A 57917-nucleotide genomic window follows, 5' to 3' on the forward strand; every position below is an offset into this window, starting at 1 on the left:
CTCCCCGCCGGGGGGACATCCCAGCGCCCAGCCCGGGCCGCTCTGCCGCTCCGGGCGGGAGGTGCGCTGGTAGCCTGGCTGGGGCACGGCTGGGGACGTGGGAAGCCCTGAAGGGTCCAGCACTCCAGCTGTTGCCTTGGTCTACTAAAACAAACGTTTTCTCTTGTTTTTTGGGTTTGTTGTTTGTTTTTTTTTCCTTGTTTTGTTTGGGGGTTTGGTTTTGTTTTATTTTTTGATTAATTTTTTTTTTTGGTGGTGTTTTTTTTCTTTTAAACATTTAGTTCAGTTATTCCTCAGACACCCAACATACCGTCTTGGTGATTGCTGTCAGAGGGTGCTCCAGTCTTTCGCTCTCACCATGTGCTGTGTAAATACATCTCAAATAGGATCATACAGTAACATGTTTATTAATCAGATTATAAAAAAGTTGAGAAGGGGAAGATGAAACAGATGTGGTTAGCAATAACCCTGTATCTGATGGCAGAGCGCTGCCTTTGCTGCAGGACAGCTCAGCTCTTAGGCTGTGGTCTGGCTATGCTGGTGTATGGGGAGCAGGTTTTCTCTGCCTGGCTGCCTTTGAGCTCTGGCGCTGACTGTCAGGTGGGGTTGGGCTCTTGGTGGGCAGCGAGGGGCCGGGGCAGAGGAGACCAAGAAAAGTGATGTGAGGGTCATGGTGGTCCCGATCTGGGAGAACCTGAGTGGTGGCAACTGTGTGCAGCTTTCCTGGGAAGAAGATTGCCTCCGAAAACCCAAAAGGTTTTTTTTTGTCGCTGTTTGCACCTCCTACCACTCCCAAACCATTTATCTCTCAGTTTGAGCTCGCACCAGAAACGTCTAGCGTACTTGGAAAAGCCTGTGTGCATGGGTCTGATCCATGCTTCGTTCCATCGCTGTGTGAGGTTTCCCTCTCGGGGAAGGTGACCCATGCAATAGCAGGCAAACCTTGATACCGAAATCCAGGGAGCATTGACATCTGCTAATGGTTAAAGCCTTTTTAAGGCTACTTCAATTTTGGGAGATGTTGGCATTTCACCAGCTCCACTAAGAACAAAAGCTGTTGGTTCACCCCAGTGATTTTAAACTTTTGGCTGAGAGAAGCAAGTTAAGTTCTTCTTTCACTTGTGCTTCTTCCTACTTTTCCAGTGTGTGGGAGAGTGGGATGCTGAAGAGAGAGACCTAGGAAAAACTGTGCAGGGTTTGACCGCTAAGATCAGGCTTCTGTTGTCTGGTTGCCGGCAATTACGAGACTGGTTTTCCTGAGTCAGGCAGTCCTTTTCAGTCCTGTGAACCTGCTAAGTCAGGCTTGGGGGGAAAAAAAAAAATGGGTCTGAAGTCAGTTAATGAGCCCTATTCATTCCCCTGGACCCTCTGCCATTGGAAACGATCAGTTTTGTGTTTTAGAGATGTTTCTGGTAACTGGAGCAGCTTCAAGCCCCGGCTGAATGCGGGGCCGGGGCTGCCTCCGTGTTTTTTTGGGAACTCGCTGACTCCTGGCTACTGCAGTGGATGAACAGGGAGCTGCTGGGGCTGCCGGTGAGTGACTTTGAACCCTGCTTATCATTGGCCATAAAAGAGCAGAAAAGACTGCCGTTCCTTGGACGCCAACCATCAGCCTCTTCCCTCTCTGCTCCACAACCAGAGCAGAGACGGTGTCCTCGCTCGCTGCTGGCTCCTCTCCCTGCAGGCCAGCCCCGGCCTGGGGGCTTCGGGACACATGGCTCTCTTCTCCTGCGGCTCCTGTGTGCCTTGAGCCACATTGCGGGGAGCTGGATGGAAATGGGGGCTTCTGGGGTCAGGCCTGCACCCTCCCAGCAGCTCTGCTGCTGGATGCTTGTTTCCAAAATGAGCCCAGGTCGCATTGGGCAGGTGTTCCCGCAAGCCCGCCCGGGGCACACTGTGTGTGTCACGGCATTTCGGAGCCTGTCCCTCTCCAAAGGCAGGCAGTTGTCTCCAACATCTCCTTCATATCTGGGAATTGGGAGAGATGGCCAGAACTGGCTGTAGCTGCGTGTGTCCCCGTCAATGGTTAGGAGAGCACCTGGTGACCAAATCCAGATGACACCGAAGGTGTCTGCTCTGCTGCAGAGCGCTGGCTGTACCCAGGCTGGTTTGGGTGGGCGTCCTGCCCTGCTCCCTGTAACACTGCAGCCTCCCCCTGCTTGAGACAGACCTGTCCGTCTGTGCCGAGCCGATAGTACAGGTATTTGCCTTGGGTGCAAAACTTAAAAACCAACCAACCAAACAAACAAAAAAATTTAAAAGGTGATCCTTATTGTGGGGAGTGCAAGTGCACAAGGGTGTGCCGAGGATGATGTTTTTCTTCGGCTCATCCACTTCTCACGCCCAACCTGACCCCTGAGTGGCTTGGCACGGGTCAAAGCCTGGTGCCGCCGAGGCTGCATTGAGCCCAGCCGTACCTTACGCAGCGATGCAGGTACTCATCCCTTCAGTAATGCTCTGCAGGCACACTCTCAGATAACCTTCCCGGCTCCACTTGTCAAACGTGCTGGCAGTAAGAGGCTGCCTTGGTGCTGCTCGAAGTGCAAGGACTCCATTTATTGCTCCAAAGCGTTGCCTCGTTCCAGCCACGTGCAGGTGCGAGGTCTGTGATGGCTCAGGGAGGGACGTGGCCCTGCCACCCCGTGGGAGCTGTCCCTGCAAGAGGGTGACGCAGAGCCACCGTCGCCTACTAACGGCACCAGGAGCCTCGTAGCGAGGTTGGTGGAGGCTGGGAGGAATGGTACTGACAGCTGCTCAGCATGGGAGCATCCTCCTCAGTCACCAAAGCCGTGTATCATATGAATGCTCCTCTAGAAAGCACGAATATTTTCTTGCAACGGAGCAGCGGGTGGGTCTTGTAGGCTCCCACGTTTCTCTTTTAAAGGCTCAAACCTGAAAGCGTATGGCAGATTCGTCTCCAAAACGCATTTGTGGGTGTCATCAGGTTTGAGGATAATACTGTGCCTCTTCCACTTCACATCCCTCTTGATCCACTCTCACCTCTTGCTTCTAAATGAGCATTTGTGGCGAGTTTATGATGAGGATAACTTTGTTCCTGACAGCACGCTTTCATAAAACCGGTATTTGGGGAACACAGTTCATTCTTTTTGCGGTGATTTGCATTTGTCTTATCTCTTGTTGAATTTTGCTCTCTATCAACATTTTCCTGCCATGTGTATCTAACAATTGGCAAATGACAGCTCTAATTACTCTGGTTTTCAATTATTGAGATCAATAAAGTGAACTTTAAATTATCACCTTTTAGTGTGCTGATAAATAGTCCTGGCCAAAGTCACTGCTAAGGTTTTTAAAATGATGCAACTTTAGCGGCTGCCTGGATTATCCATTAATATCTGCTGGAAACCATCAAAATAAAAGGTGAGGTTGGTGTTACTTTTACCATGGTGTTAGGGCTGACTTTGTTCATTGTATATTTTTAAAAAAAGACCCTAAAACCACCTGATACAGAAATTCCCTCGAGTGCCTTAGCTTGGATGGTACTTTTTATGCCACATAATAGGTGAACTGAGCAGTTAACTGCTCTGCCATGGTCCGCTGAGCAAACCCTAGAGTAATAGAGAAATTCTGTTGGGTTGACTGTAGCTGAAAATACTTTGAATGTTTGGTTAACTTTTTCCTCTTAACATCACTAAATTGAAAATAATAAGACTTGATCTTTGAACAGAACACACTTGTTTGCAGTACCTCATTTTGTGTTTGAATTTATTTTTGAAGCTTATGAAGTTTCAAAGAAAACATTACAATATTTTCAGAAGAGAAAAGTCAAGCCAGAGCCCTTAAAACTTCTCCTTTTTTAAAATCTGACCAACTTGCTGATATCTGCACTAACAAGTCATGTGCCGTGGTTGAGCTAAAACTTTTTTTGCACAAAAATGGAAAGTGCTCGGTTCGCTCTGACAGCCTTGCTGGGGGGTTGTCTGTGCTGAGGGCACACAGTTTATGGCCAGTTATGTCTTTTGAACTCATCCCTCTGGCTTTTGACAACTCTTTAGTAAAACTTGGAGATGTTATTGACTTGCCCTATGGTTTTTGATGCACTGGCTGGCGGGGGAGGGCACACAGTTTATGGCCAGTTATGTCTTTTGAACTCATCACTTTGAGGTGCAGAAGAAGGGCTGACGGGTGGCTATACCGTGCTGAGCCCCCTCCAAAGGTGGTCCTGAGGGCCCTCGCTGCATCTAGGGGAAGAGCAGTGCTCCTGCCCTAGGAAAGCGTTTGAGAGCTCTGCTGCTTTCTCGTTCTTCATCAGAACAAACGTTACCACATCCAGGTTTGCTGTGAGAAAGGAAGGCATCGCTGGTCCTGGCACGGCTGAAGGCTCCAGTGCTGGTGCAGCCTGTGGTGCCATAGGGGTCCTGGACCAAGTGTTGAGATCCTTATTTAATCTGTGCGCGCAGGCTTCCTCTCCAAATAAACTGGAGGGCTTGGGGTGGGAGACCACGTGTGCGTGGACCTCTGTGTGCCGAGGAGCAGAGCCCTGGAAGAGGTGCTGGGCTCCTGCGTTCACCTTATTTCTGCTTGCTCAGGCATTGCCTCCTGGAGCCACAGTTCGGAGAAAACTTTCATCTTTATCTGGGTACTTTCCTTGACTTAAAGCAAGGTCATGTCACCCACTTGTATCTGGAAAAGTCTTGTGCTTTGTTTACCCAAAACAAACACGCAGGAAGAGAGCTGAAGTGTAATCTGCAGCGAGCAGCCTCCCGCAGACCTGGAAACCTGCGGGGTTTGCGAGCAAGGCGCCTGGGGGAGCTGAGCTGCTCGGTTGTGCCTCTGCTGATTGCATCCTTATCTAGGGCCGGCTCTTGGTGGAGACCCTTGTAGGCACACCTTTACTTCTTCACTTGATTATCCTCTGGTAATCTAAATAGCATAGATTAGTTCTCAGCTGCAGAAAACAACCCCCCGAGCACTGATCTTGAGGAACCCCACAACTTTTTGGGTTGAGCAGCATTGCACAAGTGTTTCTTAGCACTTAGTTTAGGTCCCTCCAGACCCAAAGAAATGCATTGCAGGGGAGGAAGAGCCTGTTGCTGGTGTTGGAGAGGAACCTTGCTGCTTTACGTGCTTCTCGCCTGCAGTAGTGGCAGAAGGAGGTGGCTTGCATGGATGAAGGACGCCACTGAATTTGCTTTCACATTGATGGAAGTGTCGCGTTGGGATGTTCTTGCAGAAAATGCTTGAGAAACGTTTGGTGAGAAGACCTCACTAGGTTTGGGTTGCTTGGTTTTTATATCGAGCATGAGCAAGTTTCAAGCCTGTAACTCCATCAGAAGGTCACGAGGGCTGTTGAAAACCTCAGGGAATGGAGCTTGCATGGTTTTGAAATAGGAATCGGAGCTCAAGAGTGGAAAACGTGCCAGGCATCCACATCTGGCGATGCAGATCATGTCCGTAGTCTGTTACTTTATCTGCTGCTTCTCAGGACATTTAGTCCTCATAAGCAGGATTCCATAACTCGAGGTGGGGGGAAAGATCAGGTTTTGCCCTTTTAAAAACTTCATCCCTGTAGATTCAGATCGTGTCTTAAGGGTAGGAGAAGTGACAGGGATATCTTTTTACAACCTGCCAGCAGTGGTGTCTGTGGGGATATACGTGACCCCTGGGCCAGCTGATTGCAACGGTGCAGGGTCAGAAGCTCAAGCTGCCCTGAGCCTGGCACCTGCATTTCGCATCCCACCAGCGCACATTTCAGTGGTAGCTTCATGGCCATGAAGCAGGTGGCCCGAACCCAAGTCCTGGCCCACCTCAGCAATGATGGCCTTTTGCAGCAGGAAGCGGTCAATGAAAACCCTGACCGTGAGTCAGAAGGTGGGTGTCTCTACCTGCATGGCAGGCATCTAGGGCTGCGGGAGGAGGTGGGGGTGGGAGCGAGCTCGTGGGCATCGGTGCTCGTCCCAGAGATGGGCATTGCCAGCCCTGCACCGGGGGCCAGGCCAGCGGCATTGAGCTCGCATCAGCTGCTCGTGGATGCGGATGCTTCAGAGGAGAGCGAAAGGGTCTTGAGGTGGACAATTATGCATTGCCCTGCTTGTAGGGACCGCTTACTCATTTTTCTTCCAGCTCCTTGTAGTTATTGTTTGATACATACCCTGACGCCGGAGGGTTTGTGGGTTTTAATTGGTAACCCTGGGCGGTTTAGTTATCTGTGCAAATATCCAGTCCTCTTCTGAATCCTACTCAATTCTTACCCTCAGTGTCCTGCTGCAATCATCTACGCAGGAGAATTTGGACAATGTTATAACTAACAAGAACTTTGTGTATTAAGTTGCTGCTCTACAGTTTCATTAAAAAAATAAAATTAAATTAAATATGTATTTTGTAGGCTATTCCGTTGCTTAAAAGAAAACAGTTCTGGAAATATGAAGATCTAGCTGAAACATTTTACAGCTAATATTTTCCTTCCCGGTTTGACTTCCAAATTACATTTGTCATGTTCCTCCAAAAGCCCCAGCTGCCTAACGGAAAAAACTTGCTTTTGCTTTTCTGGGGCTCTTTCTCCAAAATTCATTGTTTCAGCAATAATCAGGAAACAGGGTTTCAGAGTGAAGCGATCTGAGTTACTATCCCATTTTTAATGAGTCAAACTTTAAGTGTTTTATTTTGAAACCGGCTTGTTAGCTCTACGGGGCAACTCTTGTTCTTTTTATTTTTCACAGCACCTTGTGCTATGGGACTGACTCCATGTGTAGGATTAGAAAGCCTGTATGCTCTGATAATACCAAGTAATTAACAATATATCAGGAGCTGATTCTTGGAAGTGAAGTCAAAGTTCTCGTGTCATGACTCTTAGCAAATTAATTGATGCTTGGGTGTCTGTGATTCAAGAAGGAGCAAGCTGGAAAGCGCAGGTGCTTAGGGTTTGCTTTTTTTCACTCTTCCCAAACTCCGAACCGTGCAAACTAAATAAGGATAGGGCAGTTCCTGAAGATTACTGGAAACAGAATACATTTCTAAAGAGCCATTAAGTGTGTGAGCTGCAGCAGCAATAAGAAAATATTTAGACAAACAATACTTACTTAGATATTGAAAAATAAACTTTATAATGATGGTGTTTTAAAAATGTTTTTGTGCTTTCTTGTCATGACTTTGTCCCCGTATTGGCTGCGTTTATACCTGTGTTAGCACCAGCTGCTTATGTCTAAACTTTTGCTGGAGCTCTAAGAGTACCTCACCGACTTCTCTTTATCTTATTGCAGGTCGAACTTCATGTCCACCTGGATGGAGCCATTAGACCAGAAACAATCTTGCACTTTGGCAGGTGAGTTGCGGGGGGAAGAAAGCTCTGGGAGCTGCAAGTCCAAAAGCATCAGTCCCTACTCCCATGCCTTCTGCTTGTCCAATTCTCCAACAGAAGAGCTTGTGCTGGCAGGCTGGGAAAGCTCTCTCCCTTGCCGTGGAGGCAGCAAACCTGGCTGGCGCTGGTCTCATCTCTGCACAGACGGGTCCTCTGGCTGCACGGTGCGAGGATATTGAGCACATCCCAGAAGGCGATGTTGCAGCGGGGCTGCACTGGTAGCAGGAGCGTGAGCGAGGTGGTCATCGGTCCCGTGAGCCAGGCAAGCTAAGAGGAGCCACCGTGGGAAAAGTACAGAAGATGTCTCATAAACAGAGCTGTCTGCCTTTGAAGTGTACCTGGGAAATGGCAGAATCAATGTATTCTTGTTTCTTTTTCCACGTTCCTAATTGCAAAAGCAAGTTAAATGAAAGCAGGCTGGGAGCGTCTTCTCGGTGGTGGTGCCGTACCACAGTCTTGGGAGGAAAAACCAGCTTGGGTGCTCCTCCCTGCCCTGCTGCTGCGTGCCTTTGAACCCCAGGCTGTCTGCCTGGTGCTAGCAGTCAAGGAGTCGTGCTCGTGTGAGGGTGACCTGGGAAAGCACTTGGCAGTGACTTAGAGAGGTTGTTTCCTTGACAGAGCCCACGTGCATCTTCTTGCTTCAGCGTAGCTTGTGTGGGAAGCACCAGGGTGAATGATTAACTGGTGCAAGGACCTGGCTCCACGGTTGTAAGCAAAATAAACTTAAGACTTCTTCCAGCTGTCACTATTCAAAAAGCTAACGGAGACTAGCAGATAGCCTCAGATCGAGAAAGTGGCAAGCTTACAGATTTCAGGAAACAGCTCTTGGGCACAACTCTGGTACTTTGGGGAGGAAATCGGTTCTGAGGAGGATGGGAAGTGGTTCTGGCATCCTGTGAGCCCAGCAGGCTCCAAGGCAATGCGATCCTAGGGGGAAATACTCTCTCTGCAGCTTTTTCTGCAGGGAGTGGCCATACATTTTGCAGTGCAGTCAGAGTAAAGAAGGTGGATCAGAGATGTCCATCTCATTTGTTGCAGGACATTGGCATGGCGAGCTGAGTCAGAGTTCCTGCTGGCTCTGCCCGTGCCGCTGGTGGGCTTGCAGGGCTGGAATACAAGTCCCGATGGACAGGAGAATCGGTGCTGACTCCCTGGGGCTCTGCTGGGTCCCTGCTGCCAGCAAAGGACAAATGTTGGTGTAGTCCCCCAGGAGGGTTGTAGGAGCCCAGGAGACACCAGTCATCTAAGGATCCGTGCTTCTCTCTTGCTTAGGGCAGCAACTTTCTTTGCCCAAGTGTGTGCCGAGTTCCCTCTTATTTTTAAACAGCCCTGGCATCCCCCGGAGCTGCCAGCCCTCGGGTGGAGCAAGGCTGTGCTATTCATGGGCTCCAGAACTAACGCTCATACAAATGTAAAAGCAATGGAGCAGTGTAGGAGACTGTAGGGGACTGCCTTAATAACCTCACCCTGGACACAGAAAGCTGCTTGTGGTCTATTTTTAAAGGTAAAGAGCTGGAAATAAATTTGCCAGGTGGTGGCTGACCACGTACAAATAACCCGAAGCTGCTGGGATGCACAAGCCCCCTTGGGCAGTGGCTGAACTCTGACGTTTTTAGCAGCTTTGGCTCCAATTCTGCAAGGTCTGGGTCAGGCTTTGCATCCCCCCTGCCTAGCCAAAGGGTTTAGAGCCATGGCAGACCCCTCGTGGGACTGGGTGTCCCCAGGAGAGGTGCGCTCTCCGTGGTGGGACGGTGTGCGTGGTGCTGCCCGTGGCTGGAGGTAGCTCTGGGCAGGACGCCGAGGTGCTGGCAGGCATGAGCACGTTCCCCTGGGGCAGCTTTGCTGCGGGAAGGCTCCCAGCTACCAGGTGGGTTGGATGGGGCAGCAGCAGCAGCTCCCAAAGCCATGGTGGCAAGATCCACCAGACCCCCTCAGTCGGAGACCTGGCTCCAGCGTCTCTGCGCTGTGGATCATCCCAAAGTGCTGTCGCCGCTGGCTGTGTGGAGGCAATCCTTCAGGAAGCACACGAAAGGGGTCAGGGAAATGGCTTTGCTGTAGGAAACTTTCCCTGGGCAGATGGAAGAAGATGCGGGCCAGTTCTTGGAGGAGAGACCGATGTGTCAGTGCCACGGAAAGGGCAAGGCGGGGAGGAAAACCGATGCCTTGGCAGTGATGAACGTCCCCTGCCCGAGTGCCAGCAACTTAATCTTTGCAGACTGCATGTGAAGGCTGAGCGTGGGGCTGGTTTCCTTCCTGCCTGGGCAGGGAATGAGCAATGTGCCCTGGGCCCAGGAGCGGGGTCCTTTGGGCTGCTTCCCTGCGGATTGCTCGTCGGGACGGCTGCTGGCATCGGGACGCTAAAGCTGTCTGTGGTGTTTTGTCGCTATTAGCAGAGAGATCCATCAGTCGGCTGTAATTCACTGTGGCAGGGAGGAGGATTAAAAACAAATGTCTAGTTATTACTCCTAATTCAGGTTGGCATTCATGGGCAGAGTGACAGCCTGTGAAGTGGGGGTGGCGAAGCCTGCCTGAGAAGCGTGCAGCATCCTTGGCTGGCATGCCCCTCGAGCCTGGCTGTCACCCCACCGGGGACACCTCCACCCACCCGGGACTCCAGGTGCTCCAGGGACAAACAGCTTCTTCCCTCTTGGAAGAGTTTAGGTGGGCTTTACCATCTCCATCCCTTTGGTGAGAGTGGTTGTTGGGCCCGCCGTTTGCCCCTGCGTGGGAGGTGTCCCCGTCAGAGAAGATGCCACCATGATATTTGGCTTGGGAACCAGCTCGCTCGCAGGAGCTGCCGGCATTAAGCCCGTGAGCCACGATGCTTCTGCGCCCGTGATTCTGTGCCTGGGAGCATCTCCACAATGTTTCAGGCCTTTGAGCCTACATAAGTAGAAATTAACTTTTCTAAAGAATTTTGGCAATTCTGCCGCTAGGACTAGGCGGTGCTAAGAAGTAATCCAGAGCCTCTTTAGATGAACTCCTTCTTAAGCTTAAAATGTGCTCTGGCTGTGTTCCTGCCGGGTCAGTCTGGGCTTGTATTTCGATTTGTTTGTGCTTTGCCTGTATTTTGGATTGCCTTCCTCCCCACTGAGATTCAGGGCTGCATCTGCGAGGAGATTTTGGAAGGACAACGTGTGCTGTATCTTTTCTGTGAAGAAATGGAGGTTGATGCTGCCAGCTCGGGACACAATTGCTGTACGAAATGGACTGATTAAGAATGCGATAGCCTTCCCCTTCAGTAACATGTGGCTTCGTTTCCAGGAAAAGAGGGGTTCCTCTCCCTGGCAGCACTGTTGATGACCTCCTGAAGCATGTTAGCTACAAAACACCACTGACACTTACCGAATTTCTAGAGAAGTTTAATCACTATATGCCTGCCATTGCGTAAGTACCCCGCTTTTTGCTTCTTCCCCCTCAATCCTTGGCAGGACCCCTTGGCTAACGTTGTTCGGCCTTGGAGGTCACCTCGCCCGTCCCCAGTGTGCCCTGAGGGTGATGAGTCCCGGTGATGGGTCCCACTGCCGTCCCTGCAGGGGTGACCGTGAGGCGGTGAGGAGGATCGCCTACGAGCTCGTGGAAACGAAAGCAAAAGAAGGCATCATCTATGTGGAGGTCCGGTACAGCCCTCACCTCCTGGCCAACTGCCGCGTGGATCCCATCCCCTGGGGCCAAACCGAGTGAGTGATCCCGCCGTGCCGGGGAGCTGGCGGGTGGCTGGTCGGGCATGGAGAAGCCAACGTGTGTTCAAAGTCTGGAGTAACCAAACCTCCTCTCTCCTCCAACGCAGCAAGCGCCAGCACTCTTCCACCTCTCTTCCCCATCGATAGTATTTTTCCTCTTATAATATCTCTGTGTGCTGCTATGTTTTAACGTCCCTTGCTTTGGACACCTAATTCTGCATGTGCAGAGCAGCTGTCCTTAAACTTCTGGCTGAAGCGGTCTCTGTGCGAGGGAAAGCAGCGTTCAGATGTGGATTGCCTGCCCGCAAAATGTGAATTTGAGCTGGCAGAGACGGTGGGCAATGTTGGAGGGGGCTGGCAATCTGATCCCTTCTTTACCTGTCATCCCCACTATGATGTGTGCCTCTGATTAAATCAGTGCTGAGCTCTGTGGCCCCTTGCAAAATGTGCTGTGATGGGCGTTGAGCCCCCATGCTCGTCCCTGCCCAGCTGCAGGCAGTTGTGTGCCCCTAATAAGATGCTCTGGCAAAGAGCAGGTTCCTCTGCTCAGGCAGGATTGGCATCCAGTTCCACGAGGCTTTTCTAAATCTTACTATCATATTTGCATGCTTTTGTGCCCAACATCTTGTAAATCTGGGCATGGCATGGGTTTAAAAGGTGCTTTTCAGCTCTGGGCGGTCTCGTCGGGCTCCTCTGGATGTTAAGGCGAGCGGGACCCCGGACAGCCCGGGTTTTGCGTGGGGTGTCCCGTGGGGATGCTGGGCTGGACCTGCGGCTCCTGCCTGCTTCCCTGGCGGGTGTCCGGCCTCTCGCTGACAGCTTTTCTTTTCTGCAGGGGAGATCTCACTCCAGACGAAGTCGTTAACCTCGTAAATCAGGGACTACAGGATGGAGAAAGGGATTTCCGCATCAAAGCCAGGTCTATTCTATGCTGCATGCGCCATATGCCAAGTAATGTATTGCAGCTCCCCTGCTGCTCTGCTCCCCTTCCCTGACGCGTGGCGGGGGGTGACGTCCCCTGGGTTCAGGTCCCCGCAGAAATGTGGGGAAAGCCCCGGTCCCGTAGCCCTGGGTCCGATGCGGGACCAGACAGTGCTGAGAAGGAGGTTTTTTTTCTTGGTGGGGGTCCTCTGCTCCCTTTACTATGGGGAAAGGGTCAGCTGGATGTGAGAGTGGGGGTCTGTGGGTACAGCCAGTATCTGAAAGGTTTCGCTAGAGAGACAAAGCAGGCTCTTCTGTCCTCTCCTGGAGGAGGTGCGATTTCTGCTCATACCTCGCTCCCTGCCCAAAAGCTGGAGCTCTCCTTGCGCCGTTGCCACAGCGAGCAGTTGCATCTGCCACGACCGTCTGGTGGGTCCGAGAGCGAACGGTCACGGGAGGACCAGGCGTGAGATCTCACACATTCCCTGCTCGTGGTCATGCTGCTACAGCAGCATACTCCTTCACTAGCCTGGACCATGGGTCAGCCAGAGGATCTGCTGGCTGCCGTCTCTGCTGGTTTAAGCTGAAAGCACAAGTAAAATATACTTAAGTCACATATATAAAATATTTTTTATAAAATCGGCAGCTCTGAACTTCGTTGGTAATGGGTGCTGTGACCCAGAATAGGAAGAAAACCCGGTCTCCAGTGGTTCATTGGGCTGCTGAGTTCTGTGAGCATCTTCCTCTAGGGAAAGATGCAGTCAGAGCGAGGTTGTATGACAGTAGCTGTTCTATGTGAAGACTTTGTTATGAATATCTTCATATCTCACAACAGTTTTATGTAGGCTTAGTAGGGTAGATGGTGGAAAGATTTTTGCTAATGAGTACACGGTTAATTTGTGTCTAGAAATGTGAAAAATTATATTCTTGGAAACTGGGAGATTTGAGAGTGGTTTTTTTTTCCCTGCCTGCACAATCAACCCCAAACAGTACTTGGAAAACTTGACCCTTAAATTTCTGATTTCTAGGAAGAAAACTCCTTTCTTTGTAGAAACTGGAAAGCTGTAAGGCAGTGTCACACTACAGTCCCTGCCAACGCACAAGTGGTAAAGGCAGAAGGTGGCGGGAGCACCCGAGGGCATATGCAGCGTGCGCTTGCACAGCAGGAGGGATTGCTTGTGCAAACAACTGAGTTGGCATTCTCATGCCTGCCAGGGCACCAACTCTTACTTGTTAATAAAACAATGGCTCTAACCCAGTGAGTTGGAAACGGATGAAAAAAAGAAGATGAAATTGCACATGTTTTCTTATGTGTTCGTATGATTTTGGGATTGTGTGTACACAGCAGGTGCCTGTTAATTATTAACATCACCGTTTATCGCTGTTTCTTGGCCTTTTTGCTAAGGCCAAAGTGCTAAATGAGTTGGTAGATGCATGTCCTTTCTCAGAGGTTATCCTCTATCCTGATTAGAGATAGCTCTGAAGTAGTTGTTGGCCGCTCATTACTCTCTTATCTTCTTGGCATCAGTGAGAAAAACTTCGCGAGTGTTAAAGGTCAGCCTTCCAGGAGGCTGACCAGCTCCTTCCCACCAGGAGTAGCATCCATCATCTTGTCTGGGGGAGTCAAGGATACTCTGCAACAGGCAGGGCTGACTGTTGTACAGTCAGAGATCCCCCCCCGAGATCCCTCCCAGCCCAAACTCCTCTGTGACACAACACGTCCGACGGGCCGGTTCTTCCCTTTCTGCCCCCTTGCCCAGCCTGGGACGGGGTGAAAGCTCAGGAGCGAGTTGAGGGATTTCTCCCGCATACCATGTTACAGCACCTGGGCTGTGCAGTTCAGCTTACCTTGGGCCAACTGCAGAGTCACCACCGTGTTTGGAGGTTTTTTTCTGTTTTCTCTTTTTCTCTTTTTTTCACCACTGTGTTTGGAGGTTTTTTCTGTTTTCTCTTTTTCTCTTTTTTCCCCTGCTGAAAGTGAGCAGAAAAACATGATGGGAGCAGCTTTATAGCTGGTAAATGCATTTGATTTCCCTTTGATTGACGATGGACTAATCAGTTGGCAGCTTTTATTTGCCTGAAGACGGCAGACCTTTCTAGGAGTTTGTTAGCTTTCTTTTTGAGCATCAAATTTTAGGAAAGACCAAAGAAAATAGCTCTAGCCTTCTAGTTATATGACCAGGATTTGTTTAGAAAAATGCTGAAGGTGCGACTCGTACCAATGCTTTCTCCTGAACCCTGGTGCTGTCTCTTCCAGGCTGGTCTCCAGAGGTGGTGGAGCTCTGCAAGAAGTATCGAAACAACTCTGTGGTGGCCATCGACCTGGCTGGGGATGAGTCCCTGAAGGTGGAGAATTCCTCCGAGCATAAGGCGGCTTACGAGGTTTGTTTAATAAGCTTCTTGAAATGATGAGAAAAACATATATTGAGGGGACATGCATGAGGGGACACGCAGTATGTTTTTCAGACTGCAAACAGCTGGGACAGCTTAAAAATTCGTTGCAGCTATTAAAAACCTTCTGTTAAATAGCAAAAGTATTTGTTTATATTTCCTAAATGATTAATGGCAGGCATCATTGCTTAAACATGGCCTTAGAGCTGAAGCTCGGCACACTACCCCGTAGCACTGAGTGCAACGCGAGTAACGTGGAGCCCATGTTTCCCCTGGCAGCACCCCGCTGCTGTCGGCTGGGGTCTGCTCCTGGCGCTCGGCGAAACCATGGCTGAAGGTGGAAGAGACTGGCCTTTCCAGTCTGGCAGAAATCACCTGAGGAGCAGAGAAGAAGCTGCAGTTTGAAGTGCTTTTATCTGATCATCTCGAATGCAAGCGCTGGAATGGCTTCAGGAGCCTGATCGGAGGCTCTCACTAGACCTCAGCGCTTTGCAGCGGCTCAAAGGGGAAGCTTTGCGCCTCGCTCCTCTTTGCTGGTGGGAGTTTGGGGTTGTTGGTCCCCTGCATCAGTGGGAGAGGAGGTTGTGCACCATCACTACTAAAAAGGACGGTGGTTTGCAAGCAGCACTCAGGGCTGAAATGATGCGGGGCTTTCTCAGGGTTTTTGCCGCTGTCAGCAGGAGCCGATACAAGGTCTGCCTGTGCTGCTGTGCCACGCTGGATGAACTGAGTGGTTATAAACTGAGACGCAGGCACAGGGTTTTATTAACCGACGGGCAGGCGTGTCTCATCCTGCCCTGGTGTGCCAAGCAGTATACAGGTCCAGACTCCTCCGTCTGAAGGATGCGTCTTGTCGCTGTGCCGGGGGCTCGCTCAAGCTCTGAGATGCTGAAGCAAACCCCGCTCCCGTCTGTTGGCCCCTCTTGGCCTGCGTGGCAGGGAAGTACATCCCCATAAATACTGCTGCTACTCTCTGTGGGGTATGTAATGCATCCAGGGAAATTGGAGAGACTTGTGATGTCCTTTGGGCGGGCATGTTCTGCCTGGGAGCTCTCGGGGCTGCTGGGGGGGAAAGAGCAGATAATGGTGAAAATTCGACTGTGGCTGCTGGCTGCGGAGGAGCACCAGGAAGTGTAGAGCCAAGGATCCTAGGACCACCATGTCCAAGGAAGCAGGGATCCTTGGAGGAGAAGCCAAGGGAAGCACCATGTGTCCTCGGACAAATGGGCTGAAAAAGGGATTAAAGCACTGCAGGGAAGATATGCCCATGGATAGACGTTAGACACGAGCTCCCTCCTGGATGGAGGGGCTCAAGCTTCGGCAGCCAGGAGCATTGGTGGGGGAAGGGTCCTGGTGCATGTGCTCTTCCTGACCCCTCTGCTTGTATCCCTGGCTCCTGTTGGGATAGTTAGGGATGCCTGTCTTGGGAGTGGGGGGGTGATAGTTTCTGGTTTCTCTTCATCCTGTGTAGAAACAAGTGGAAAAAATCTCTGTGCTGGTGTGAGTCTGTCTCTCTTCTTGGTCTGGTACTTCAGCCAGAGGGATTTTATTATTTAAAAAAGTGGCGAAAATTAGCTGTTTGGGAAAAATCAACACTCACTTAAATGTAGGGAGCACAGAGTGCCTTTCAGGTCGATGCACACAGGGCTCTTCTGTAGACGTCCCAGGCAGAGCCTGACCTGACCTTCGCTGGGCCTGGGTGTGCAGCGCATGAGGAGCTGAAAATTAAGTAACTGAAAAAAAAAAAAAATCATGAGTGAAAAGCCCTGAAGGAGTGCCCGGGAAGAGCATCTGCTGCGAGATGGGACTTGCAGCCTGCCCGCCGCCGCTGGCTGGGTGGCCCTTCTCCAGCAAGGCAGGAGCCAGGCTTCCCTCCAGGCTGCACGGCTTTCCAAAGCCCAGGTGGTCTGTGGCCGCCCTGGCAAGGGATTTTTCGGCATGGCTATGGAGAGCATCTTGAAATGCCCCCAAAGCTGCACCCTCAGGGTCCTCCCAGCTGGGCTGCCTCCGTCCCCAGCCCCTTACAGGAGGGAGGCACTCAGGGTCTGAGCATCGCTTCATCTCTGCTCTGGGGGCTTTTAAATTCTTCCACTTGGCTGCAGCTTGCCAAAAAGGTAGAAGTTTCAAAGACAAGAATTGCTGCAAGGTTCATGCAGAAGGGCAAGTGGGTGGAGGAAGGAGAGCTTCGAGCTTGCTGCTGTCTGGAGAGGAGACAGCGGTGAGCTCACCCGGTATTAAAAGATCCTGGGGGAGTCTGGCTGGGCTCCAAGGGAAGGTAACCAGGCTTTCTAAGTTTCTCTGCTTCTGGCATCACTGAGCTCTTCTCGCAGCCTGTGCTACAGCAGAGAGCATGCAACTCTCGGTGTGCAGGGCTCGTGGTTTGGGGGCTCTTCACGCAGAGTCCTGTTGCTTGCTGTGCCCCCAAGAGCGGTGCCGGCCCAGGGGTTTGCTGACCTTGCTGGGGGTGATGAGACAGGAGCATGTCCTCCCTTGCTTTGCAGGAAGCTGAAAGATGCGGGATTCATCGTACTGTCCATGCTGGAGAGGCCGGCCCGCCTGCCATGATCAAGGAGGTACGAGGAGCTGCCGGCTCGGGGCAGATAGAAGGGCAGTGGTGGGAAGTGCCCCTGCATTCCCTGCACCGGGGAGAGAGGAGCCCAAGTCCTCTCCGTATTCACAGCAGAGCAAACATCGGGGACCCAGGCAGAAATCTGGCCCCGACGGCTCAGAGAAGGATCTCCCTGGAGCTGGTTCGGTGGCGTGGGCTGCACCCATGGTGGGGCAGGGATCTCTGGGCAGGCAGGAGTTGAGCTGGTGCTCGAAGGCTTTACGTGGTTTTCCTGTGCTCCCTAGGCAGTTTACCTCCTGAAGGCCGAGCGCATTGGCCATGGCTACCATGTCCTGGAGGACCCTGAGCTCTACAAGGAGCTGTTGAGAACAAAGATGCATTTTGAGGTAAGGATGTGTGGTGGGAGGGTGACAGCCAGGTAGCTGCTGTCCGAGTGGAAAATCAGCCCTTGCTTGGGCTGTGCTACAGCCAGGGACACGACCTGACACCCAAGTGCTGACCGCATGTATGGTGACGTTGCCGTTGAACCTGGATGACTAAAGCTCCACAGCAAAAATGGTAGTGACACCTGCCTTTTTGCTGGGATCTTTGCTGCGAGCACAGCAGCTTGCAGGAGGTGTGTAGCAGAGAGAAATGGATCCTGTTCTGGCTGAGGATAAATTTTGGGCAGCTTGTTCACTAATTTATATACCTCAAGCCTGCAGGCTTCTCCTCCTGCAAAGCAGGCTGCTGTACTGGAGCCTGTCTGGGTGGAGGGTGGAAGTGCCTGGGAGTTACTGTGCATGGGCAGATTTCCTTGGCTTTTCCCCTGAATGAGTATATCCAACTAATATATGGAATATATATGTATATACTTAATGCCAGTGGTTTCTTAGCTGTGGTTGACACGTGGCCGGTGGCTGACTGGCCATGGGAAATATCCCACCGGTTCCTGCTGCCATCACGTGGGCTGTGGGCTCTTCGCATCCATGTCCTGGGACATGCACTGCTCCGTTGGAGCGGCGCTGAGGGGTAGCTGTGAACAAAGCTCTAAACCTGTATCAGGCTTTACCAGCGTGCTTAGCTATCTACGTACACAGCTGTGGTTCAGATCTGCGTGGTTGATTCTGGTTTTTGTGTTTAACTCCCCCAAACAGGTCTGCCCTTGGTCCAGTTATCTTACTGGAGCATGTCTCCCGGACTTCAGGAAACACCCCGTAGCACAGTAAGACTTCTCAATTATGTGCAATCTTAAATAACCAGGATTTGGGTTGATTATAGCTGCTTTATTGCTTTACAAAGGTAACGCACATCTAACCACTCAGAAAAATGTGGTACATCCTCACCCTTTGGCACAGAGGGGCCTGGTGCAGCTGGAGGGGGTGCGGGGGTCCCTCGGGGAGGCTGTCCTGTCCCTCCTGCCCCTGCTCTGAGCTGTGGGGCACAAGATGCTGCACACCGGCCATTAGCCCTAGTTTGTGGGTGAGAGCTGAGGTTGCTGAACCTCTAAGCAAGAGACACCCCGATGCTCTGCTCCTCTCTCCACTGGAGAAGCAGAGCGGTGCAGAGCGGCGGTGAGACAAGCCGAGCCCTGTGTTTGTGTCCAGCAATGCAAGCTGCAGGGACAGCTGCGAGGTCTTTGCTTTTACTGCATTTTACCCTGAGGAGTGCATGACCAGTGCCATATCCAGTGTTTTACCTACCGGTTCAACCTGGTTTCCTTACAGATTTAGGAAGGATCGCGCTAACTATTCTATAAACACGGATGACCCCCTCATCTTTAACTCCAATATTGACAAGGATTACAGCATAGTGAAGGACTACATGGGCTTCACTGAAGAGGAGTTCAAGAGGGTGGTAAGTCGGCCTCAGTTGCATGCTCTGCTGATGTCCTGGTGTAGCCCAGAACAACCCGCTGCTTTTCTTTATAAGCGGAAGAGTTTTTTAATGGAAATCAGAAAATCCTGCACTGGCTTTCTAAGGATGAGGCTGGGGGCGGCTGCTGAGCTGGCTGGAGGGAGATGCTGGGAGCGCTGTGGGGTGTGGAGAGCAGGGGGATCCGAGTGCAGGGTGGGCTCTGCCCGGGCTGCATCACTTGGGCTGACTGCTTTGGGCTTTATGGGTAACAGGTCAGAGTGGAAATTGTCCACTGACGTCCTCACGGCAGGTCTTAGCAGTAAGGAAGGAAGGTGCCTGTTGCTTTTCTTTCTGGATTTGGAATTGCAGGTAGGTTATTTCAAGGCCTGGCCCAGAAATTAGAAAGGTTCGGCAGGTGCGGAGGTGCTTGCGGTTTTTGCACGTATAACATGAATATGCAAGAACTGAGCTGGAAACAAAGCGACTGCTGGCTTCGGTTTTGGCGCGCACAGTCATTTATGTATCTTGATTACCTGCTTGATTTTCTAATTACTTACCCAAGACAGAAAGACAGGATAACAGTTTGGCTAACCTGGTTACCAGGGGAAGCTTTCCTGGTTTGCATTGAGAGTCACGCTCAGCACTTTCACCTACATGTCTCCCAAGATATTTGCTTGGATTGGGAAGTGCAGGATGCACTTTACAAGAGAGCATCAGTCCTGCTCTCAGCTCTGGCTGGAGGAACAAGTCTCTTTCTCCTACAGACATCACTCTCTGGGTCTAGAAGGGGGAACAAGGATAGCCCTGAGCTCTGGGATCCTGGATCCACAGCTGTTCTGCTGCCAGCTGTCCTCTCCTCCTGCTCTTGCAAAAGCCAGGTTGTTCCTGTGTAATAAAAGAAAGGTCCCTGCACAAAACATACAAGCACGTTACGTTGCACAGCCAGGCTGTGTTCCAGCAGCGGCGCATCAGGCTGCCACCACCGCTGTGCTGGGAGAGGCTCTTGTCCGAAGGGGAGCTGGGAGTGTAGGAGCATATCTTAAAAACTCCAAAGTATTTCAAGACCTTCACTTGTGCCTGCCTCGTTCCTCTTGGGACTGTTGCTAGTGATGGGCAGAGCAGTTGCCCTGTAAAATGAGGCTGTGGAAATGAATCTTGGAGTGGAAACTTTACACTCTCCCTCGCCTGCGGCTGCTCAGAGCCAGATGTTGGGATGCGCAGAACCACATGTTCGTGTCTGATGTGTCTTAATGCCTCCCTTGTGTTCCCCCTCTGCCTCCCCAGAACATCAACGCAGCTCAGTCCAGCTTCTTACCTGAGAAGGAAAAGCAGGAACTGCTGGACACGCTGTATGACGCTTACGGGATGGTCCCCAACGCATCGTGACCCATCCCTGCGAGCCAGCATGGAGCGGTGGCCCTTCTTCATGCGTGCTTGACTCTCCTCTGTGCTAGCGGGAGCACGGGGAGAAGGTGCCTGGAGTCGGTATCTATTACTGGCACCCCTGTGTTAACCCTTACAGTCCTAAGCAGAATCAGGCTATCACATACACCTACCTGTACCCCCACAAACTCTCTCCCAAATGGATATCCAGCTTCCTATCTTGCTGTTGTGCAAGCAGACCGAAACTGCCTCCTGGCCCGACTCCCTTCTCTATCTGCCAGACTTTCTGTACTGCAAATGCGAACAGAAGAACCTCCCCTGCTTTTTTTTTTTTCCCCCCCCTCTTCTCCTGCTTTATCTGTCCTGCCCCACTGACCTGCCTAGCCCTTGTCTGCAGTGCAGAAATAACCACCTTTAACTGTGACTGTGGCCTCGGTTAATCTTCGCCTTTCTAGGAAAAAGGTGGGTTAGTGCTGACGGGGAGTGAGCAGGCGCTTCAGAAACAGAGGTTTTATTCCCATCCATGTGGGTAGGAGGGTTTGGCCACAGCTATATTTACCCAGCGTTAGTCTTGTACTAACAAGACTGGAACAAGAACAAGCTGGAAGCTGGTGCTCTTGCCTGTGCACAGGTCTAAAGGGCATTTTAAAAAACCAAACAATTGTTTTGGTATCCTTTCTTGGATAAGGACTGCCGTGTATCAGGCCTCCCAGTGTCACTGCCGCAGAAGCGCACACCTTGGGCTCGGGCTCCAGCTGTGCTCACAGCTGGCCATGACGATGCTCTCACATGCATAGGAAGTTGGAACATATTTTTACCATTTTGGGCCAAAATCTGCCTTCTGGGACTTTTCCCAGTTTTGTACTCATCCCAGAGAATTCCTGTGAACTGCAATTTGCTCTTCCTTTATCTTTGTTTAGGACTTGGAAAAAGACATGATTGATTGCCTGTTTTAACCCTTCTGCCCTCTTCCTGACCTGATGTAATCTTTAGGCACTATTAAAACTGAATAAGTAAATTAATAAGCTAGGGCCCAGTGTCACATGTTGACTCAGGTCCCATCTGAATTGCTTCTCTCACTCAACCACAACGCTGGCTAGAAGTCAGATCTTCAGTTTGGTGGAGAATTTATACAGAAATACTCACCAAAATTGCTTAGGAATTTTGGTGTATTGTAGTATTTTGACTTAATATGCAATAGAGCCGTGCATCCAGAGAGGAGACCATGACTTTCTTACGTGAGTATGTGCTGTGCTTTAGCATCCCAGGTGCCTGCCAAGATGCTTACTCCAAAGATACTGTACCAAAAAGTTGCCTTTGACAAGGGGCCGTGGTTACCATTACCACGGACAGTGTGTGAGACTGGTCCAGTCGCAGCCAGCAGCGACCACGTGCTGGGAGTATTTCCATTCTTTCTGGGCTTCCATATTTGTCTTCTGAGTAAAAAACTCATCTCTGAAGTACATGGTGCATATATACACCTATAAATATATAGCTAGATAGATGGTTATGAGAGAGTGAATTTCTTACTTTTATAAAGCAAATGATAAAGCATCACTTTTAAGAACATGATTGCAGTAAGAGCCAGGCTTTTTTGGGGTAATTTTTCTGCAAAAATTGTTTCTGAAGACGAGTTGCTTGTTTGGATTCTGGACAGTTGATTGTTAATCCTGTTTAATAAAATAACAAATTTATATTAAAAGATAAACCCTCTTGCCTTTCTGTTTAAGGGAGACTGTTAGGAACCGTGGTCCGTGGTCCGCAACATGAGCCATCGTAGCCCTGCTAGAGCACGAGGGATAATCGGTAGGTGTGATGGGGGTTTGGCAGCCCGATCCCTGCCTTCTCCTGTTGCCAGGTCGGAGCACTTTGAAAGTTAACACGGGGCAAGCCAGAGGGAAGGTACCCCTGCTCGCTCGCTAGACAGGCAAGTTGGATTTATGGATGCACATTGTTCCAACCTCACGTGTCCTTTTCCCTTCAGTAATCAAAGGGACACGTATCTCACCGCTAGAAGCGGCAGCACCATCGCTGTGTACTCTTCACTTTTTCAAGCACATATCAAAAATAGTGTACAATTTTTTTTTTTCCCCCCTCTCCTGAGTTTTGCACAGTCAGTTGATGCTGAGAGCCCGAAGCGGTGCAGCCTGGGCTGCCTGGCTGTTGGACTGCACTGTCAGCTCAGGCAGGGGAGTGTTTGCTGAAAGACTTTCTGATCATTTAGTGCTTGGTTAGAGTTTCGGGAGGTCTGGCGTGCCCCTGTGTTCCACTGAACTGAAGGGCTCAGAGCATCCCTGTGCTCAGCAGCTTTGCAAGTCAGGATGTGGCTGGATTAAGCCAGTGCCCTTGGTCTTTCAGCACAATGGCGACGGCAGCTGACCTGGCTCTTTCACTTGCAGGGGGAACCTGATGCCTCTCGCCTGTCCTCTGAGGGTAGCTGGCCAACGGGTCCCTAATCGTCGGCCTAAATATAATTCTGGAACAGATATTTTCTGACCAAGGAGACCTAAGATTAGCCCATGTTTGACTGCTGGAGGTCTTGCGTGGTGCACAGTCCCTCTGCATTGCCTGTCGGCTTTCTTTGCGTGTGTCAGCATGAGCCAAAAATACTGTTCAGTGGCAGTGAGGAGAGCTGGAAATGGGGCTTAAAGACCCAACCGTGCAGTCAGCCAAGTCCAGGAGCTACCTGCTGTTTTGCCCCCGAGCACGGGGAAATGGGAGCAGGCTCTTGGCCGTCGTCCGGGCACAGAGCTGCAATAGTATCCAGGCAGCTCCGGGAGCCGAGCTGGTTTGCAGCTGCCAAAGCAGCAGATGCAGCCGCTACCTGGTTGCCAAATCTTTGTTTCCTGTGGGGGGCTGGAGCCATGGACATCTCTGTCCCGGCCCCGTGGCCATTGCTTCCCAGAGGCCCACAGACAATTGTCCCTCTGTCTGGCAGCCGCTTCTCTGCTTATTTATGGTCTTGTTTTCTCTGATAAATCTCAAACTCGTAACATACAGTTCTTCCCTAGGCTGTCAGGGTGATGCTTGTCCTTGTGTCACCAGTGGAGAGTATTTCTCAGGCTGGCTCTGCCTTGTCCCTGCCCCGGCCATTCATCCCAGCCAGGCTGTGGCTGCCTCCCGCAGCTCTGGCAGGATCGGCTCTGCCTGGGCTGGGTGAAATGCCAGCGATGTCCTCGTAGCTCTGTGCTGCAGAGGGAAGATGTGCTGCAGAGGGAAGATGCCTCTTCCCACCGGCACCTCTTCTGCTGGTGTCTGGGCCACTCCGCCAAGTCCCAAGCCAGCCTCGTGCTTGACTTCTGGGGTGGTAACGTGGAGGGGAGCAGTGCTCCCATGGGTGCATCATAGAATCACAGAATCGTTTAGGTTGGAAAAGACCTTTAAGATCATCGAGTCCAACCGTTAACCCAGCACTGCCAAGTCCACCGCTAAACCATGTCCCTGAGCACCACGTCTACACGTCTTTTAAACACCTCCAGGGTATAAAACACCCGTGGGAAAAGCGCTGCCTGGCAGCAAACCTGGGAAAGTGGGGGCAGGCTTTTAGCATTTTCTGTGTCCAACTACATCTGCTTCCACCTGGGTGCTGCAAACCCGTGGGGTTTCACAGACCCAAATGGAAGGGTCTCTCTTGTAACGCAGCTGCTTATCTCCCTACTAGGGGAAGCTGGTGTAACCATCCTGCAGCTCAACCAGCTACAAGGCAAAACAGAGGAAGAAGAAACATCCAGGCAGAAAAAAACACCTTCAGTACTTAAAGGCTGTGTTATTTATTCCAACAGCTTATGTAGTTTTATCAAACCATCTTTAACACAAAACATGTCTCCTAAAAGAGAGAATGGTGTGAGATCCTACCAGAGATCATCTCAGCTAACAGCTTGCAAAGTTAAGCCTGAATTTCAACAGTCAAACCAGCAAATTGTTTCTCCCCTCCCCTTAAGAATATCTTAAAATGCTAGAACCTGAAGAAAAAGATGCCTGTGGCTGGTGCTGCTGGGTCTGTAGGTGGAGCTCATCCACACAGAGCTGTGCTTTGGTCCTTTCCTGATGCTAAGCGGCAGCAGCACAGGTGAGTGGTGCTTGACATGAAGGCAGCGGGACTGGCCGGGTCCCTTCTCCACTGCCCACCCTGATGAGGGGCCGCATGGACAGTCCAGAGGCCAGGTCAGGTCTAAGATGCAGATGAGGGTGAGGCTTAGAAAAACCAATAATCTAAATTTCTAATCTATGGAAACAGAATAAATAATAGTCTAAATTTGCAAAGGAGGAAGGTACCTTGGACAGGAAAGTCTGATGTGTCTATTATTACTGAAATTGTTTTTTCCCCTAGGGGAAAATTGCAGCTAAGGCATCTTGAGAATGGCTCATATCACTACAACCACGGCAGTGTTGCTCTAAATCGTTAGGGATGGGAGCAGAAGTCTTTTGGAGGTGCCAGTCCTTTCACAGCATCTTGTGGCTCTCTAAACAAAAATGGTTGCAGCAGAGGCATTTGACAGACAACTTGCTGTTCCAGGTTGGCTTTTGTCCGCAGATTCAATAGCAAATTCTTGTTTAATGTTCACAGCAAGGCCCTCCTCCTGCCCATCCCACCCCTGTACACTGTCATGGGGAGGGGCTGTTTTCTTGCCCCTTTGGTCTTGCTCCAGGGTCGTTCTCAGAAGAAGTGGCATCTCTTTGGCTTTCTGCAGAAGGGAGGATTGGGAAGAAAGCACGGTTACACTCTGCTGAGGACACAAGCGATCAGTAATTGATACAGCTGATTTTATTTAGATTGTCATCTGAAGACCTATCGCTACCCTCCCGTGGCCAGATATTTGGCTTAAGAGTATTGGGTTCTCCCTTCACGTCCCTGGAATACAGTCGCTTCTCAACACATCTGGTCACACTGGGAGGGAGCCTCGGGGCAGGGATGCGCTCTCCTTGTCTAACCTGTGACTGCAACTTGCAAGTGCTCCAGGAATGTCTGCCCCACAGCCTGGCAGCTACCTGAGTTGCTCTCTGTTAGAAGAGCTCTAATTTGTGCTTATTATGGACAGGTGGATGGTCATGTGCTAGTATGGACATGTTGGCTTAATGGGTTTTAAAGTATTTTTATAGTTACAGATTGTAGGTTGGAGGAGTAAAAGAGAAAGGGCAAAAAATGAGTTTATCCCCTGCAGTGGTGCTGTATGTTTCGTGGCTTATTAGTGAAATCAGACTGGCTGGTTTGCTTGGGCTCTGAACGGCCAATTTATGCTGGTTGTAGCCAGCTGGTCGGCATATATTGAGCAGGGTGGTGCTGCTGCCATGTTTGGGCTACGGGGGAAGATTTGGAGATGGCTGGTGGTGTTTAAAATTATTTCTGTTGTTATTTAAAACACTACGGAACTATTTTAAGGCTGATTTAAAAAAATAAAAATACAACAACCAACAAAGAAAAAGCAAACCACAACCCAACCCACACTTGATTTTTATAAAGCCTAAGATATATCTGATGTGTAATTTGCCCTGGGAAGGCTGTCGGTCAGTCCGTGTCCTGTTTGAGCACCAGTGCCTCTACAAACCAGCCGAGCAAAGGGCCTTGGCTGGAGCATGCAGGGCTCGTGTGCCGGGAACCCCGGGACCATTCCGTTGGCTGCAAGAGCCCCTCGGCCCGGGGAGTCTCCCACTAGCTGAGCACCCTCCAAGCATGAAGGCGCTGACTGCAACGAGGAATGGGATGTTCTTCCTGAGCATCTGTGTGATGCTCCCAGAGACAGCACTGGTTAGCTGCACTGCCATTTTGTGCCTTGCCCTTCCAGCCTGCGTGCCAGGAGCTGGGCTTACTGGTGTCCGTGGCAGCTCACCTGCTCCTTCAACGGCGAGGTCCCCTAGGTCCTCGGTCAGCTTGCGCATGCTGATGGTGGTTGCATCTCGTTGGATGTCGTGGACAGCATTCCTCCGACCAGCCCGATCGCAGGAAATAAAGTCGGTGTACGTGCTGGACTCTACCTCCATTGCATCTCTATATGTCTGCAAAGCGCTGCAGAGAAAACACAGCTGTGAGGTCAAGGATGCTCAGCAAGCCTCGAGTCATGGCTCCCTCCAGGTTAGGTTACTTTGTGGAGTTAAATTACAGCATGAAAAAAATAGTCCCTGTAACTCTGCTCCGGTTCTTCTAACAGGAGCTACTGCAATCTCAGATATCAACCCCGTCACATGGGGCACCGTGCTGGGTGACCCACCGTGTCAGGTCACCCACTGTGCCAGCTGAGGGCAGGTAGGCAGGAGGGATCCGTCCCAGCTGCCTTACCGGCCCTTGTTCTGTCTTCCCATTGCAAAGCAAGGCAGAGAAGGCATTTGCCAATCCTTTTGAGTTTCTGGCTTTCTCCTTTAGGAGCTGCAGTGTTGTTTGCAGCAGCTTTTTCCTACAGAAAAAGCCCTCCTTCCTCCTCAAAATGCCATGGGAGCTTTGAATGGAGGCCAAATTTGGCTCGCTGCATGGGGGATGGGGTGCCGATCCAACCTGAATCTGTAATGGGAAACGATCAGGGCCCCGATGGATATCCGCTCGAAAGCTGGGGGAGCAGGGGAGTATTTTATAGGTACAGGGCTTTGGATCAGTACTGGCCTCCACTGGTTGTCGGATGTCACTGAAAAAGCATTGGGCTGGACTGCTTTGAGATAAGCACTTTAACATGTGAAAATCAGCCCTTCTGTGAGATGTTTGGATCCCTTCACTCCGAGCTTGTGTCTGTGCCAAGCACAGAGCACGAAGAAAGGCTCGGGGCGGCCACTTGTCACCCACAAGCGCTGCTGCGAGCCAGCTCTTAGTTCAGCCTGATGAGTCCTTAAGTTGTTGGTTTTTCATTTAAGCTGACGGTTTAACTTGCCAGCATTTGTACAGCACACAGAGTCCAGGGACCTCAGCAGCTTGGGGAACATATCGCAGGCATCTTGGCTCCTGGGCGCAGAGCTAGCGAGCGCACGCTGCCTCTGCACTGGAAACCTGGTGCTCTTGGTTGCGCCTCCTGTTTAGTCAGTTTGGCACTCAGTCTGTTTTTCTGCATGGAAATTCGAGATTAATAGTTGTCTTATCTCCAATTTTGCCCACTAAAAAATGCCTTTAGCCCTGCTGATGTTATCAATACCAGAAGGAGGTCCTGATTAGAAACGCTCGTGTGTAATGAAAAAAAAATTCAGTTTCTTGCCATTCACTTGCTTTTGTGTCTTGGGGTTAATGTCCCACTGAGAAATTTGCTTAGCTCCTGTACAAATCCTGCTTAATATTGACCTTCCTACCAGGGAAATCTGCTGGCAGACCACCAGCCTGGGCAGGAGTCACACTCCTCACTCTGTAATCCCTGATGTTATGGCAGTAGAAAGAAGATGCTGACGAAGATGCAATAGCCAGGATAAAAGAGGTTAAATTCTCCTCTTTCCTGAGCCTGAGAAGGGTGCAGTAACCTCCAACCTTCATAAACCCAGTACGCTTCGGTAGCCCCAGGGCCTCCTCTCTTGGTGCTGATGCCAGCTCAGGGAGCGCTGGCAGCGGCTCACCGGTGGGACGTGGGGCTTGGCCCACCCAGACCTCCCAGGAGAACCTGCTTCTCCAAATCCAGCAACTCCTTGCAAACACCTGCCTCCTCCCAGGGCTTGGCATCCATCTAGCCTCTGTTAAATGAGCCCCAGGAAAAGCTGCATCCTTTGCCCCAGGAAGAGATCCCAGCCATTGTTTTTCCTCGTCTTCCCTCCTTCCTTTCCAGGCTTGGCCTTCCCGGGAAGAGGCGCCCGCTCTGGATGCAGCAGGCTGGCTGATCTCAGTGAGCAAAGCACCTTTTCCCCGGGACAGGACGAGCATCCATCATTCCCAGACAAGTCCTCCTCGCAGCTCATCAGAGCCCAGGGGCTGCTGACCTTCTGTAGCCGCCGGAGAGATGTCCCCTGGACTTGGGAGGCTTCCCGAAGAGCGGTCCACACAAGCCTGGGTCCATCTCCACATCAGTGAGGCCAGTTCAGAGCTGAGATGCTCAGGAGTCCTCCTGCCCTTGCACCAGGGGCTGGACCACCTGGTTCATAGGATGGACTCCACAAACCGGGGAGCAGGAGCTGACCAGCCCCCAGGATGCAGCGTTTTCCCGGTGTCCCCTGATGTAGCTGCCGACGGCAGATGTGCTCAGCTGCGGCAGCGCTGTGCCAAGTGACTAAATGCCCCATCACATGGGAAAAGGATGGGATCTTGATTTAAAATAGGGGAAGGACCCAAGTGTGCCGAAGCAGGTCCTGCTCGGGGCAGGTTTGTGTCTGGCTCGGCGGCCGGGAGATGGCGCGGGTGGTTTATTTATTTTCCATGGCTGGAAGGGTTCCTGCCTTCGGCTTTCCATGCAAAGAGCTGGAGAGGGGCGGATTTATGAGCAAAGCTTTCAGCTGTGTGCAGTTCCTTCAGGATTTTCAAGGTGGGCGGTTCCCAAAAGCCTTGCAGGCAGATCCCTCCCCGCTGGCAGAGACGCTCCAGCCTCTACCCCCGGGAAGCTGTCGGACCGAGGAGGTGATGGGAGCAGTCACCTCAATTTTTGGTAGAAACCCCTGATTTTTTCAAAGAGCATTTCCACATTTCAAGGCAGGTGCAAAACAGTTCAGTGGGGTTTTAGTCAGTGGAAACATCTTTTAACATCTGCCAGTGACAAGAAAGGAACCACCTTCCCTCTTGCCTACATAGTTCAACCTGAAACTGTGTCACCGTGGACAGTCATTTAGCGGTGGCAGGGGGATGCGAAGGGGGGGTGCATCACCCGCCGGCTCCCCACCTTCGGTTTTTCATACTCCTGTGGGCTGGCGGGAGGGAGTGATGTGCCAGCTCTTGCCAGGCGTTGCAGGAATAAGCCTGCAGCACACAAATACACTGCGCAAGGGTTTCCAGGGCACTTCAGAGAGATGATTCAACTTGTCCCCAGAGGGTCATTTCCTGCCTCCCTTTCCTCCTTGCTGCTGATGGTAACAGAAACGGTCCCTGTGCCCTTGGCGCAGCATGCCAGCCCGCGGAGACGGGGCAGGGGATGTGTGGCACAGTGACAAAGGCCATTGGCAGCGGGCTGGACCTGCTGCCCCTTGCACGTTCCTCAAAAGCTTTTCTGTGCTGCTTGGAGGGAGGCTGTGTCCCCTCCACCATGGGAACACAGTGCTGCCTGTCCCAGGGCAGCTGGCCACAAGTGAGGAAGCCCCTTGCAAGCTGCGACAGACACCAGACGTGTCCCCAGAGCTGCCTCTGCTCTCGTGCCCTGCTGAAATAACCTGGCTCTGCCAAACCTGCCATTTGGCCTGGATTTATTTTTCCATAGTGTCTTGTGAGGACTAAAAAATCTGGAGCTGTAATAGTCTTGGCTTTGCTGGCGTGGACTCGGCTTCCGGAGCTGGTTTTGCCGTCGGACTGCAGCTGGGCTGCTTGCATTTTCCAGGGAAGCCACCCAGCAACTGATGGAGCAGCTGGCTCTGCTCTGCGGGGGTGCAGCTAAACCAGCCCTACACACACTGGGGCTGAATTTTACCCATTTAGAAGGTGGATGCTAAGAAATTAAAGGGTTAAACGTTTCTTCTGCCTTTTGGTAGAAGAAACCGGGGCATTTCTTTTGGGTCAGCTCAATGCCCCTCTTGGTCCCACTGACAAACCAGCAGTTAATTCCCATTTCCCCCTCTTGTCTGCTTCTCCACAGCGCAGATCCCAGGGACTACAAGCAAACAGTTACTGCAAATAATGTGAGAGTGGCAGACAAATGACCCGGAAACCTCACCGTCAGGTTAAACTCAGCACAGGGCCACGTGCCTGCAGGGCAAACAGAAGCCCTGCGACGTGAGCCAGCGGCCGGGGTCTAACTCTGAGGGATCAGATGGATGTTACAGTCACACCCAGCCTTAGACTCCGGTTTCAAGGAAACCCTTCACACGATATTGCATCTGTGCCTTGTCTAGGTTAAACTGTAAGCTTTTTATGGCTAGGAAGGGCTATTTTTGGACTCTGCACTGATGCTGGCTATCAGTAGGCTGTGCTGAATTCAGCCTGCTTCCCCTCCGCTGCCTGCTTTGCTCTTTTTCGCTCTGCCTCTCTTACCTCTTGTTTTCCTCAGTATTTTCCTCTCCACCTAACCCGCCTTTGCAGTGAGCGCAAAGGGCCTCTAGGTCAGAGAAAGTCCTGTTCCTCTCTGCATGGCATCCGTGACACTTTCTGGTGTAAGGCGGCTTAGCCCCCTGCTTAGACATCCTTGCCCCTTAGGGTAGCCCGCACAGCGCATGTGGGCTGCTGTAAGGAAGGAGGTTCAAAGGTTAAACACAGCAATGGATTTCCCTGCTTAACTAAGCCTGAATCATCCCCTGCTTTCCTTTAGAGACCTCCCTGTTCCTCTGGGGCAAGCAGGAGCAGTTGCTCAGCCTGCCGTGCTGTCCCCTGGGACACCCAAGGAGGGGAGCCCGGCACCTCGGCCACCTCTGCGGCCACAGCAGGCAGCCCCCGAGGGCAGGGACTGGGACGCTGAGGTCCCCGGGGGCAGGAGCCCCAGCAGACTCACGTCCCAGGCTGCTGCTGCCCAGCTGTGGCCCCGTGCCAGCCCGTTGCCAGCGGCAGTTGGGACCAACAGCTGCGGGTTCTGGTTGGAGACGGCTCCCTGGTCCCACAGTCCGGCCGGGGACATGCTCTCCCACCTGCTTGGTGTCACACCAGAGGATCTAACGATCTCTTTTGGCCCCCAAACTTCTGGAGTCATAAAGCCACGAAACCAAGCTAAATCTTGCTGCGTTTCCGGGGTGAAATTTCAAAGTTCTGCCAGGGAACCAGGATGCAACCCCTTCTTCTGCTCATGCAACCCCTTCTTCTGCTCATACGTTGCATCCCTTCATTGCCAGCCTGCTGGGACCAGGGCATGAAGTTTGGATGGTCGTCTTTGAGCTCTCCACGTTGTGCAGTGCCCCTTGCCCTTTCATTCCAGGGTACAGTGACTATTATTAGACCTCTCCTGCTGGGGCCGGATCCATAACAACAGCAAAACATACTCAAGAGCCCTGCTGGGCTTTTAAAATATTTACAGTGTAAGATGGTTTACAGCAGAGGGGGGCCTGGTAGAGCACAGAGACGGGAGCACCGGGATTTCTGTGCTCCCTGTGGGTCTGCTGTGAGGTTTCCTGCTGGGAGAGTCGCATCCAGCGATGAGGGAAAAAATCCCGTAGGGCTGAAGCCAGCACTTGAGGTCAGGGGGTTTCCACCAACTGTCTGACAACTTCCAGCTGGAATTTCAGCAAATTTTCCACTGACTCTTGTCTGGGAACATACATGAGGGGTTGCACATCAAAGAAGGAGGGCTCTGTAACAGTGTTATCGGGGTTAGAGAGTATTTTTAGACCTGTGCTCGTGCCTTGAAGGCCTCGCTGTGGCTCATGACCCCCGTGTGCTAGAGCTTAGATCCGCGGCCAGAAGCCGAACAGAAGCTGCAGATGTCCTGTTGGGAGTCCGGTCTGGTAACGGCAACATACACAACAAGCGTTGGTAAGGCTGGTGACAGGGTCTGTGCCAGGCGTAGAGCTCCCCTGCTTTCCTGCTGGGTCTGTGTTCTCCAAAGTGTGGTGGTGGTGGGTCTTATTGGCCAGAATTGATGTGCTCCGAACTGCTGAGCCCCAAGTTTCCCGGCTGGGTGAGAAAACAGGCAGCAGCCTGATCTCCTACCAGGGCACGTGTGTCCATCTCATGTGCTGAGCAGCTTCTTTCCATGTGAGAATAGCATGGAAAAGCCTCACCACACTTTGGCGGTGAAGAGCTGTCAAGGTTGGGCATGGCACACTGGTATTTTTGGAAGGCTTTTGCTGTGGGATTCCTTGTAATAACTCTGCACCCTCTGGCTCTTACGCTAAATACAATGAATTCAGCCAGTGTAGACATCACAGCTTCTCCAGCCACTGCAGTGGTTTTGCAGGAACAGAGCTTTTAGGGTTCTCTAGAACTTAGTGGAAAATTATAATTCATATAGGAGGAGAGCAGATACAGCAGGGGGACTGAGGCTCGGCGCTCATAAACAGATCCCTTCTTTTACTTTGCCCTCGCTTTACAGTACAGATCATTTAATGCCTGTAGAACTGGTAACTAATTCCTTAACCTCAGATTTAAGATTAGGCTTAGACTGACTCCTCTACGACGTCACAAGCCTTGCATTTAGCTCTACCAAGCTCCCCAAACTCCCGCCCCTCCCTCCTGGCTTTCAGTAGGTCCCCAGGGACCCCCACTGCAGTGTCTCTGCTGTCCCAAGGCACCTCCTGCTGCCCCACACCGTCCCGGCCACTGCCCAGCTCCCAGCTGACGTAAGAGATGCTCCAGACGGATTTCAAAATCACGGCCGACCCTTGGCATCAGCATAGGGTGAGTCTTTATGTGAGCTGCTGCGGTCCCCAGGGGAGAGGGGAAGGCTTGGGGAGGAGTGGGGGAGGCGGGAGGGGATTGCTCAGCCCCGCCAGCATCTCATTAGCATCAGGACGTGTGGGCGATGGCAAGAGGGAACCACCCGTCCATCCGTCCATCCATCTGTCAGGAGGGCAGCCCGGTGCCCAGCTCTGACCACGTGGTGCTGCCAGCCTGCATCCCTGTGCCAGGAGCGGGTGGCACCCCTCCGCCAGTCCCCGTGGGGCATGGGTGCTGAGCATCTGCTCCAAAAATCCTCTGCCACAGGAGGAATCACAGTTTGCCTTGGCAACCGGGGTTTGATGGAGCTCTCTGCTCCTCCCTCCCCTCAGCACCGAGCCTTGACTGCAGGTTAAGCCTCTTTTGCAGCTTCTCACTAAGTTGATTAATGGAAATAATTGGTCTCTTTGTGCATCTAGAAACAGTTACCGTGACAGCAGTTGCATTTTTGTTTTGTTCCCAGGTCAAGTTTGTTTTTCACATCCCACAGCTTCGAGGTGTTAATAAATCAGGGCACTCTGGTTCCCCCCCCGGCCTCCGAAAGACACACATCCCTCTGAGGGATGGGGTGGCAGAGCTGGATGAGGCACACTTGGCTCTGCCAGCCCTGGGACATGGTAGGCTGGCACCTTTCTCCCCCCCATTTTTCACCCCCTCAAGCCAAGCTCGCAGCGGGTGAACACGGCGCTCTGACTTCTGCACAGCGAAGAGCAGCGAGCCAAAGCCCTCATGTTCACCCAGAACAGCCATGAGCACCCGTCGCCTTGTGAGCTAGCACCCATGGGTCTCTCTGTCCCCTGCAGAGACCCTTTCAAAGCTGTAAGGAGTATGAGGGTACAAGTCCCTTCTCCATTATTTTTATTTTCTCCCAACTTCTTATTTAGTTGCCTTTATATGTCAACATATTTTTACATGAACAAAACCACTGACTGTGTGGAAGATCTGTTAATGCCTGAACTTGCAAAGCAGACGAACCACAGACCAGTCGCTTTAAACCCTTCAGCTGCAAAAGCCCCACAGTTGCTGTTGCAGGCATGTTCCAGGAAGACTCATGTATTGTCCCTGCTTGTGACGTGCGGACACCCCATCACGCCTGCGCCGTGGGGTGGAATCCTTTGCAATGGGGATCCCCTTCAGATTTGTGTTCCCTGTCTTTCCCCAAATCATTCAGGGAGAAAAGTCCCTGCTGGATTTCACCTCAAAGGCCGGAAACTCCCCAGTGGTCCCACGGGTCTGATCACACCAAGGCACTGACCTCTGAGTGAACATCACCGACTCAAACCCCACTTGAATTCCTGGCCGAGGGATGCTCACCCCCAGCACAACCTCCCCAGCACCTTGCAGGCTTCCCTGGGCAAGGAGAAGTCAAATAAGTGCAGAGGAGATGCAGCGGGGGCTGTTTCCTAGCACAGCTGCCCTTGTCAGGTATAAAAGGAAGGTGAAGCCACAGCAGGTCTTGATGGGATAGCTCTGGGTGGAGGAGGACCTTTCTACACAGGGCAGAGGTAAGCAAGGATGGGTCTTTGTTTTTATGCCTAGCAGGAAAAAGGGGTATTTTGACCAGCTTTTCTTTGTGATCTGAGGAGTTGAGCTCTGCTGCTGTGTGAAAGCAGTGCTTGCGTGGCTGGGAAGGAGAGCTTAGCCTGGAAAAGGTGTTGTGCAGGCTCTAACTATGAAGTTTTGGCTGCCGTTAGTTGAGGAGGCTCTGCTTAGCACAGGGTGCCTGAAGCTGAGAGCCACCTGCCTTGGCTTTTCCTCATTCAGGCTTGCACAATCCCATAGGAACTCACATCCAGCATCCAAAAGTCCTTCTGACTCGGTGTGTAAGGGGCTGCGTGAGAAGCTGTGAAACCCCCTGAGGTGCAAGAGCCCTGGCAGCTCCCAGCGGTGCCTAAAAATAGCCAGGGCAACTCTTAAGAGTGTCACTGTGGAATGAGGCTGATTAGCAAAGCCAGGCTTAGCTCTGCTCCCTGCACAGAAGAAAGGCACCAGCAGGGCTCCCAGCCCAGGGCAGGGGCAGTGCTTGCCTGGGAAGATGGGGGAGGGGAAAGATCTGTCTTTGGGAGCTGTGAGAAGGATTAGGTAGCTGGAACGGTGCTATTGGTGCTTTACACACAATAGAAATGGAAAACGTAGGAGTTATAAATAGGCTGGCAGTGAGAGGTGGCTGAGCTAAGCCCTTTCGGGTGGCCCCGTGCTTCTGTTACCCACTGAAATGAGCACTTTGGCTGTGCTACCCTGTTGGGACCCCTACCTGGGCAGAGAAAGCTCTGCTGGCCTGCACACCCCCTTCTCTGAGTATTTCTGTGATGGATGGAGAATTTTTGTACATGTGTCAGGTGATAGCAGCTTCTGATGCTTTCTGCAGGCAGGGTAAATCTGTCTGCATAAGTCACCAGGGATATGACATCTAGACACGAGTTGAAGTGGCGCTCGAGACATGCCTGTAGCATTACACTGGGGATGCTCAATGATCACTGCAAGTTATAGCCTCAAAAAAGGAAAAGCTACTAATGAAATGAATTGCCAACTATTTTATGGTCCACTGAAATGCAGCCTGGGCGTAGAAGGACACGGGGTGTCTCTAGCATACATGGAAAAGATGCTGGATACAAGAGACGAACTGCTCCGAGAGACCTGCAGGAGGAATGTCTACATGCACCAGAGTCCTGAGATCCTGTATTGTCGGACCTGCAAACAATACGGCGGTGGCAGCTCTGTGTAAGGGAAAGCTCAGTGCAGGAACAAGAGAAAGCAGCAAGGTGACCTGAGGACTGAGGAGATGCTCTGAGTGCAGGAGCCATGGGAGTGAAACCACAGAAAGGACTGTCTGAGCTGGCGGAGCTGCCATTTACACAGATGCCACAAAAGGTTAAGCTTTGGGGGTTCCCTGGATCTTGCTGGGCTGACTCTACGTGCAGAGCAAAACTCACTTACGTGGTTATTTACGGGCAAACAATATTCCCGTGCAAAGCGTGCGGGCAGCCTGTGAGTGGGATTTGCACACAGCGTCCCCATCGCTGGCAGGGGAGAGGCTGTGCGGCATGGCTTGCACTAGGGGCTGCCCTTAGAGTCAGCGTTGGAACATGGCTTGGTACAAGTACATGGCTGTGAAGTATGGAAAATACAGCAGGAAAGTCATTACAGCAGAATTGTTGATTTTTTTTTTTTTTCTTTTTCCTCTTAGCAGCTTTCTAGCATCTAGTGATTCAGAATACAGAGGGAGGACAAATGACTCTATGAAATAGGAAGGATTCCTATTTATGTAATAGGAAACATTCCTGTTTATGTAATATCTCCCTGTGAATAAAAATTGTATCAGTTCATAGTGTGAATCCCTACCTGATTTAGTTGACTTTCCTTCTGGACATGACTTCAAATAAGCTTCATACGCAGCAGGGCAGCAGCTTCTGGGGAAGGAAAAGAAAATAAATGTAAGAAAACATTACCTGTGCTTTTGTTGGGAAGCATAAAGCTCAGCTGCTTTTTCCACCGTCTGCAACTAGGACAGCGGAGGTGACACGGGGTCTGGCAGGGCTCTGCCCAGCAGGCTCAGCTGGAGCCTGGCGTGGCGAGCACGGAGACACCAAGTGAAGGGCTACAGGATGGTGGTGTTCGTATGGCACCTTCTCAGGAGGGTTTGTGCTAATAGATGTTTGGCCTGTTGTGTCTAAGAGCAAGGAAAGTCCAGCCAGGGGCCTGGCTTCACAGAGAAGTTCTCTTTGGTTTTGCTTCTCCTTTTGTTAACTTCATGTGGGTGTGCTGGGGAAAACCAAAGCAACTCATGGCTTCTGACCTGCACCATGGGGGGACTCGGCAGCTGCCTCGACAGTATAAATGAATATTGGTTTGCAGCTCCACTGCCCTTTAAAGAAGTGAAACTTCCATATCAGCTTCTCTGAGGCAAGTGGGGAAGTTTGATCTGGTACTTTTAGTCGCCTTGCTTGGTCTGTCTTCTGCTCCTTGGGTCTCTTTGCTGTTTGTGCACAGCTGTGCCTTCTCCCGCTGTCCCCGAGCCCCACTCAAAGACATTTCCTCTGTGGCCTTAACATCTGTGGGTGCGTTGCAATCTCCTGACCTGCAGAGCCCAGCCAACAAGAGAGTTGCTTATTTTAGCAGCTGTTGTTTCAGCTTTCAGACTTTTTGGAACATCATGGACTGTTTTTTTTCACTTTGTCCCAGGGACAAATATTAGAACAGAAAGCAAGAGATGAACCATTTAACCATATAAGCGGTAGCTCATCCAGCAATTCATCTGTCTGGCCCATCTGGGTGGAGTACCGCTCTGACTGGAACTATTCCCCATCATTTTCCAAGCTGGGACAGATCTACAGCCTTTCTCTCTATTTTTTTTGACCCACTTTTAAAACTCCCTAGTTGTTGGAGCCGACTACTCGCTGGCTCTGGCCCTGCTTCAAGGACAGGGCACTTGCTGCTTCTGTGTGTCAGTTTGCCCATCTGTTAAATGGAGCTATTAATACTCGCTCCCCTCGCTAGATGCTTCAAATATTTGTAAAGCGCCTTCAGATCTGCAGATGACAGGCTTACAGAAGTGGAAAATACTAATTATGATCACGACAGTAGCCAAACAAAGACACAGGGATTTAACAATACACTTTTGTTAGTGTTTACCCCATTTACAGTGAAGTGCTTACTGGAAACACTGGACCGGAAAAGAAACAGTATTCCCACAACTCTGGGAATACGCATCGCCCTTTTGGGGCACCAAGGAGGCAAACAAAAGCAGGAAGGAAGAAAGCCAGCTTTGGAAATCCACGAGTCTTTACTTTCCTCCTTTGCCTTCCCGCCTCGCTCTCGCTCGTGTGTTACGCAGCCCAAACAGTTAAACCTCCAGCACTTCAGATGTGTTGCAAAATATCTCAAAATATGTGGCCCTCTGCCAAGAGAGGCTTAAAGCAAATCGGAGCAATGATACTCTGAACTAGGAGTTATCACTGAGCAGCCCTCTTCTTGATGGGACGTTGGGGGGAAACCCCCATTTTCTCTCAAAAAAAGCTGATTTTGGAGACAGAAGTTCTTTAGCAACTGGTATTGGCTTTCCAACCCTGCAGCCCTGGCTCTGGCTAGATGTTTCTCCCCACAGCCCTTGCTTGGGGATGTGGAGTCTGCAAATCTGAAGCTGAGCCCCTTGCTCCATCCCCAAAGGCTTATCCCGTCCCGCTGCTCCCGGGGCGATGGGCAGAGCTCTGAACGCCCGTCTGTGCAAAGGCCGGGCAATATCCCACACCGGGAGTCTGGGGATTTAAGGGTGGTGAGGTGGATCAGTCCATGCAGTGTGACTAAGGACGGGCTAAAGTAACTTGTTAAAGAACACTTTACAATTCCTAATCTAGTCCTATAACCCATCAAGGTACCACAGATTATTTTGGGACCCCTGTGGAAACGTTCATTGGATAGCTAAACATCCATACCCCATCCGGAATGAATTACAAGGGCACCAGCATGATGCACGTGTTTGGGGTCCAGGTACCCTCCATGTTTACCAGCTGTTACCCAACAGGAACAAGCACACAAAACAAACTCGGTGCTCTCAGCATTGCTTCGAAATGAATTTATGTTCCAAAAAAACCCACACTTTACAATTCCTAATCTAGTCCTATAACCCATCAAGGTACCACAGATTATTTTGGGACCCCTGTGGAAACGTTCATTGGATAGCTAACATCCATACCCCATCCGGAATGAATTACAAGGGCACCAGCATGATGCACATGTTTGGGGTCCAGGTACCCTCCATGTTTACCAGCTGTTACCCAACAGGAACAAGCACACAAAACAAACTCGGTGCTCTCAGCATTGCTTCGAAATGAATTTATGTTCCAAAAAAACCCAGAATGCTGTTTGGCAGAATTCAGCATTATTCTACACAACAGCTGTTCTGGTGCTGCTTTTGATCCAGAGAGGAAATCCTTTCTGGTTTCAAGCAAGGTGACGGCAGCAGAGAGAAGGTCGTTCTCGTGTCTCTTGACTCGTGGGTAAACAACAGGCTGTATGCATCGCTGATCAGAGCGGGAGCCCGGTCCTCCCAGAGCAGACTGAGAGACATTCTCATTTAGGGCCCTGTCCCCCGCAGCAGCTGGCATCCTTGGCCTCAGAGGTACAAGAAAACTTGTAATTGTAGTAGAATGTTTTTCATCAGTTACTAATTACCTTGAACCAGGAGGTTTTCTAATCCTTAAAATGCAATATCCTCTTAATCATACCCAGGGTTATTTTGTTACTGAGATAACTACCTGGTATCTATTAAAATGCCTCCTGAGCTCTTTGTCAGTGATATCTCGTGGCAAAGAGCACCACAGATTAATTACACTTTGTGGAAACAGTAATTCCAGTGAAGTTGATGACATGCCGGTGGGGATATGTTTGGCTTATTACATCATTGCAAATATCAACAAAAGTTGGTATTTCAGCCCTTGCCGGGGAGTTCCCGAGGCAGTAGCTTGCAACCAGCAACGTGCCTGCATGAAAGCTGGTGTGGAGGAGCTGTGCAAAGAGCACCGAGCCTCTCCGGGGCTGTGCTGGGAAGGCAGCGTTTGGGAACTCGCCCTGCAAACCAGGAACGGGTTGTAAAGTACATATCCCCGTAGGCTTGAAGGGAGTGAGAGTTTTGAAACAGGGGGATAGGTGGTTCATAGTCCAGCTGCTGTTCTTCCTGCTCGCGCTGCAGGTGCCAGCTGAGTCCTGGAGCGATGTCTCGACCTCTCCAACTGCCATCGTGAGGAGCTGGGGACAAAGTCCATGCAACGGCTGAACCTTCCCTTCTCACTGGCTGGTGCTGGCAAGCCTTGGGAGCAGCTCCCTTTATGACTTGGCTTTTTCTAGTCATGGGCTAGACAATTAGGAGCATGGGTTTTTTCCCCTCTCATCCTCTCTAAAATGGGTACTGTGATGGAAAATTTGTTTTCTGGATCAGTCCATATATACAGCTTTGGTGACGCTAAGGAAACCCTTAGCAGTGTGGAGAAACAATTGGATCCAGGCTTTGAATGTGAAAATGGGAGAGACCAGAACAGGGTGGCACAGAAAGGCAAACAAAAAGCTGGGTCGAAGCTTCTGCTGTTCCTTACGGACTTGCAGATTCATCCCTGATTCTGCCAGACCTGTATGAATCCAGGAAAATCAGCTGCTTTGTGTGTAGCCCATGTAAAGTAGGAATAATGCTGGTGTTTGGTGGCCCAGACAGGCTGGAGGGATTAATGCACAGCAGAATGCTGCAGGAACCGGCTCTGAAATGTGGGAGATCAGGAAATGTTAGTAACTTGGAAAACATTTTCCATAGTTATTTTGGGGGGCAGGGTTGTATGCCTGTGGGTATTCCTCTGAGTGGGCTCAAAAGTAGATTTACTTTCCTTTGGAATAAAAGGATAAAGGAAAAAAGCAAAACTCCGCATTCTAGCTCACCGTGTGCCTGTACACCTCCTCAGAACTGCCACTGAGTACAGAAATACCGGGTGGCTGGGAGATGCATGGCTATGAGCATTCTTGGGTTTTCATCTCTTCATGACCAAGCTGCCTACACCGAGAGCCTATGTACTCTGTTTAACGGTCTCCAGTTCTTTGAGGCATCTGAGTCCGCACTCTCAGGAAAGCATCCCTGAAAATGGTGGCATGGGGAACTCGTGCATCCATGTGGAACTCTGAAGGACTCAATGCCCTCTTCTGTGTTTGAGGTACAGTACTGGCGCATCCATGTTTGTAAATGGCCATTTAACCTACATATGCACTATAAATGAATCCAGCCATTGAGGATCTCTTCATGCATCCTTCTTTCCCAAACACCATCCCTCACGAGAGCAGAAACGTGACAATTTCTCAGTCAGGTGGCCACGCATCAGCACGGTGGCCCTTTCCAGCCAAGAGTCTTGGAAGCCAAGGTGTGCCCCACAGCTACCCAAGCCAGGCACGCCGACCTCGCCGCGAGCAAACAGCCCAGAGCCTGAGGGGCTGCGACCACCTGAGGGTCTCTGCCAGCCGCTCAAGCCATCCCCACTCCACAAGTCTCCTCTCACCCTTGCACTGCTGCAGCGTCCCCGCTGCAGCTGCCTCTTGCTCGTTTGACCCCAGCATGTCGTCCTCCTAGTTTGAGTCACCAGCCCAGGCACCCAGGGCATTGCTTCTGGGTTCACAGCTATACTTGTCTCTTGGTCTGTGGACCTATTTACCCCTTCCAAGCAAAGGGAAATGTTTCCCAAACACCCCTTTGGGGCCAAGGCATTACATGCATGTGAAAGCTCACCACCGCGGCTCGCTACCAGCTGCTTAGGGGAATCCAGAGAGAGGAGAGAAAGGCACACAGCTCCGAGGTGGAGGAATTTGCAAAGCCTCCTGAGAATACCACCACACAGCAGTTCTTTTTTTATCCCAAGTCTTTGCCTTTTAAAACATTTGCTTGGAAAGCTGGATGCCAGGGAGTCTCCGAGCCCACTTCCGCCACCACGCTCTGCAAAGCTCTCGCTCGTGCCCGCAGTTTGAAGGGGAGCCCTGGGCAGCCCTGCAGCTCCCAACAGCCCTAAGGATGGATTCACACCATGGCCCCACACAGACGGCACGCCGGGCGCCTGTCCCGCAGGCTGGCATCCATTCCTGTGTGAGCACAGAGACACCCCGATGCTGTAAGGGATTCCCTCCAGTGAGTCGCTCAGAATAAATGGACACATGTCAGAAATGAGGCCAGAAATCCCCATGGGGGTCACTGATCCACGGTCCTTTGTGATTTCTAACTGCCTTGCTCTCCTTGCTACCCCTTCGCAGCAAGTATTGAACTGCATTATTTTCCAAGTGAAACAGCAGCCACCTCCCTGCCATCAGCCTACAAACAGCTTCTCCCAACAGCAGAGAAACAGGGATACAGCTTAGTTTTTCAGCCCACGGTCTGTGGGCAGTAAAAATCTCACTGTTCACAGTCGGTTAGGTAAAAGTTAACTGTATCTCTAAACAAATCACCTCTTCGTAGCGCGGCTCTGGCTCCCATGCCGGGGGCAGCAGGAGAGCATCCCCTCGCTGCGCTGCCAGGCAGGTCTCCTGGCCACTGACCATCCCAGCCCGTTGCTTGCCCCACACGCCCGCAGCAGCGTGCACAACCCCACTTACGGCCACCCTGGCTCCCGCTGCTTCTCGAATCCCAAGTTCCGTGGTCCCGCCGCCGAGGAAGAAATCGAGGCTGGATTACACCCTCCTGGCGTCTCTGCCCACTGTGGCGAGCGGCCAAGCCGGCTGGGGGAGTCGCAGCCAGTTTCAGACTTGCAGTTTCCTTGTACAGTGAGCTGCTAAATGAAGTTGCACTTCTGGGGCCGAGGGGCGTGTTCTCCTCCCCTCCCGAGTCAGTCCCTGCCTGCTGTAATCCAATGCTCATCCCGATGATGTCAAGCAGCTACCGCTCAGCTCTTACCTTACAGTCTGCAGGAGGGAGCCGTTTCCTTTTCGCAGCGATCTTTGTTTAGCTTTGCCTTGTAACCCCATCTCCCAGCAGCTGCATGTGCCCAAACATCCTTCCTTCGATGCTCGGCGCTGTGGCTTTTGCTGCAGGGCGCTCCCTCCTGCCCGCCGCTCCCCCAGGTTTCTCTGGCGCATCGCTCGGATGCACGTCCCAGCCACATCCCGCCGTTCATCCTCTCCATCAGGGCCTGGCCAAAGGCACCATCACACCCCGTGCAGCCTGAGCTATTTTACCAGGTGTAGCGCCAGGGAAGTGCCTCCCAGGAAAAAAATAGCTTCGTGGTTTTTTTAGAGTGCCTTTTGTTCCGCAGACTCCCACGGGGTAAAATCCAAGCATGCTTCAGCTCATCTGCCCCTGGGTGCCAGCCTTATTTGGGGGTGAAATGCAGAGCTGGTGACAGCACCCAGATTTAAGGCGGGGAAGGTGCTTAGGGCAAGGCAATACCGCATATCAAGCACATACCTTTGTATCCACCCTGCTGTGAAGCACAGCCTGGGAGCTCTCGGCGAGCTCAGGGCCACTCCAGGAGAACAGGAGTTTTTGGCTGTTCTTGTCACCCCAGGGGCCGAGGAACGTCCCTCTGGGTGGTATCACCTCCCTGTGTCACATCAGCCTTGAAGACATCACCGGGTGGCTGAAGCCAAACGAACAAGCTGGTTGCAGTGCCGAGTCTCTAGCCTTCCTCCTGGCCCACGCTCCTGCAAAGCCCTACCAGCGCAGTGGGAAGGTGTGTGAGCACACAAGGGTTTAGATATTGCTGCCTGCTCCTGCCTGAATGCCCAGGCTGGAGCAGGGCTCATTAGTGCTAATTGCTTTGCTGAGAGTGTGAAAGACTTGCTCTATCCCTGCTGTAAGGACACTCCGGTCCTCAGTCTTGTAAAGGGGAAAAGAAGTGGCACGACTCAACTGGAGAGCACGAAGGGCATCTGCCAAGGATTGGATCCAGTCCCCACTCGAGCTAGACGAGCTTTTATTTCATACTGCGTGCAAAGTGAGCGGTGTGAGCCAGGAGGACTTGGCTCTCCCAACCTTCCATCTCGCTCAGCACCAGACAGACGCAGAAGCGGTGCCTCTGCCATCCCGCAGCTCTCCCATGACAGATGGGCCCCGGAGCCGTTCAGCGTCGGCGAGGAGCATCAGCCTCTCCTCTCACCCTGGCACCAGCTGTGCAGCCGGACCTGCTCCACCTCCACCGGCATCACCGCCTCCAGCCAGAACCTGTTTGTGTGCGCCTGAAAACATGCCATTTGTTGTGACAGATACCCACACCCCTGCCGTCGTACGCAGGAAGAGATAAAAACACCAACAAAAGCAGCAGGCAGTGCAGGAAACACCCCAATGACAATACCGAGGCACGGAGGAAGGGGAACGGACCTCAATAAAGCAAAACATACCCATGCTCAGTGCATCCCCAAACTGACCTCGCGTAGCTCTGCCTCCCGATTCAATTCGGTTTTAGTTCAAAACCAGTCCTGGGAAGCCAGTTTGATTTCCTGAGATGTATCACTTGGCAGAAGGTCATCTCTCTCCAGTGCTTTTGAGTCACGCGTTACTACTTACCCAAAAGTAACGGTAAGGGATTCACCACCACGCCCTGCCTGTCTTAATGAGATGCAACGGAGGGAGGAGAGCTCTGCCACGCCGTGCTGAGGGACCAGCACAGCCTCAGGAGATGATTGCTATGCTGGCCTGGCCAAGGCTGCAGTTTTCTCTTTACTCCAGCTCGTATTTGAAAGCAATCCAGAAGACTACAGTTTCACACTAACGCTTGGACTGTGGGGTTTGAAGGCCAAATCTGGTAAAGATGCAAATGCTGCACCAGCCACCCAGGCATTTTCTTGGCAGCCTGTGGCCAGCACCGTGACAATACATGCAATATATAGCAATGGTAGTGACAAAGCACTTCAAAAAGCTGGGAGCACAGTATATGATCTGTGCTTTTTAAATAAGATGCAACCTAACTATTTGTCATACTCAAACCTCCCGATCCTGTGTGTCTGGTCCTGGGAACAACCCCCCAAAGCATCCATCAAAGAGTCTGTCCTTTCCTGCACACGCTTACATGTCCTTACAGTGACCTCCTCATCCAAGACTATCCCCTACAAGGACAGGTCAAACATTTTTCATCAAAACTCTTTTTAAGTAGAAAAATGCCGTTTGGGATTTTCTGCAGAACACATCTTTTTTTTCACAAGGGGAAAAAAAATCCTGAGATGCCAAAAAGTTTGCCTGAAATGTTAACACATTAGGATAAAAATGCATGGCTTTCAATGCATTAATTCTTCCTATTTTTAAATGAAAGCTGACATTTTTCTCTGGAAATCCACCCTAACTTCTAGCTAATTCTCAGGTTCACCATCTCTTGTCCCGTTGCTTCGTACACCGTAAGACATTCACCCGGAGGTATGGGCTACGAATAAATGCAGCTCCTATCTCGCCATGATGAGATGACGTTATAGCTGCCTGGCATGGCACGCTCCACGTGATGGATGGTATCACAGCCTTGAGCCGACTGACTCAGCTGCAGCCACGATCAGCCTTTAATGGCTGGCTGTACTCTTCTATACCTTCCACTTGACTGATACACTTGTCTTTGGCGAGGTTTTTGCTGCCTCTTGCGTCCAGCTGCTTTATACTGTGCTGTCCTGTGTGGTCTAGGACTGGTGTTAATGACATTGCCGCTCTGGACACCAGGAGGTTTGGCTCTGCTCTGGTGGCTCCTGCTGCTGTTGACCATGCAGTTGGGCTGCAGAGAATTGCGGAGATATTTTAGCTCTGCATCACGGAGTGGGGTGCAGAGAGCAGCACCCCAGGGAAGGGATGGTCCTACGACGCCCTGCAGCCTGTGCTGCGGGTGCCACCTTCACTGCTCTGGTGCAGCACAGGATGAGCGGACACTGCTCTGGGAAGAGCAAGAAGCTGTCCCACAGCTTGACTGTCAACCTTTAGCTGGAGGAGGGACAAAGCCGGAGCAATCTCGTAGGGCAAGTGTCAAAATGACGTGAGAGTATCCCCGAGGGTGCTATTGTAAAGAAACCCACCCCCAGAGCAGCGCTGCGGTGCTGGACTGTGCATTGCCTGCTCCAGCAAGAAAAACCACCAGCACAAAGGACCCTCCAGGAAGCTCCAAAGCCCAAGGAGACAAGCTGTCACTTCAGAAGGATCTGACCTACCTCTGACCTGAATGTTTTTGCAGCATGAGCCTCGCTTCCCTCCGAAGCTCGCGCTGCCGGTGTTAGAGCAGCACTGCGATAGCCCTCTGATGCAGCATCATGAAGAGGAGCATGAAGTCTCCTCACGTACCAGCAGCTTCCCACCGCATTTCCCAGGCACTGAGCTCTCCGTGTCACTTGATGTCATCGAGATTGCAAGGAAATGTGGAATGGCACAAGATACGCATGGAAAAAATGTGACAACCTGATTATTTCCAGACTTCCTCCCCCAAAATAAATACTTTAAATAAACTTTTCATCAAAAAAACCCACAGAACATTTTTCAACAGTTTGCTGGGCTCCCTAAGGAAAGCGTGGATGTCGTAAGCCATCAAATAACAGCTTGCACTTGGACATTCATGAGGAGAAGAGAAACCAACAGGTAAAAGCAGTGTTAGTGACAAGCCACTCTTTTTGCTGTCAAAGGAAGGACACGGTTTGCTGTTGATTAGGGAAGAGAGAGTGGGTGTTGGGATGTCTGAATGAATTACTTGGCGTTCAGACCCATTTTGTTTTTATAGAAGTCGCTCATCCAGAAAGGTTCATCAACAAGTGAAACACAAAAAAATCTTGTAATGAGGCTAAACTCATTAGCGAACCCCCGCCAGGGTCACCTCCATTAGCAGGCAGGGGCTAAGAGTCAAGCCTGGTGGTGGGGGGCCCCTCTCGGCGCTGGGACCGCGGGGACGTGCATCATGGCTGCTGGCACGGTGGCTCGGTGCGGAGCTGACATGCCAGCAGGGCAGAGCACGCTCAAAAAACTGTTTACTTTGAGCTGGAGCTATTTTTAGCTCCAGTAATCGGTGCAGAGATGATAAAGCTTTTCATTGCAAAGTGAGTGGCTGTGCTTTGCTTCTGGGCAATTTCACTCCACGAGCTCGTCCCTTCCCCCTTCCCAGCCACTACTCCCTGGGGACCTTATCTCCTCTGACTGCTGCGCCAAACACCTCCAAAAGGTTTCTCCCAGCTAGACAGGTTGGAGTCTCAGCCCAAACTTACTTTTTTTCCTTTTTCCCTAGGGAATGTATTCAGTTTGGAAAAGAAATGAACTTTTTCTTAATAGCCTCCGAAGTCCGGTTCAAAGCCTTTGCTGAAAGCCCATCTTGGACATGCACCCTCTAATCCTTCATTTCTGCAAAATTCCTTCTGTCCAAAGGCTCTTGCAAAACAAGTCACTTGATGGTTACCTCTTTGCAGCTGCCACAAATACAAGCAGGTCTCAGACTCAGATCTCGTGGCAAGCCAGAGTCGTCAGTGACAGCGCTGCCCTATGCCACGTTTTACCCAGAGGGTCCCAAAGCCCATTACAAACTCCCTTACACACCGTATATAAGAAGCACTTTACCTGCTGCTGATAGGAGAAAGCGCGGCAGCTGGCTAGCGGCACAAAGACTACAAAACAAGCATAAATCCTGCTTGGTGAGGGATTTGTTTGTCTAAAGGAATCCAGAAGCTTCTTTAGTGTAAACCCACAAAGGTCACGTACCCAGCACATGCTTCACCAGAAAATCATCCCACTGGCAAAAGCTTTCTTCTTTGGGACACAGGGTGACTAGCAATATCTCTGTCATCTCGGGGACGTATTCAGACAGGGGGTGGAATATGCAAGTATTAATTAAATAGGTTCATTTTGCTTGCTAAGAAGGGTCAGATGTACAGAAAGAGCTAAAAATGATGGTCAGGATGAGAAGGTGCAACAGGAGAGGTAGTGCTTAAGTTGATCGTGACTGACTGCTCAGGTCTTGCTGGCAGGGAAGCAGGAGGTCCTCCGAGGTCCGCACACAGGCACTCCTTCCCTTTGTCCCTCTGTTTCTGCTAGATGGGGTAGTTGGAGGAAAACAAGTAGCAGGCTGGGTTGGCAATTGTGCTTCTCCCTTTTGAACAGCAAAGGGGTATGCTAATAAATGAGAAGAAAACAGTCATCTCTGCCAGTTTTATAACATATGCCAGAGCCACCCAGGCAACGGTTATGATTTTTCCCCAGTGTTTGGCAGCCAGACAAGGATTCCTGTTGCAGATGTGCAGGAGCCATGTAAATATTTTGATCCTGACTTGTGCTCTCAGTTAAATGGGCTTTCACATTATTTTATTCCACGGACTCTGAACGGAGTACTCCTGCTTTGGAATGGTGAGGGATCAGACTCAGGTTATGAATCCTCTGTTGTGAGTCAAAGGACTGCAATCTTCAGGCTTCACCACATACACTCACTCTCTACCTAAGGTCGGGAAAAAATTCAGCCTAACCTCCTGGCACGTTTCCCTGCTTTCTGTGTCAGTTCATTAAGGGGGTGCGTAACTGGATACCTTCTCGTGAAGCAGCTGGCCACTGCGGCAGCCAGGGTAAGCTCAATAAGGCTGTTCCTGTGTCCTCTGCCATCTCATGCCCTTAGACACGGTGCTGTTTATCTGTTCTAACTGTTCCCGAGGCCATAAAGACTAAGACTGGGGAGGTGCAGCATCCCTGCGATTTGGTCAGAGCAGCAGGAGTTCAGGGCGCTCCGTGGGAAGAGCTCCATGTTCCGGTCAGGGAACAAAATACTCTGTTTGTGCTGACAGTGTACATGAAATAAAAACAGGTTTGCCTAGTGACTTGGGAGCATTTCACTCGGGCATTGCCTACAGCCCTCTGCTCCCAGCACCGTACTGGGAACCTGCCCTGGTTTTCAGGTGTTGCCCAGCTGTGCAGGGGCTGACACAGGGAGGCGTAAGCAAAGGTGACGGGGCCACCCTGCATATCGGGTGGCCCAGAGAAGGGCTCTGCCACCCCAGGGTGGACACAGGGGCTGACAAAACCCTGCTGTTCCTTACTGACTGTGCGGGCAGAGTACGGTGCTGGCTCCTGGGAGGAATGCGGGATGCTGTGGGGCATGGGATTTGCCAGGAGGCAGAGCCTGTGGCAGAGCCACAATTTCTCAAGTGATCCTGGTGGTGTTACACCAGTGTCTCAGGCTGAGATCCCACGCTCCATCCCTACTGTAGTAGTAGATCTAGTCCCAGCCTCAGAAAGCTTAATCCTTTAAATAGCCAAGACAGACAAAAATAAAGGAAAGAGGTATTATCATCTCCTTTTGGCAGTTGGCTAGTGGAAGGACAGAAGGCTAAACGACCGCTACCGAGACAGATTATCACCCAGCCCAGAACATTAACCTTGTCCACGCTGTTACTGGCAGCTCTTCCACGTCCGTCGCAGATGGACAGCCCGATGCTCTCGTGGGTCCATGCCAGCAGACCTTCCTCACCTAATAATGGCCAATCTCACTCCCCACTCCTCTTGAGATGTATTTTATTTACTGCTTTTTGTGTCATGACTCTTCCCTTACCATTATTCTAGCATTTCCAGTTTTTAAAGGGTTCCACTTAATCCCTTAATTCACTATATCTGTTTCAGATTCTTGCTTTCTCCCAAAGCTGGGCTGGGTTTTTTTGGTCAGGTGTAAAATTTTCCCTTTTATGCAGGTTTATAGCTTTTTGGACACAGAGTTTAATGTTTTCATACAGATCCCAGTTGCCACTCACTTTTGTTGATTAAATAATTTCCTTTTATAACATCTCTCAAGTAATTGTTTTCAGCTTTGTAAAACTTGGCCTGATAAAGCATCAAGAATCTTTATTCAGATTATCCATCGCAAGAATAATCTAGACATCAGCTTCCTCGAGCCATACATTAAAACCTTAGCTCCATACAATCCCGAGTTGGATGTCTTATAAGAAGGTCTTGCAGAAGACCCTTTAATAGCTATGGCAACCAGCAGGAGATCTCACTGTTTGGACAAGAGGTGTGTGCTCCACGGCAGCGCTGCCTGCTTTCCTGCAGAAATGGGGGCTCAAACTGAGCAACCAGGAGGGAAAATCCTTCACTGTTTGCAAGAGGTGTGTGCTCCACGGCAGCGCTGCCTGCTTTCCTGCAGAAATGGGGGCTCAAACTGAGCAACCAGGAGGGAAAATCCTCTTTATGTTGACTCAGAAAGTTTCGGTCATATTTGATCTAAAAGTCTGGGTTTGGATCTGGGTTCCTTGCCCTCTGATACTGAGCGAGATATAAGTGCCAGCCGCCGTCCAAAATATCCTTTGCCCAAATTGCTGTGCTGCCTAGCAGCTCCTCCCTGCGTGCAAAGGTGGCTGCAGTATTTGTGACCTGCCGTGTATGCTGCAAGCCATCGGTGCGACAGTCATGCCATTATTTCTATGTGGACAGATATATTTCTAGATTTCAACGTATTTCTATATGCTGGCCATCCTGCAAAGGCATGTTCAAGGGAGCGATCTCTACAACAAGGTAAATAGCTGTAAAATGGCCCACTCTGTAGATGGGCACTTCGCAAGCTGCCCGTCTCAAGCTGGCCGTAGTCGCTGGGACCTGGCTGACTGCGCTGCTAAGCAAGGGGACGCTGAACGGAACGGGCGCTGGCGTTGCAGAATTGCTACCCCAAACGGCCTCCGCTCTCTCCATCGCTATGGCAACCAGCAGGAGATCTCACTGTTTGGACAAGAGGTGTGTGCTCCACGGCAGCGCTGCCTGCTTTCCTGCAGAAATGGGGGCTCAAACTGAGCAACCAGGAGGGAAAATCCTCTTTATGTTGACTAAGAGGCCTTTTTAGTTATTATTTATCCAAGTCTCCAGACACTGTGACATATCATTAATAATACAATTAAATCTCAGCAGTCTTCAAAGATGAGTTGAACAAGAATGTAGCCAGTTGGGCACCCAGGAGCATTCCTTTATGCCTCTTCATTGCTATGGGAAGTTCATCCTCGTCTCTCCAACAGCTCCACCAAACGCATCACTTCTGTGCTGAAGGCAGAAGGTCGCCAGCTTTTCAGTGTCTAAACCAATTTGGGAAGTAAGTCTGCTAGCTGTTGCATTGCTGGCTAACAAGAAATTGTGTGAAACTGAGAACTAGAATTAATGGAATAACAGACCTCCCTTTTCCCATCTTTATTTGCACAAAGGGAAAAAAAAAGACTCATTGAATCTACTGGTTTATTAGATAAATCTAAGATGCAAAATGAGAGAAACCTCATAGATTTGATATTGAAATGTTGGATGTTGGAGGGAGGAGTGTGTGATCCCACCTGCAAAGTAATTACTAATTTGGAGTAAACCACTACATGATAGGGTTCTTTACCCCAAGAATTAATATGGAGGGGCTTGTGTGCTATTAATTTCATCCTAATTTGCTGCACGCTGACCTCCTCATGTAAACAGGTCGTTTTGGCAGGGCTTGTGGTATAATTACCGCTATTTGTTCAACGGTACTTCAAACTGGGACGCCACCACAGTCCAAACAATTGAGCTGTGCCTGCTGGCTATGGATACAGCCCAGCGAGAGCCAGGAGCTGACACTGGCACCGTCAGTGATGGTATCCAAACAAGCTAAGTTTGGGAAGCTGTTAGGAGTCATCTTTCATCATTCAGCATTTTCAGTTGGGTTCATTTAGTTCCAAGCTGGGTAATTACAGCCTCATTATTTTTCCTTTTACAATGAAGACAAGACTGCAAGCCAGGCAGAATAATTCCTCCTGCTACCGTTGCCAAGATATGATAGCACATCTACACCATAAGGAATGTGTCATGGTATCAGTTTTATTAATGGTAAATAATGGCTCTTCAGTTAAGCAACATCTTAACACCAGCTGGTGCCTAACCATAAAACGCTAACTAAATTTCAACCCTTACAGACAGATAATTGAGTCGGGATTACCACTGCCCAGCACGTTCCTCGTTGACCAGCATGCGTCAGGTTTTGCATGTTATTTTCTTCACTGAAATTAGTATCCGGCTACAATCAGACTTTCATTCTAAAACCACAAAAACTCATCTAAAAATAAGACATCAACGTTCCTGTGACAGTAAGTAGAGGCCAGGACTAAGGGAGCAGTGGTAGATCAGAATCAGAGAGCAATTCAACCCGTCTGTCGATCTTCACTGGCTAGAGAGAGAGCTCGATAACTACCATGGGTTAGATACTTACCTCGTAGGCAGCTTCAAGGCGCTGAGATGAAACCCATCCAAGCAGGACAGGAAAAGAGACACTTCGTTTTTACTGTCACCAAAGGCTCTGTGTTCTTGCAGGGACTATTTCTCAGCCCAGAAACCACTGCTAGTGCAGTGCAATTTTCTGACACACACACGGGCACCAGCGTGTCCGTTTCTGCTTTGCTTTGCTGGCTCTTGCATGAAATTGTTTGAAGACTGTAACGATATTAAATACATGTTTGGAAAAGACAGCTTTGAAAAGAAAATATCCACAAGAACTGCATTGTGGGCCTGTCAAGGCATTGTGTTCTGCACAAGCCCCTAAAAACACGGCAACATATACAGTTATACTAACCCACGTTTTAATTAAAAATTGTAAGCCATCCTCTAGAGTCTGGAAAAAACCTTCTGCCACTGTCTCACGAAGACAGCAAATTCAGGACTGAACTATTATTTATATTAGCGGAAAATCACTGGCCTCTGCCACTGCAACGCCTGTGGAGGTCAAGTGTAGCAAGGCCCTCTGGACACTCTCAATTTTGCAATAACATGACACCCTCAGCGTACGTTTTAAAAATTTGTGCGTGTGAATTTGTAGTAAAGGTTGAGTGTTCTCAAGTGTGTTCTGCAGCAGGAAGCTGGTTTGTAAGATCCCCTGATAAACCAACACTCAGCCCTCAGTTCTTCCCCTTCCTTCCCTTCCAGAATGAAGCCTGTGGCTGTTTCTGCCCCCGGTGCAGCGGGTGCAGTGAATGCTGAGCCTTGTCAGCCCTTGCCCTACACTGCCTTCGGAAACCGCTTGTTTGAGTCTCTCTCGGGCAACAACCCTTTTGAACTCAATGATGGGACTAGAGATGGTATTGCATTATTAGACTCCCTTAGAGTACTTTTTTCTAAATCGTCTAGGAAGGGAAAAACATTTACATGAAGAAGAATGCCGTGACTCACCCTCCAACGCCATGGAGGTTCAGAGCAACCAGAAAAGAGTTAACAGCACAGCCACCCCCCGGTAGTATTTCAGAGTTTCTAAATACAGAGCTCCTTTCCGATCTGGATGCCCATTTTTGTTATCTTAAAAAGTATTTCTGGAACTCTTGGCCAGCTTTAAACAAACAGGGAGAAATATTTGTGAAGATAACGTGGTTGAGAGTGTTTGGTTAATGAGTCTTTCTAAGTTGAAGGATTTCATTTTTAGACTTCATTTTTTCAGAGCTTGTGAACAGAAGAAAAAATTGCTCCGGAGACATTAAATCACACAACCATCCCAGCTATTGGCTTTGGAATAACAATCATTCAACTTCGCAAATATCAAACGTGGGAAGGGATTTATCTGACGCATCTATATGATCATGTGAACTTCTTCCTCAAGGAGAAACAGTCTCTCTGCTGGAGACACGAGAGGAAGGAACTGTTTTCCCTTCTTTAAAAAAATACGACAGCATAAGCAACTGTAACATGCTGAATGCTTCCTGGCACAAGTGCAAAACCGCAACATCTAAAATGTCAGCTGGTACGCTGGGAGGATTTACATGATTTAAAAGATTTAGGAGAAAAAACTATTTCGCTAGCTTCAGACCATCTTGGAAAGCAGCAGCACCAGTGTGGGAGACAATGGAAGAAGAGGGGAAAAGAAATCTCCAGCTAAAAGAAATGACCACGGCCAGTATGATCCTGTATTGCTCTTTTTAGTACGAGAAGAAATCGGGTCAGGCACTGATCTGATTTTAAGCTGTGTGGAAAGATGAACGAACGGAGCCTGCCATGACTCTGGGATATGCTGGTTTTCTCACTTTACATACTGACTCACATAGTCCTGTGGCTCACCTAGAGCCACACAACTCGTCTCTGCTCGAGGCAGGATTAAACCCAGAAATTCACGACTTTTTCTCCCACTATTGTTTCACTAGAAGCTGTTCTGCTGCAGTGACCGCTGATACAAGAAGGCTGGCCAGCTGGATTTCAGTGCAGGCTCTCGTGGGAGAGACGGGGTCACAGAGACAGGGGAAATAAACCCTGGCTTAATAAAAAAAATGTATCAGTCAAGGAAAAATCATGAAAACATCTGAAACAATAAACTCAGCAACATTTGTAAGTGTGCTTGGACAATGCTCAAGTAGAAGCTTGACTTGCTTTGTGGCTACCCACTCTTGAAGTGGCTACTTAAAAGCAGGAACCTTGATGCCCTGTACAGCCTGAGGTGCTCTAGCATCAAAAATGAGCCTAGATCAGCATTGCCAGGCGGAGCAGGGGCTGGTGCCTGGCTCTGCACTAGCACTGTCTCGCCTGCGGGGATGGGGGAAGGTGCCAAGCTCCAGCAGTGCCTCTGGCTGCAAGGCTCCTCCTGGGACAGGTACTACCAGCTCACCTCAGAGCAGGGCTAAGGCTGCTCCAACAGTGCCAGCCCCTGCTGGGTCAGATCCTGCTGCCCAAAGGGCCCCGTCTGAGCATCCCGTGCTGTTTGCAGGGATACCACATTCACCTCTCACCCTTCACTCCCTCCTCTTTACCAGCCATCTGTTGCTAGTCCCTTCCGTGGTTCATTCGCAGATGTCACTGCAGATCTTTTGTACAAAATATTCCCTCCAGTATATCTGTTTGGGTTTGTTTTTTTTTTAAATAAGCTTTTATTTAATGTTATTTAAATACTTTTCAATACATTTAAGTTACACTAATGCTTCCATAAATAATGAAATGAAACAGCTCAGTAATATCATTCCAGGATATTGGATGAAGATGAACATTTCTCTCCATCTGTTTTACCAATAACCTAAACTAACACAGTTTCCAGACCAGAGCACATGATCTACAGTGAACTGAAGTCAGTGAAAAGGTCTCTGGTGACATATAAGGACTTAGAGGGGATTAACAAAGGTGTCCTATAAAATAAATTTCTGGCCAAACAAAACTGGAAAGGCACAAAGATTACAATTCCTCTGTCATAACAGCAGTGACTCATCCAGTTGCATAGTCACTTGGGGTGAAAAAGAAAACAGTTACTCAATCTCTCAGGGATTTAGACACAGAAGAATATATTATGCAAGTTTTAGCAGCGTTACTAATGGCCTTGAAGCACACAACTCTACTATGACTCTCACTCAGCTCGGCAGATCACAAATAAGATGACTCACGTATCCATGACATGATAGGAAAATAGAGTCTAAGAAGTGCAGAGGCAGGTGCTAACGCAGTCACAGAGCACGCAGCCAAGGGAAGATGAGAATTATAAAATCGTGAGCAAAGGACTGCGGAGAAAAGCAGCTTGCATATTTGAAGACTCGAGAGTGTGGACTAGGTTGACTTTTATCGACCTCAGATTGCAGGGGCTCGTGAGTGTAAAGCCAGCCTGTACGCAGGGAAGAGCCACGCTGCTGGCCCCGGCCACCTGCGCTTCCCCGGGGAATCGCAGCAGACAGCACATGTTGGCCTTTGCATGTCAGCGGTGAGTGAGTCCCTGTATCTACAGCACGCGATTAGATTAAGACCCCAGTGAAAGTCATCCGGCAGCTCCATAAACTTAACGATATTTGTACTTGGGAGAACTTTCCACCCTGCTGGAACATCATGATTTTGTAGAAGCTATTAACTCTGACCATTTAAAGATGAATTAAAGCCACTGGTGGCTTCAGCCGCAGCAGTATTTTGCCCGTTATCCAATGACTAACTTCCTCACAGATGGAGGACTTTGACAGTTATTCTCAAAACACGGTTTAAAATCTGGATGGTGGAATAGAGCTCAACACAAAGCCTGAACTAAACAGCTGGAAAAGCAGTTGTCCCTAAAGAAAACTCTGTAATTCTTTATGCTCTGGAGAGCTAATCAAAGCACAGTTATAAATACTGTTTAAAGCCAAACACTTTACAGAAGTCCAATAATTAGGAGGGTTAGATTAGGAAGCTGATGCCGATACCTCAAAATTTGGAAGTTTATGCAGGCCAGAGCACTGCAAGATGTTTAGACCTGTAGATGGGTCAAGGCAACACTACTGTAGAAACACAAGACTACATATGATTTTTTTTAATTTTTACAGTTGGTTTGACCCTATCGGTACTTAAAGGGGGCTTATAAAAAAGATGGTGGCAGAGTTTTGAGCAGGGCCTGTTGCGACAGGACAAGGGGGAATGGCTTTAAACTAAAGGGGGGTAGATTCAGACTAGATATAAGGAAGAAATTTTTTACGCTGGGGGTGGTGAAGCACTGGCACAGGTTGCCCAGAGAGGTGGTGGATGCCCCATCCCTGGAAACATTCCAGGTCAGGTTGGACGGGGCTCTGAGCAACCTGATCTAGTTGAAGATGTCCCTGCCCACGGCAGGGGGGTTGGACTATATGAGCTTTAGAGGTCCCTTCCAACCCAAACTATTCTATGGTTCTATGACCCAGTCATTCCAACTTGCAGTTCCCTTCACCTGGCTGAAAGATTCTGGAGGGTCAAGGGATTATTCAATTATAACCTGTATATGGGATCTGTTACCTGCAGGAATACAGCCCACGGAGAGCAGGGACCCTCAAATACTCCGGGGAACATCAGGAAAAGTTCTGGATTTTTGTTATCACGACAGGGAGACCCTTGAGATTAACAAGAATAGCACTAATGCACAAGCTTGAGTGACATTTTTTTATGAGCTCAGTTGCACAAAGAACTGCAGAGAACTACTTTCAAATGACTCTCTCTGACACATTTCCTTTAAACATTACCTAATTTCAAGGTTTTTATTCTAGGCATTTCAACGAAGATATAGATATGTATGGGATGTAACGTATAGATACATAAGGGATGCACCGTTCCGTTCTGCTGTCAGAACTGATTAACATACCAGCGCAGGGTATTTTTGTACAAACTAGGATAACCTCCTGCCATAGCCTGTCTCGTTCCCATAGCTGACAGTCAGTGGGCTGACTTCATCCTTATCTCCTGTTAAACACGTGTGGTTTGAGGTGATGTTAGGCAGCGTCAGAGGGGGTTTATGCTGGGAAGTAAAATGAGCACTTGGAAATCTCTTGTTACGTGGACAGTGGAAGGAAAAAGCTTTTAATCTCTATCCTGTGTCTTTCCCTAGCATAATCCAGTGGAGGATCCCACAGTACTTAACAAAACTATTAGTCTCATAAATTTCCTGTGAAGAAAACATCTCAGACTCAGGATTTAGCCGAGTTTCATCACTGTATTAGTAATACACCTATGAAATTATTTACCCAGGATTACTGGGAACACAGAATTTTGGATTCTGCCTTTATTCTGCATACATTCATGTGAACAAACAGTGAAGTAGCAGCGATGTGGCAAAAGCCTTCTTACAGATCCAGCTGGTGCACCCAAAGGGGTAATAAAAATATGTTAATAATATATTATTGGTCGAAAGGGTCAGCTCACATATTATCTGAAGGAAGCACAGTTTCAGTGATTTATGGTGTGATCTTTTTCTGAAAGCAGCCTATGTGTCTTCATGAATGAGGCTGATTACAAGAGAGATGATACTGCTAACATAACATTCATATATTCTGAGTGTTAAAGCTGCTGTGGAAAATAAATGGCTGGTTTACTGGATGCTTTTTGTCACTTCTTGGCAATTTTAGATGGCAATAAAACTGTCATTCTGATTATTTGTCCCTTGCTGTGATGGAAGCAGGTTTTTCGGAAAGGGACTGTGTGAAGGAAAGAAGGGTCTTACACAGTGGGAAGTGATGGAATTGCTATAGCCGGAATGTATCCTGTAGCTCAAACTGGTCAGTTCTGACCCTGCCCCCTGATATTTTGCAACGCTAATGCCAATTAAATAGCTCCAAACTGCTTTCCTAAACTTCTGCGTAAACTTGTGTCACCTTCTCGCTGTTGTTATATCCTCACAGCCATCTCCCATCCATTTCATTTGCTCCCAGACTTTAGCGACGAGGAGTGCAGTCACTCAGCCGTCTCCCTCTAACCCCTCCAAACTGCAAGTCGTGCAGTACGCCGGTAATCCAAAACCAGAGAGGCCCCGTGCTCCGGGTAGCAGCAGAACAATGCCTCTTTTCACATGGTTCCTCTACCTCTTCTTCCATTTTAAAGGAGTACATCTCTAGCTTTTACAGCCGTGCACCTTCAAGATATGAACCCAGCCTCGCGTGAACTGAGGCAGACGCGTCCCCTCGAGAATCCCCACCTCCGAAAGGCTCGTGAGCTTTCCCGCTTCCACCCAGAGCCCCGTCACACCACCATACAGGCCAAAACGCATGGACGCCGTCCAGCGCTCAGCAAAGCGTGCAGAAAAAAAGGGGCAGCAACATGACGCGAGTCCTGCGGCACAAGAGCTCGTGTTCGTATCACCATGGGACGAGAACGGGAATCACCTACAGCCTTCCCCCCCCATCAAAAGGCCCCGAGGGGCTGAGCAGGCCCCCGGGCCTCAGGCAGGGCAGGCGACAGCCGCGTCCCCAGCCCCCAGCCCGTGAGCCGTCACTCGCGCCCCTGCGATCCGCCCAGGGCTGGACGTTCTCCAGCCCGCTTCCTCGGGCCTCCCGCTTGTCCCAGGCCCTCCGGTGAGGTCACTGCTTCAGCGGTGACGCGGGTGTAACTCACACAGCTTCGACGCAACCTGTGCACGGACGTGACGCTTCTCACCGCGCCCGGTAACGCCTTGTCCCCTCCGGAACCCGAGGGGGGGTGGGGGTGGTCAGTTTTACCCGTGCACAGGGCGCGCCAGGGCGCCTTGCAGGCTGTCAGCGCTCGGGGGCAGGGAAAGGCAACGCCTTCGGCCCCAAATCCCGCGTGTGGCGGGGGCGGCCCGGCGGGCAGGGCAGGGC

General features: G+C 50.4%; 2 protein-coding genes across 3 annotated transcripts; one reads left to right on the top strand and one right to left on the bottom strand.

Moving 5' to 3' along the window:
• The first annotated feature begins 5723 nt into the window (after window positions 1-5723).
• Window positions 5724-21798, top strand: ADA (adenosine deaminase). Its single transcript, XM_009282225.1, has 11 exons — window positions 5724-5876; window positions 7218-7279; window positions 10580-10702; window positions 10852-10995; window positions 11834-11949; window positions 14177-14301; window positions 16812-16883; window positions 17164-17265; window positions 18016-18083; window positions 18586-18715; window positions 20000-21798. The coding sequence occupies exons 1-11, from the start codon at window positions 5724-5726 to the stop codon at window positions 20099-20101; spliced, it is 1197 nt and encodes a 398-aa protein (XP_009280500.1). The 3' UTR covers window positions 20102-21798.
• Window positions 21799-23846: 2048 nt separating this feature from the next.
• On the bottom strand, window positions 23847-41813 carry PKIG (protein kinase (cAMP-dependent, catalytic) inhibitor gamma). Of its 2 annotated transcripts, none has more exons than XM_009282188.2 (4): window positions 41604-41813; window positions 35835-35902; window positions 25927-26102; window positions 23847-24783 (listed from the first exon to the last, which is right to left on the bottom strand). In XM_009282188.2, the coding sequence occupies exons 3-4, from the start codon at window positions 26075-26077 to the stop codon at window positions 24704-24706; spliced, it is 231 nt and encodes a 76-aa protein (XP_009280463.1). In that variant the 5' UTR covers window positions 26078-26102; window positions 35835-35902; window positions 41604-41813; the 3' UTR covers window positions 23847-24703. The 2 variants fall into 2 exon arrangements, with proteins under 2 accessions (XP_009280463.1, XP_009280464.1); XM_009282189.2 differs by lacking the exon at window positions 41604-41813 and adding an exon at window positions 41457-41547.
• Window positions 41814-57917: the final 16104 nt, after the last annotated feature.

This window comes from Aptenodytes forsteri, unplaced genomic scaffold (assembly GCF_000699145.1).
Source record: "Aptenodytes forsteri isolate BGI_AS27 unplaced genomic scaffold, ASM69914v1 Scaffold149, whole genome shotgun sequence".
NCBI classification, from domain to species: domain Eukaryota; kingdom Metazoa; phylum Chordata; class Aves; order Sphenisciformes; family Spheniscidae; genus Aptenodytes; species Aptenodytes forsteri.

Excerpts from the sequence above, each read along its gene's own strand:
- PKIG (XM_009282188.2), bottom strand. The coding sequence starts at position 26,077 with ATGGAGGTAGAGTCCAGCACGTACACCGACTTTATTTCCTGCGATCGG. Across the intron at positions 24,784-25,926 it reads CCTCGCCGTTGAAGGAGCAG|AAAGCCAAAGAGATGCCACT; the intron begins GTGAGCTGCCAC and ends TCCCTTCTGCAG.
- ADA (XM_009282225.1), top strand. The coding sequence starts at position 5,724 with ATGGCCATGAAGCAGGTGGCCCGAACCCAAGTCCTGGCCCACCTCAGC. Across the intron at positions 10,996-11,833 it reads ATCCCCTGGGGCCAAACCGA|GGGAGATCTCACTCCAGACG; the intron begins GTGAGTGATCCC and ends TCTTTTCTGCAG. Across the intron at positions 18,084-18,585 it reads AGGAAACACCCCGTAGCACA|ATTTAGGAAGGATCGCGCTA; the intron begins GTAAGACTTCTC and ends GTTTCCTTACAG.